The sequence below is a fragment of the Pecten maximus genome, chromosome 5, assembly GCF_902652985.1.
Source record: "Pecten maximus chromosome 5, xPecMax1.1, whole genome shotgun sequence".
NCBI classification, from domain to species: domain Eukaryota; kingdom Metazoa; phylum Mollusca; class Bivalvia; order Pectinida; family Pectinidae; genus Pecten; species Pecten maximus.
Window position 1 is genome coordinate 8,654,332 of NC_047019.1, and position 72,089 is coordinate 8,726,420.

At 36.3% G+C, this 72,089-nt stretch overlaps 5 protein-coding genes across 8 annotated transcripts in view; all 5 read right to left on the reverse strand.

Annotated features, from left to right (window-relative positions):
- Window positions 1-4,758: 4,758 nt before the first annotated feature.
- LOC117327049 lies at window positions 4,759-16,193 on the reverse strand. 3 transcript variants are annotated; one of them, XM_033883875.1, is made up of 4 exons: window positions 16,058-16,174; window positions 5,801-5,932; window positions 5,288-5,389; window positions 4,759-4,926 (listed from the first exon to the last, which is right to left on the reverse strand). In XM_033883875.1, the coding sequence occupies exons 1-4, from the start codon at window positions 16,097-16,099 to the stop codon at window positions 4,798-4,800; spliced, it is 405 nt and encodes a 134-aa protein (XP_033739766.1). In that variant the 5' UTR covers window positions 16,100-16,174; the 3' UTR covers window positions 4,759-4,797. The 3 variants fall into 3 exon arrangements, with proteins under 3 accessions (XP_033739766.1, XP_033739765.1, XP_033739764.1); XM_033883874.1 differs by lacking the exon at window positions 16,058-16,174 and adding an exon at window positions 6,286-6,424; XM_033883873.1 differs by lacking the exons at window positions 4,759-4,926; window positions 5,288-5,389; window positions 5,801-5,932 and adding exons at window positions 13,881-14,048; window positions 14,401-14,502; window positions 15,575-15,706 and having other exon boundaries at window positions 16,058-16,193.
- A 7,269-nt stretch (window positions 16,194-23,462) lies between these two features.
- Window positions 23,463-25,895, reverse strand: LOC117327050. The gene is made up of 4 exons (XM_033883877.1): window positions 25,641-25,895; window positions 25,153-25,284; window positions 23,966-24,067; window positions 23,463-23,630 (listed from the first exon to the last, which is right to left on the reverse strand). Exons 1-4 carry the CDS (start codon window positions 25,680-25,682, stop codon window positions 23,502-23,504), a joined length of 405 nt encoding a protein of 134 aa, XP_033739768.1. The 5' UTR covers window positions 25,683-25,895; the 3' UTR covers window positions 23,463-23,501.
- Window positions 25,896-29,067: 3,172 nt separating this feature from the next.
- On the reverse strand, window positions 29,068-35,867 carry LOC117326748 (coagulation factor V-like). Its single transcript, XM_033883470.1, has 2 exons — window positions 35,313-35,867; window positions 29,068-30,276 (listed from the first exon to the last, which is right to left on the reverse strand). The coding sequence occupies exons 1-2, from the start codon at window positions 35,865-35,867 to the stop codon at window positions 29,068-29,070; spliced, it is 1,764 nt and encodes a 587-aa protein (XP_033739361.1).
- Window positions 33,819-40,992, reverse strand: LOC117327051 (baculoviral IAP repeat-containing protein 2-like). Of its 2 annotated transcripts, none has more exons than XM_033883878.1 (3): window positions 40,870-40,992; window positions 36,830-37,382; window positions 33,819-36,357 (listed from the first exon to the last, which is right to left on the reverse strand). In XM_033883878.1, the coding sequence occupies exons 1-3, from the start codon at window positions 40,906-40,908 to the stop codon at window positions 36,215-36,217; spliced, it is 735 nt and encodes a 244-aa protein (XP_033739769.1). In that variant the 5' UTR covers window positions 40,909-40,992; the 3' UTR covers window positions 33,819-36,214. The 2 variants fall into 2 exon arrangements, with proteins under 2 accessions (XP_033739769.1, XP_033739770.1); XM_033883879.1 differs by lacking the exon at window positions 40,870-40,992 and adding an exon at window positions 39,941-40,042.
- Window positions 40,993-58,332: 17,340 nt separating this feature from the next.
- LOC117327052 overlaps window positions 58,333-72,089 on the reverse strand; it is a 35,650-nt gene continuing 21,893 nt past the window's right edge. The window contains exons 3-7 of the mRNA XM_033883880.1: window positions 71,723-72,089; window positions 67,615-67,728; window positions 67,008-67,361; window positions 63,768-63,797; window positions 58,333-60,591 (exon numbers count right to left, since the gene is read on the reverse strand). The exon at window positions 71,723-72,089 is cut by the window's right edge and continues 521 nt beyond it. Of these exons, the coding sequence (XP_033739771.1) occupies window positions 59,273-60,591; window positions 63,768-63,797; window positions 67,008-67,361; window positions 67,615-67,728; window positions 71,723-72,089 (2,184 nt within the window). The 3' untranslated portion in view covers window positions 58,333-59,272. The remainder of the gene's footprint in view (window positions 60,592-63,767; window positions 63,798-67,007; window positions 67,362-67,614; window positions 67,729-71,722) is intronic.

The window sequence follows — 72,089 nt, forward strand, 5'->3', positions numbered from 1 at the left end:
ATAAGAGGTCTAGGAATAGTTTTATACCGCAATCATGCAGATAAAACTCTGATTTTTTCGCATTTTGCCATTTTATGGACTTCATTTTTTTGGCACCAAAATCCACTTAAAAGATTTTGGGTTAAATTTTTGGAAAGTTTGTAAGTCCAAAAGTATACACTTCACACCCTTCTTATTTGGTATATACTATATACATTCATTGGAGTACTAGGAAATGTGATTTTCTCGCATTTTACCATTTTGTGGACTTTAAAGCTTTGGGGGTAAGTCCAAACGTATGTTCCTCACACCCTCTTATTTGATCTTTTTATACATTCATTAGAGGTCCAGGAGTGATGTTATGGCAAAATCATGTTTATAAAGATATTGTGATTTTTGTGCATTTTACCTTTTTGTGGAAATACTTTTGGCACTAAAAAGTCGCTTTAAAGAGTTTGGGGTAATTTTTTTGAAAGATGTAAGCCCAAAAGTGTGCACCTCACCCTTCTTATTTGGTTTATACATCCATTAGAAGTCTAAGAGCGATATTATGTGACATACAATTTCAAAATGACATGCGTAAACATACATAAAAAATGAGTGCAAAGTGTGATTACTGCCCCCGGTGACCTTTCGCATTCATTGAATTGCACTTGTTTTGGCCTTGTTTTGCAGTAACTATATTGTCCTCTTTGCTATATTTCAGTTCGTCAAATAGGATCGCGGAAAGGATTATACCTCCTCGTTCGCACAGAGTAACACACTCCTGAGGGGGAATACAGGCTCCCGTGGCCACGGCTACCTGCCAACGCATGACGCCTTAACTAAGCTATGCATAAGGGATTATGGTTGCTGATTTGTGCGATTTTTACTTTTTTGCCCTGGCAAAACTGCGAAAAAGCGAAAATCTGAAGTTAAAATTTCACTTTTTCGCGTACAAGTAACAAGACTTGGACATTCCGACAGCTAGATGTCTTGTACACCAGACGTACCCAGCGCTTAATTTGAACGTATAAGGCAAAATAATAAGATCGCAAAGTATTAAGATATCATAAAATGACGTAAGAAGAATTATACAAAACTTTGTATATATTATATATATATATATATATATATATATACTCGCCATGGCACCCACACAGGTAAAGAAGGCAAGGACTCTATCCATCGTTGACCTGTGATTACGGACACAAGGGAGACGACTAGTATGTACATGTATAACTTTCGTGCATTATAACCGATATCTTGGAATGACCTCGATTCCAAATATCACCAGTGCTGTTTCACATTTAGGGGATAGTCACGATGCCATTTGGTCGGTTGAAACATTGTTTTCCCTACGACTGATGTCGGAATGGTAGCACATAGGCGCTGCTTTTTCGACGATTGTGGTAACGGCGGCGGCGCCGCCGACGACGACGACGATGCCGACGCCGTCAACAATGTTAAGGTTTTACGTTTAGTTCTGTTTGTGACAAAGCTAGACCCTACAAACCATCAATCATAGATATTGCATGGGAAGTCAGGCACTGAAAATATTGTATTGATTACTGCATTTTGGGGTTAAAATCTCAAATTTCTGGGTCAACTTGATCAAAAGGTGATCAACTTAATCAATTGATTAGTGAGAATCTCATATCACATTTACTTCTGTGTATGTATATATGTAAAAAAGACAAGTAGGAAGAGACTGAAAAGTGTTAAGGTTTTGCGTTTAGATCTAGCATATTACGCTGTTTCTAGCAAACTTTAAAAGCTAGAGCAACCAACCTTGGGTTGTAGGTGAACCTTGGGATGTGTAGCTGAACCTATTTTATTCTTTCATGTATTTCTACGATTGTCGTATTTTTGTGGATAAAAACGTTAAGTTTCTGGTCTTCGAATAAATTAATGAATTATTTAGTCTCTTTAAAATACCCCTGAGTAAAAAATGCTTGCGATATTGACAAAGTGTTACAGGCGACACATATACATATAGTTACGCGCAATTCCTGTTTATATATATACACCATGTTCAGAATCATAATAGGACTGAGACCACAAGTACTTCCGGGTTCAGGAACCCACGAATGAAGTCCCCTCAAAAATGTATGTATTTGAAAATAAATCAAATGCCTCTTGGAACTTGATTTGTGTTGATGGATTTAATGTGGGTTCCTAGTAGAGATTTTAGTCTAGGTTTTGTGATGTAAAATAATAATATTGATCATGTATCTTGTGCTCCAGGATCCTGTGTGAAGAGTCCTGATTTGACCTCTACCTCTGACCCGGATGTATATATATCAAGCTAATTGTGTGATAGGCTCTTAAATTTGACACGCTTATTGACAGATGTGTAAGCGATTAGTTAGTAAAGCTACTTTTCAAAATGAGCATGACGTTAACTTCAAATTAAATTTCAAAATGATTTTTTTTTATTCAAATATTTGACATAGTCATGTAGGATTAAGGACTGTTTGTTAGATTTGAAAATTTAAAATATATTTATTTCCATTTTTTAATTTTTGTTATATGGTATTAGCTTTTGTATCAAGAGACACAACATTTGTAACTTTTTTTGTTGTTATTTCATATTGCTTTTGAATTTTGTAGTCGGATTTCCGAGCGGACTGGGACGCTTCCGCATGGTCTTTGAGATGTACTGCCAGTAGCGAAAGTTCTCTTCTTCACTTCAGGTTGGTACTGTGTTGTCTTTGGTATAATTCTTCTGAGCTCAGTTGATCCAGCTTATGTTTCACTTCCCTCCATCCCCCCTTCCCTGCCTATGGCTGAACAGCCTAACAGTACATATAAACAAGTGCTTGCTAGTGTGTCCATGGGTGGTTACTCACTGTGATTGGTTACTGCAAGTCTTTATTATTGTATTTAGATTATTGCATGTCCTTATGAGACCTGATTAATGCTTTGAAACAGTTGTAATATCAATCTGATAACAAAATTAGAGTATTTTAAAACAAAATTTTTAATTCTTTAAAAAGTATAGTTAAAGTTTGGAAGTAAACTATATATAGTTATATGCGAGGAATATCAAAATTTACAAACCAGTTTACAGAATTGAAATATCTCAATTATTGAAAAATCTGTTTCATTTTTTCAATCACATGATATCAGAAATATATATAGTAACTGTATGTAGAATTGTGTCTTAATTGTCAGTGTCAAGGGTGTGTTTTACATCTCTCTTATTCCTGTTTTATGTGTCCTAGAGTAATTTTGTTTGGACTGCATGATTTCAAATTGCTCACAGTTTATGAAAAAATTTATTTTAAGTTTTCGACAAAAATAGTGCCCTATAATGTACGGCATTTGCTCAAAACAATGTTGCGTGGTCACTGCCATTACATTTATTACATGATCACATTTCTCTTCAGAGTTGTCTGATTTCTGTTGGTAAAATCTTCATATTCGATTTGGTTTCCATTTCAAAGCCTTTGAAATAAACTTGCCCTGTGGACTTGTTGGACTCGTCGAATTGCAGACATGTTTTCATGTAGCCAAGGTTTTCAACCAGTAGTTTTGCAAAATACACTGATGGTATTAGCCTATAGTTTAGTGGTTTCTTCTACAGGAAGGACAGGCAATCTCAATCATTAAAAAAAAATCATTATTTTAATCAATATTAATTACTGTAATCGTCATTGATTGCGTTATATCTCTATGTATCAGATTTGGACCTATACAGTTAATCGGTAGATCTTTAACTAGATGTTGATACAAAACACTTGAATTGGCATTTTGACTCTTTCCCGAAAACTTGATTTTGCTTTCGTTGTTATAATCCTCTCCTTACTGCTGTTTTCATTAGCCTCCAATGGTCACCAATGGGTCTGCAAGGGGTCTCAAAGTGTCTCCAAATGTCTTCAAATGGTCTCCAAGGGATATCCAAGGGGTCTTCAAGGGTCTCAAAGGGTCTTTTAATGTCTTCGGGGTCTTCAATGTGTCTCCAGGGGGTCTACAAGGGTATCCAATGGTGTCCAAGGATCCCAAGGATCTCCAAGGATCTCAAACGATCTCCATATGTCTTCAAGAGTCTCTGAGCGGTCTCCAAGGGGTCTCCAAGGGTATACAAAGGCGTGTGAGGATCATCAATGATCTCCAATGATGTCCAATGGGGCTCAAAGGATCTAAAATGTCTTCAAATAGCTCCAATGATCTCCAAAAAGATATTTTTAATCGTGGTTTACCCCTAGTTTACAGCTTTGTTGTTATATCGGTTTTCTCTGGTGTTTTTGACCTTGAAGATATTGACATGAGCTGCTATTTCAAAACTTCTGTTCAATTGTCAGTATTCGCGTCATTTCTTTTTCGTTCTATGAACACAAATATGCTCGATTACCCTTACGATAAATTAGAAGGATCGTCAGATTTGGTTTCATCCACGATACTCCATGGGTTACAATCACAAACTCTCTGTGATCGTGATTTCGAACAATTGCCGTGTGTGGTAAAAGGCGGTAAGGAAAATATCCTGAATTAAATGAATTACGTATGAATTAAAGTCAAGCTACGCTATCTCGAAGTCGGGGGGGGGGGGGGGGGGGGGGAGGGTCATAAAAACTTCGAGATACTTGAGTATTCAAGGTAAGCGAGAATTCATTATGTATATTAATAATTGTATGAACTGGAATTTTCTTCGGGTTAAGCAGGGTCGAGTTATCAGAATTCGAGAGAACGTGGTTTGACTAGTTTATTTGATATATATCTGGTACATGTATTTCTGTAATATCATTGTAATCCTGTAGCTGTGGTATACTTCCATATAAAACATCACACATCTTGTCAATTATAGGGAAATGTTTTATTTTCACGTGCCTACATTTAATTTAGAGTCGCGATTGGAAAGTTTACTTTGCACGTGTGCGCGAGAGATGGGCTCATGACAGCAAGGTCGTCATGAGACAAGGGTGTGCTCGTGGGATTACTGTCAATCAACTGGATGAGTTTTACCTGAAAACATAATACATTTAATTATCAGCAGCAATAAATAATTCAAGTGTGTTAATCCGCTTAGATTGCATTAATGTTAGAATCAGTTTGATGGCGGACATCTAATATTCTATATGTAATGCAAATATACATGTATCCGCAAACTATACGAAAAGGTTTCCTGGTGTCTGATTGACTATTTGAAGATAAAACTTGGATATACTGTGTATTTGGTTAATATTCGCGGGAGATTTAATTTTGCTGTGTTCGCCGCGGTCATTAATTAACCGCGAAATTTAATACCCGTGAACAAGGTCAAACTGAGACAACCGCTAAATAAAAACATTAACCCACTGAAATTAAACAGTGAAATGAAACTTACCTCGAGATTCCTAAGAACGTGAATATCTGCAATGTTGTTCTTTTCGTCGTCGCTCGGGTTATAAATCCAGCATTGATGGTTGCTGATTACGGCCATGCGGTGCTGTGTAGATGGAACATCAGCAGTAGCGTCATAAAATAACAGGTTTAAGTTACAGACACAGTTTATACTAAATCATGAATAAAAAAAAACAAAAACAAAAACAAAAGAAAACTAAACTAAAAAAATGGAAATCATACATTTGTACTCTTTAGTTCACACTATAATACACTATATGACATCAAAAAAAAACTTATTCGTAATTTGTTTTTAGCGTTTAAAAATCATCAAAGTGCTGTACATATCCATATGAAATCATCATTTTAACGCGATTTCTGAATAATTTCATCAGGCAATCAGAATATTTTCGAGAGAGCATCCTGCTGGTGTTTGGCAAGTATTCTATCAATATTTTTCCTAGCAATCGCGTGATAATCATATGTTCATAAGACTAGTTTACATTAGGGACATTACCGAGATATGGTCGTACTTGAAGACGAATCCCTCTCCGATAGGTGGCGGATGAGTCCCGTGGTGACCATGGTGATGTGTTGTGTTGTGATTGTGATGCTGATGAGGTGCCTTTGTGGTGGTCATGGCACATGTCTAAAATATAAAAAAAAAAACGTCACCGTTTATATTCCTGAAAAATTATAAACTAGTAAAAACGCCGTTTGCATACAAAAGGGCAACAAATCACTGCAGAATCAGCATATGTGTCAGGCCCTTTAAAAATACAAAGAATATCACATTATAACGAACAATAATTTTATTTTAAAATGGATAAAATGGGGACAAAAATGAACAAAAATTAGATTTGCATCAGGAGGAAGTGACTATGAAATGTTGATAAGATAAACGAGAAATGCGTCCATTACTTTGCTTGATACACAAGAGAACTAAGACGTAGATAGAGAAAAAGTTAAAAAGATCAAGAGATCAAGTCAGGCTGAACTCACAATAGCGACCATACAGGCCAGCACAGCAAGGAATCCGTTCATCGTAAAGATCTGAGAGTAGACACAAGTTTGATGACAAGTGAATCAAAAAGCTGAACAGCTCGATGTATTTGTATCCGGAGCGTTGGAATGTCCTAGATTTTACCTCTTATCGGTGTTGTTATCATATAACTTGGGAGTACCATATGGTCAGCAAATGGTCGGCCAAACCGAGTGACCCCTTTCGTCTTATTCATCTGAATGTTTTGTTTTCACAACAATAACCTATTTGCTTAAAATCAACATATCGGTGATCGGATGGCAGAGTAGTTGCACACTTGTCTTTCATCTAGGTGGCCGAGATTCGATTGTATGATGGTAAGACCCCTCGTCGCGCTTCCATCTGGGCCAACAAGGGTTATTAATATGAGTAGGCATAACTTGTTTTTTATTTATTGTACTCGAAATCAACTATGGCCATCTTCACTTGCTTCATTCCATCTCGCCTATTTATCGTGCTGTTGACGCAGGTAAAAAACGCTGCCTATGTTTTCTATCGGAAGGACTTCAATCTACACTGCAGAAATATGTCCATCGCTGCCGTTCACGAGCATTTTTTTTTTTTATCAATTTCTCATTTTGCATAATTAATCTGTCTGAAAAGTTCTCGTTGTTCCGAGCAATAGTATTTACAAATAATACACATCTTTTGACAATTTCACTGCCAACAAAGGAATAATTAATAAATGTTTTACCGACCGAAGTATGACTGATTTTGATTCAAAATTCAGTCGAACAAATGCATTATTCATGAAAAACCAACAAAAACAGATCAAATGAACCGATAGTGATGTCATCGAATTCTCTATTCCATAGATAAAAGGAAAAAAGATGTTACTACCAAACTGCTTCATAAATTCAATATAACGTTATTTTTTGATAAATTTGTTGTTTGTTAAGGGGTTTAATTTTTTCTAAGTCGAATTCTCAGCCACTCAGCCAAATTAGCCAATTTTTCAGCCAAGTAGGAATTATGCTCGATTAGATATATCTATGTTTAACAATAAGTCAATGCTACAAAGAGGCTAATATCGATTGTCCGTATCACCACCACCCCTTACAGGCGTTCAGAGTCACAAAGTACAGCGCTGTGTCCTGAATTTGTTCCAAGAAGAAAAAGTTCATGTACAAAGCCATTCATGAATGGAAATATTGTATAACCGTATTTGACCTCCTATCAGGTCGATGTGAAATCGTGATAAAGTCAGCAGTAGCATGTGTTGTGAATCTTCAGGAATCACATGTAGAATGTACATTTGGTGTAATCAAACTTACCAGGTAACTCTCGTTCATATCGAGTTCGAATTTCCTCAAATTCCAGTGCTAGTTTCGTAAGTGTATTGTTGTTGGTGTGTGGTTTTTATTCGTCTTTTTTGTTGTTTTACGTCAACATATTGATGCTTCACTTTTTTTCATCTCGAACACTCGACCTAGGTACATGTATCTCGGCCCCTGCATTAATTAAACTCACAGGTCTGGTTAACTATTCTAAAACTAAACTTTGTTCATAATGTCAATCAACACATGGTTTATATATTTATCAGAGGTCTAGGAGTGTTATGGCAAAATCATGCAGAAAAATTGTCATTTTTCTGAATTTGTGGACTTTTTTGGCACAAAAACTCGCTTTAAAATTTTGGGCACCAAAACTCGCTTTAAAATAATGGAAGTCCAAAGTATGCACCTCATACCATTCTAATTTGGTTATATACATTCATAAGTGGTGTAGGGATAGTTTTATACCGCAATCATGCAGATAAAAGTTGAGATTTTTTCGCATTTTGCCATTTTGTGGACATAATTTTTTGGCAACAAGATCCACTTAAAAGGTTTTTGGGTAAATTTTTGGAAAGCTTGTAAGTCCAAAAGTATACGCTTCACACCCTTCTTATATGGTATATACTATATACATTCATTAGAGTACTAGAAAATGTGATTTTCTCGCATTTTACCATTTTGTGGACTTTAAAGTTTTGGGGGTAAGTCCAAAAGTATGCACCTCACACCCTCTTATTTGATCTTTTCATACATTCATTAGCGGTCCAGGAGTGATGTTATGGCAAAATCATGTTTATAAAGATATTGTGATTTTTGTGCATTTTACCTTTTAGTGGAAATACTTTTGCCACCAAAAGTCGCTTTAAAGAGTTTGGGGTAATTTTTTTGAAAGATGTAAGCCCAAAAGTGTGCACCTCACCCTTCTAATTTGGTTTATACATCCATTAGAAGTCTAAGATCGATATTATGTGACATACAATTTCAAAATGACATGCTTAAACATACATAAAAAATGAGTGCATAGTGTGATTGCTGCCACCGGTGACCTTTCGCATTCATTGATTTGCACTTGTTTTGTTCTTGTTTTGCAGTAACTATATTGCCCTCTTTGCTATATTTCAGTTCGTCAAATAGGAGTGAATCTAGGGTTAGATCGCGGAAAGGATTATACCTCCTCGTTCGCAGAGTACCACACTCTCCTGAGGGGAATACAGGCTCCAGCGGCCTCGGCTACCAGCCAACTCATGTCGCCTTAACTAAGCTATAAATAAGGGATTATGGTTGTCGATTAGTGTCATTTTCACATTTTCGCTTTTCGCCCTGGCAAAACCGCGAAAAGCGAAAATCTAAATTTATTCAAATTTCACTTTTTCGTGTAAAAGTAACAAGACTTGGACATTCCGACAGCTAGATGCCTTGTACACCAGACGTACCCAGCGCTTAATTTGAACGTATAAGGCAAAATAATTAGATCGCAAAGTATTAAGATATCATAAAATGACGTTAGACGAATTATACAAAACTTTGTATATATATATATATAAATATACTCGTCATGGCACCCACACAGGTAAAGAAGGCAAGGACTCTATTCGTCGTTGACGTGTGATCACGGAAACAAGAGAGACGACTAGTATGTACATGTATAACTGTTCCGTGCATTATAACCGATATCTTGGAATGACCTCGATTCCAAATATCACCAGTGCTGTTTCGCATTTAGGGGATAGTCACGATGCCATTTGGTCGGTTAAAACATTGTTTTCCCTACGACTGATGTCGGAATGGTAGCACATAGGCGCTGCTTTTTCGACGATTGTGGTAACGGCGGCGGCGGCGGCGGCGGCGGCGACGACGACGATGCAGACGCCGTCAACAATGTTAAGGTTTTACGTTTAGTTCTGTTTGTGACAAAGCTAGACCCTACAAACCATCAATCATAGATATTGCTTAATTGCATGGGAAGTCAGGCACTGAAAATATTGTATTGATTACTGCATTTTGGGGTTAAAATCTCAAATTTCTGGGCCAACTTGATCAAAAGGTGATCAACTTAATCAATTGATTAGTGAGAATCTCCTATCGCCTTTACTTCTGTGTATGTATATTCCTTAAAATAGACAAGTAGGAAGAGACTGAAAAGTGTTAAGGTTTTTGCGTTTAGATCTTGCATATTACGCTGTTTCTGACAAACTAGAGAAACCAAACTTTGGTTATAGGTGTATCGTGGGATGTGTAGTTAAGTTAAGTTTCTGGACTTTGAATAAAATTAAAGAATTGTTTAGTCTCTTAAAATATATCCCTGAGTATAACATGCTTGCGACACATGTACATATAGTTGCTCGCAATTCTTGTTTACATATATACAGCATGTTGAGAATCATAATAGGACTGAGACCACAATTAAGTACTTCCGGGTCCAGGCCCCAAGAATGAAGTCCCCTCACAAAATGTATTGAAGGAAAATAAATCAAATGCCTCTTTGAACTTATTTTTGTTGATTAATTTAATGTGGATTCATAATAGAAATGTCAATCTAGGTGTTGTGAAGTAAAATAATAATATTGATCATGTATTTTGTACTCCAGGATCCTGTGTGAAGAGTCCTGATTTGACCTCTACCCCTGACCCGGATGTATATTATCCACATTGGTAATACATGTTGACAGCTATCTCCAGAAAATGCCCAACATGCTGTGTTGAAACTTTTACATTTTGCTTCTCAGATGTTGGTCTCGGCCAGGTGAGATGGAAAGTTGTATATGATATTTTGGGAATTTATCATAAATTTTAATGTTACAATGCAACATATAGCGCAGCTAATTGTGGTCTTAGTCCTAATATGATAGGCTCTGAAATCTATGTTTTCATTTGACAAATCCACATTTTTTGACTGATTCTCATACAATTTGACACACTTATTGACAGATGTGTAAGTGATTAGTTAGTAAAGCTATTTTTCAAAAAGAGCATGAATTTAACTTCAAATTATTTTGAAATTTTTAATTTTTCTTTTTTCAATTCAAATATTTGACATTGTCATGTAGGTTTCAGGGACTGTTTGTTAGATTTAAAAATTTATTTCTATTTTCCATTTTTTTAGGGTTTTAGCTTTTGTATCCAGAGACACAACATTTGTTACTATTTTGTTGTTGTTACATATTTGTTTTTTAATTTTGATTTCAATACCTTATTTGAAGGTTTTCAAATGACTCTTAATCAATTTGTTTTCGCTTCTCAACATAGATGATCCTGAAGCTGATTGTCTCCCCTGCACTTGCTGGATCCAGCTGTCCTCTTCTGTAGTCAGACTTCTGAACTGACAGGAACGCTTCCGCATGGTCTTTGTGATGTACTGCCAGTAGCGATCGAGTTCTCTTCTCCACTTCAGGTTGGTACTGTGTTGTATAGTTCTTCACAGCTCAGTTGATCCAGCCTATGTTTCGCTTCCCTCCATGCCACCTTCTCTGCCTATGGCTGGACAGCCTAACAGTACATATAAACAAGTGCTGGCTAGTGTGTCCATGGGTGGTTACTCACTGTGATTGGTTACTGCAAGTCTTTTTTATATTGTATTTAGATTATTGCATGTCCTTATGAGACCTGAATAATGCTTTGAAACAGTTATAATATCAATCTGATAACAAAATTAGAGTATTTTAAAACAAAATTTTAAACTCTTTAAAAAATAAAGTTAAAATTTGGAAGCAAACTATATATAGTTATATGCGAGGAATATCTAAATTTCAAACAAGTTTACAGAATTGAAATATCTCAATTATTGAAAAATCTGTTTCATTTTTTCAATCACATGATATCAAAAATATATATAGTAACTATGTAGAATTGTGTCTTAATTGTCAGTGTCAAGGGGGTGCTTTACATCTCTCTAATTCCTTTTTAATTTTTTGATGATTTCAAATTGCTCACAGTTTATGAAAAAAGTTATTTTAAGTTTTCGACAAAAATAGTGTCCTATAATGTACGGCTATTGCTCAAAACAATGTTGCGTGGTCACTGCTATTGCATTTATTACATGATTGCATTTCTCTTCAGAGTTGTCTGGTTTCTTTTGATAAAATTTCATATTCGATTTGGTTTCCATTTTAAAGCCTTTGAAATAAACTTGCCCTGTGGACTTGTTGGACTCGTCGAATTGCAGACATTTTTTCATGTCGCCAAGGTTTTCAACCAGTAGTTTCGCAATATACACTGATGGTATTAGCCTATAGTTTAGTGGTTTCTTCTACAGGAGGGACAGGCAATCTCAATCATTAAAAAAATCATTTAATTTAATCAATATTAATTACTGTAATCGCCATTGATTGCGTTATATCTCTATGTATCAGATTTGGACATATGCAGTTAATCGGTAGATTTTTAACTTGATGTTGATACAAAACACGTGAATTGGCATTTTGTCTCTTTCCCAAAAACTTGATTTTGCTTTCGTTGTTTTAATCCTCTCCTTACCGCTGTTTTCATTAGCCTCCTATGGTCACAAATGGGTCTGCAAGGGGTCTCGAGGGTCTCAAAGTGTCTCCAAATGGCTTCAAAGGGTCTCCAAGGGATATCAAAGGGGTCTTCAAGGGTCTTTAAATGTTTCCGGGGTCTTCAATGTGTCTCCTAGGGGTCTGCAAGTGTATCCAATGGTGTCCAAGGATCCCAATGATCTCCAAGGATCTCAAACGATCTCCAGAGGTCTTCAAGGGTCTCTGAGCGGTCTCCAAGGGTATACAAAGGCGTGCAAGGATCATCAATGATCTCCAAGGATCTCCAATGGGGCTCAAATGATCCAAAATGTCTTCAAATATCTCCAATCATCTCCAAAAAGATATCTTTATTCGTAGTTTACCCCTAGTTCACAGCTTCGTTGTTATATCGGTTTTCTCTGGTGTTTTTGACCTTGAAGATATTGACATTGAGCTGCTATTTCAAAACCAGTAGTTTCGCAATATACACTGATGGTATTAGCCTATAGTTTAGTGGTTTCTTCTACAGGAGGGACAGGCAATCTCAATCATTAAAAAAATCATTTAATTTAATCAATATTAATTACTGTAATCGCCATTGATTGCGTTATATCTCTATGTATCAGATTTGGACATATGCAGTTAATCGGTAGATTTTTAACTTGATGTTGATACAAAACACGTGAATTGGCATTTTGTCTCTTTCCCAAAAACTTGATTTTGCTTTCGTTGTTTTAATCCTCTCCTTACCGCTGTTTTCATTAGCCTCCTATGGTCACAAATGGGTCTGCAAGGGGTCTCGAGGGTCTCAAAGTGTCTCCAAATGGCTTCAAAGGGTCTCCAAGGGATATCAAAGGGGTCTTCAAGGGTCTTTAAATGTTTCCGGGGTCTTCAATGTGTCTCCTAGGGGTCTGCAAGTGTATCCAATGGTGTCCAAGGATCCCAATGATCTCCAAGGATCTCAAACGATCTCCAGAGGTCTTCAAGGGTCTCTGAGCGGTCTCCAAGGGTATACAAAGGCGTGCAAGGATCATCAATGATCTCCAAGGATCTCCAATGGGGCTCAAATGATCCAAAATGTCTTCAAATATCTCCAATCATCTCCAAAAAGATATCTTTATTCGTAGTTTACCCCTAGTTCACAGCTTCGTTGTTATATCGGTTTTCTCTGGTGTTTTTGACCTTGAAGATATTGACATTGAGCTGCTATTTCAAAACCTCTGTTTAATTGTCAGTATTCGCGTCATTTCTTTTTTTGGTCTATGAACACAAGTATGCTCGATTACCATTACGATAAATTAGAAGGATCGTCAAATTTGGTTTCATCCGCGATACTCCATGGGTTACGATCACAAACTCTCTGTGATTGTGATTTCGAATAATTGTCATGTGTGGTAAAAGGCGGTAAGGAAAATGTCCTGAATTATATGGATAACGTATGAATTACAGTCAAGCTAGGCTATCTCGAAGTCAGGAGGGGGTGGGGGTGGGGGGTGGGGGGGGGGGGGGGTGGGGGGGTGGGGGGGGGGGGGGTGGAGGTGGTGGGAGGGGGGAGTGTCATAAAAATTTCGAGATACTCGAGTATTCGAGGTAAGCGAGAATTCATTATGTATATTAATAATTGTATGAACTGGAATTTTCTTCGGGTTAAGCAGGGTCGAGTTATCAGAATTCGAGAGAACGTGTTTTGACTAGTGTATTGGATATATATATATGGTACATGTGTTTCTACAATATCAATGTAAAATCTACAAACCGTAACCCTGTACTTGTGGTATACTTCCATATAAAACATCACACATCTCGTCAATTATAGGGAAATGTTTTATTTTCATGTGCCTACATTTAATTTAGAGTCGCGATTGGATAGTTTACTTTGCACGTGTGCGCGAGAGATGGGCTCATGGCGGCAAGGTCGTCATGAGACAAGGGTGTGCCCGTGGGATTACTGTCAATCAACTGGATAAGTTTTGCCTGAAAACATAATACGTTTAATTATCAGCAGCAATAAATAATTCAAGTGTGTTAATCCGCTTAAATTGCATCAATGTTAGAATCAGTTTGATGGCGGACAACTAGTATTCTATATTTAATACAAATATACATGCAAACTATACGAAAAGATTTCCTGGTGTCTGATTGACTTTTTGAAGATAAAACTTTGATATACTGTGTATTTGGGTAATATTCGCGGGAGATTTAATTTTGCTGTGTTCGCCGCGGTCATTAAATAACCGTATTTAATACCCGTGAACAAGGTCTGACTGGGACAATCGCTTAATAATAGCATTAGTCCCCTGAAATTAAACAGTGAAACGAAAGTTACCTCAAGATTCCTAAGAACGTGAATATCTGCAATGTTGTTCTTTTCGTCGTCGCTCGGGTTATAAATCCAGCATTGATGGTGGCTGACTACTACCATACGGTGCTGTGTAAATGGAAAATGATCAGTTTATTTCAAAAGGAATACAGCGTCATTAAATTACAGGTTTAAGTAACACACACAAGAAAAAAAAGGAAAATCATACATTTGTAACATTTGTTTAAATCTTTAGTTCACACTATACTACATTATATGACATAAAGAAAGAGGAAAGAAAGAAAGAAAGAAAGAAAGAAAGAAAGAAAGAAAGAAAAAAAATTATCCACAATTTGTTTTTAACTTTTAATAGTCATCAACGTGCTGTACATATTTATATGAAATCATCATATTAACGCGATTTCTGAATAATTTCATCAGGCAATCATTCCATTTTCGAGAGAGCATCCTGCTGGTGACTTCATTGCAAACATGAACAAAATCGGTTCACTCTCTATGTTTATAAATAAAAAATACATCGATAGAATCTTTCATGCCCTTGGGAGTGAGACATGGGATCTCAACTGAGGGGGAGGATTCTTAAGTTGCCAAACACGAGGCTTGGTAGCTTAAGAATCTTACCCCGTGGATTGAGATCCTCCTGTCTCATTCCCAAGGAGATGGGTGATTAGTTTTCTCTTACCCTGTTTACCCACTTATGTATCTAATATCTCCTAACAACAATGCAAGATAATTTTGACATGACGTGACGTCATTTTATTGTTGCTGCAACGTTATACAATTGTTGAGAAATTGCAAAAGGCATGTGTAGCTTGTCTCAAATGGTGAGATTTATACAATCTTTCATTCCCTTTGCGGGTGAGACAGTGGAATCTCAACCCGAGGAGGGAAATTCTTAATTCGCCAAACATGAGGATTGTCAAGTGTTTGGCAGCTTTTAAATTACATAATCCGAGTTTTGAGAATAATTGAATCGGCAAGCCTCGTATTTGGTATTTGGCAGCTAAAGAATCAACCCCCTAACACACACGCTAAGGGTAGAGTTGGTGAAACGAATCTATTATCCTTAACCCCTCGGTGTTAGATACTTAAAGCTGCCAACACTTGAAAAACACTGTGTTTGAAGTATTCTATCAATATTTCCCCAAGCAATAAGACTAGTTTACATGAAGGACATTACCGAGGTATGGTCGTACTTGAAGACGAATCCCTCTCCGATAGGTGGCGGATGAGTCCCGTGGTGACCATGGTGATGTGTTGTGTTGTGATTGTGATGTTGATGAGGTGCCTTTGTGGTGGTCATGGCACATGTCTGAAATATAAAAAAAAACGTCGCCGTTTATACTCCTGAAAAATTATAAATTCGTAAAAACGCCGTTTGCATACAAAAGGGCAACAAATCACTGCAGAATCAGCAAATGTGTCAGGTCTTATAAAAATACTAAGAATACCACATTATAACGAAACAATAATTCCATTTTAAAATTGATAAAATAGGGATAAAACATGAACAGAATTATAGCTTCGTATCAGGAGAAAGTGACTGTGCAATGTTGATAAGATAAACGAGAAATACGTCCGTTACCTTGTTTGATACACAAAAGAACTAAGACCTAGATAGAGAAAAAATAATTAGATCAAAAGATCAAGTTTGTTTACTCACAATAGCGACCATACAGGCCAGCACAGCAAGGAATCCGTTCATCGTAAGGATCTGAGAGTGGACACAAGTTTGATGACAAGTGAATCAAAGAGCTGAACAGCTCGATGTATTTGTATCCAGAGCGTGGGAATGTCCTAGATTTTAAACTCTTATCGGTGTTGTTATCATATAACTTGGGAGTACCATATGGTCAGCAAATGTTCGGCCAAACCGAGTAACCCCTTTCGTCTTATTCATCTGAATGTTTTGTTTTCACAACAATAACCTAATTGCTCAAAATCAACATATCGGTGATCGGATGGTAGAGAGTAGTTGCACACTTGTCTTTCATCTAGGTGACCGAGATTCGATTGTATGATGATAAGACCCCTCGTCGCGCTTCCATTCGGGCCAACAAGGGTTATTAATATGAGTAGGCATAACTTGTTTTTAATTATTGTACTTGAAATCAACTATGGCCATCTTCACTTGCTTCATTCCATCTCGCCTATTTATCGTGCTGTTGACGCAGGTAAAAAACGCTGCCTATGTTTTCTATCGGAAGGACTTCAATCTACACTGCAGAAATATGTCCATCGCTGCCGTTCACGAGCATTTTTTTTTTATCAATTTCTCATTTTGCATAATTAATCTGTCTGAAAAGTTCTCGTTGTTCCGAGCAATAGTATTTACAAATAAAACACATATTTTTGATTATTTCACTACCAACAAGGGAATAGTTATTAAGTGTTTTGCCGACCGAAGTATGACTGATTTTGATTGAAAATTCAGTCGCACAAATGCACAATTCATGAAAACCCAACAAAAAACAGATCAAATGAACCGATAATGATGTCATCGAATTCTCTATTCCAAAGATAAGAGGAAAAAAGATGTTACTACCAAACTGCTTCACAAATTCAAAATAACGTTAATTTTTTTTATAAATTTGTTGTTTGTTAAGGGGTTTAATTGTTTCTAAGTCGAATTCTCAGCCACTCAGCCAAATTAGCCAATTTTTCAGCCAAGTAGGAATTATGCTCGATTAGATATATCTATGTTCAACAATAAGTCAATGCTACAAATAGGCTAATATTGATTGTCCGGATCACCACAACCCCTTACAGGCGTTCAGAGTCACAAAGTACAGCGCTGTGTCCTGAATTTGTTCCAAGAAGACAGAGTTCATATACAAAGCCATTCATGAATGGAAATATTGTCTAACCGTATTTGACCTCCTGTCAGGTCGATATGAAATCGTGATAAAGTCAGCAGTAGCATGTGTTGTGAATCTTCAGGAATCACATGTAGAATGTACATTTGGTGTAATCAAACTTACCTGGTAACTCTCGTTCATATCGAGTTTGAATTTCCTCAAATTAATTTGACATCATATGCACTGTTTCCCGTGCTAGCTCTGTAAGTGTATTGTTGTTTGTGTGTTTTTTTTTTCTTTCGTCTCTTTTGTTGTTTTACGTCAACATATTGATGCTTCACTTTTTTCATCTCGAACACTCGGCCTAGGTATCTCGGCCCCTGCATTAATTAAACTCACAGGTCTGGTTAACTATTCTAAAACTAAAATATGTTCATAATGTCAATCAACATTTGGTTTATATATTTATCAGAGGTTTAGGAGTGGTGTTATGGCAAAATCATGCAGAAAAAATTGTCATTATTATCATTTTGTGGACTTTTTTGGCACCAAAACCCACTTTAAAATGTTGGGCACCAAAACTCGCTTTAAAATTTTGGAGGTAAGTCCAAAAGTATGCACCTCATACCCTTCTAATTTGGTTATATACATTCATAAGAGGTCTAGGAATAGTTTTATACCGCAATCATGCTGATAAAAATTGTGATTTTTTCGCATTTTGCCATTTTATGGACTTCATTTTTTGGCACCAAAATCCACTTAAAAGATTTTGGGTTAAATTTTTGGAAAGTTTGTAAGTCCAAAAGTATACACTTCACACCCTTCTTATTTGGTATATACATTCATTAGAGTACTAGGAAATGTGATTTTCTCGCAATTTACCATTTTGTGGACTTTAAAGCTTTTGGGGTAAGTCCAAAAGTATGCTCCACACACCCTTTTATTTGATCTTTTTATACATTCATTAGAGGTCCAGGAGTTATGTTATGGCAAAATCATGTTTATAAAGATATTGTGATTTTTGTGCATTTTACCTTTTTGTGGAAATACTTTTGGCACTAAAAAGTCGCTTTAAAGAGTTTGGGGTAATTTTTTTGAAAGATTTAAGCCCAAAAGTGTGCACCTCACCCTTCTAATTTGGTTAATACATCCATTAGAAGTCTAAGAGCGATATTATGTGACATACAATTTCAAAATGACATGTTTAAACATACATAAAAAATGAGTGCATAGTGTGATTGCTGCCCCCGGTGACCTTTCGCATTCATTGAATTGCACTTGTTTTGGTCTTGTTTTGCTGTAACTATATTGTCCTCTTTGCTATATTTCAGTTCGTCAAATAGGATCGCGGAAAGGATTATACCTCCTCGTTCGCACAGAGTAACACACTCTCCTGAGGGGAATACGGGCTCCCGTGGCCTCGGCTACCTGCCAACGCATGACGCCTTAACTAAGCTATGAATAAGGAATAAATGGTTGCTGATTTGTGCCATTTTTACTTTTTTGCCCTGGCAAAACCGCGAAAAAGCGAAAATCTGAATTTAAAATTTCACTTTTTCGAGTACAAGTAACAAGACTTGGACATTCCGACAGCTAGATGTCTTGTACACCAGACCTACCCAGCGCTTAATTTGAACGTTTAAGGCAAAATAATCAGATCCCAAAGTATTAAGATATCATAAAATGACGTTAGACGAATTATACAAGACTTTGTATATATTTATATATATATATACTCGCCATGGCACCCACACAGGTAAAGAAGGCAAGGACTCTATTCATCGTTGACGTGTGATTACGGACACAAGGGAGACGACTAGTATGTACATGTATAACTGTTCCGTGCATTATAACCGATATCTTGGAATGACCTCGATTCCAAATATCACCAGTGCTGTTTCGCATTTAGGGGATAGTCACGATGCCATTTGGTCGGTTGAAACATTGTTTTCCCTACGACTGATGTCGGAATGGTAGCACATAGGCGCTGCTTTTCGACGATTGTGGTAACGGCGGCGGCGGCGGCGGCGACGACGACGACGACGATGACGATGCCGACGCCGTCAACAATGTTAAGGTTTTACGTTTAGTTCTGTTTGTGACAAAGCTAGACCCTACAAACCATCAATTATAGATATTGCTTAATTGCATGGGAAGTCAGGCACTGAAAATATTGTATTGATTACTGCATTTTGGGGTTAAAATCTCAAATTTCTGGGCCAACTTGATCAAAAGGTGATCAACTTAATCAATTGATTAGTGAGAATCTCATATCACCTTTACTTCTGTGTATGTATATTCCTTAAAAAGACAAGTAGAAAGAGACTGAAAAGTGTTAAGGTTTTTGCGGTTAGATCTCGCATATTGCGCTGTTTCTGACAAACTAGAGCAACCAAACTTTGGTTATACATGTAGGTGTATCGAGGGATGTGTAGTTAAGTTAAGTTTCTGGACTTTGAATAAAATTAATGAATTTTTTAGTCTCTTAAAGAGGCTTGCCCGCAGAGAGATCAGAAAAATTGGCTAATAGAAAAAGATCTTTTACACATGACAGATTGTTGGAATTGTTGAGTTTTTCATTTTCTTTTCCTTATAAAACGCTGAAAAGTGATATTAAAACCTCATTTTTAAATATTATTTATTTAATCGCAACCCGCAATAAGTCTAATTTGATTGACAAATCAAAGAAACAAGCACGTGCACAGTGCCGCACAAAGAAGATTTGCCGTTATATTCCATACATTTCCCTCTCAGGTTGAGTTTTTAAACGTCTTTTAAATACATATTCTGTAATTGTTTTCAAGAAATAAAGTCGGAAAGCCTCTAATTTTGTCACATAGAAACGTGTACTGAAGTTTATTTAGTGATCGGAGATGTGCCGTTTACCGGTCCGTCTGCAGGTAAGCCTCTTTAAAATATATCCCTGAGTATAACATGCTTGCGACACATGTACATATAGTTGCTTGCAATTCTTGTTACATATATACATCATGTTAAGAATCATAATAGGACTGAGACCACAATTAAGTACTTCCGGGTCCAGGCCCCAAGAATGAAGTCCCCTCGAAAAATGTATTGAAGGAAAATAAATCAAATGCCTCTTTGAACTTATTTTTGTTGATTAATTTAATGTGGATTCATAATAGAAATGTCAATCTAGGTTTTGTGAAGTACAATAATAATATTGATCATGTATTTTGTACTCCAGGATCCTGTGTGAAGAGTCCTGATTTGACCTCTACCCCTGACCCAGATGTATATAATCCACATTGGTAATACATGTTGACAGCTATTTCCAGAAAATGCCCAACATGCTGTGTTGAAACTTTTACATTTTGCTTCTCAGATGTTGGTCTCGGCCAGGTGAGATGAAAAGTTGTATATGAGATTTTGGGAATTTATTATGAATTTTAATGTTACAATGAAACATATAGCGCAGATAATTGTGGTCTTAGTCCTAATATGATAGGCTCTGAAATCTATGTTTTCATTTGACAACTACACATTTTTTGACCGATTCTCATACAATTTGACACATTTATTGACAGATGTGTAAGTGATTAGTTAGTAAAGCTATTTTTCAAAAAGAGCATGAATTTAACTTCAAATTATTTGAAATTTTTTCTTTTTCTTTTTTTTTTAAATTCAAATAATTGATATTGTCATGTAGGTTTCAGGGACTGTTTGTTAGATTTGAAAATTTAAAATACATTTATTTCTATTTTCTAATTTTTTGGGGGGTATTAGCTTTTGTATCCAGAGACACAACATTTGTAACATTTTTATGTTACATATTTGTTTTTGAATTTTGAATTCAATGCCTTATTTTCAGGTTTCCAAATGTGTTTCCAATTTGTTTCCGCTTCTCAACATAGATGATCCTGAAGCTGATTGTCTCCCCTGAATTTGCTGGATCTAGCTGTCCTCTTCTGTAGTCAGACTTCTGAACTGACAGGAACGCTTCCGCATGGTCTTTGTGATGTACTGCCAGTAGCGATAGAGTTCTCTTCTTCACTTCAGGTTGGTACTGTGTTGTATAGTTCTTCACAGCTCAGTTGATCCAGCCTATGTTTCACTTCCCTCCATCACCCCTTCCCTGCCTATGGCTGAACAGCCTAACAGTACATATAAACAAGTGCTGGCTAGTGTGTCCATGGGTGGTTAATCGCTGTGATTGGTTACTACAAGTCTTTATTATTGTATTTAGATTATTGCATGTCCTTATGAGACCTGATTAATGCTTTGAAACAGTTATAATATCAATCTGATAACAAAATTAGAGTATTTTAAAACAAAATTTTAAATTCTTTAAAAAATATAGTTAAAGTTTGGAAGTAAACTATATATAGTTATATGCGAGGAATATCAAAATTTACAAACCAGTTTACAGAATTGAAATATCTCAATTATTGAAAAATCTGTTTCATTTTTTCAATCACATGATATCAGAAATATATATAGTAACTGTATGTAGAATTGTGTCTTAATTGTCAGTGTCAAGGGGGTGCTTTACATCTCTCTTATTCCTGTTTTATGTGTCATAGAGTAATTTTGTTTGGACTGCATGATTTCAAATTGCTCACAGTTTATGAAAAAAGTTATTTTAAGTTTTCGACAAAAATAGTGCCCTATAATGTACGGCTATTGCTCAAAATAATGTTGCTTGGTCACTGCCATTACATTTATTACATGATTGCATTTCTCTTCAGAATTGTCTGGTTTCTTTTGATAAAATCTTCATATTCGATTTGGTTTCCATTTCAAAGCTTTGAAATAAACTTGCCCTGTGGACTTGTTGGACTCGTCAAATTGCAGACATTTTTTCATGTAGCCAAGATTTTCAACCAGTAGTTTTGCAATATACACTGATGGTATTAGCCTATAGTTTAGTGGTTTCTTCTACAGGAGGGACAGGCAATCTCAATCATTAAAAAAATCATTTAATTTAATCAATATTAATTACTGTAATCGCCATTGATTGCGTTATATCTCCATGTATCAGATTTGGACCTATGCAGTTAATCGGTAGATTTTTAACTTGATGTTGATACAAAAAACGTGAATTGGCATTTGGTCTCTTGCCCGAAAACTTGATTTTGCTTTCGGTGTTTTAATCCTCTCCTTACTGCTGTTTTTATTAGCCTCCAATGGTCACCAATGGGTCTGCAAGGGGTCTCGAGGGTCTCAAAGTGTCTCCAAATGTCTTCAAAGGGTATTCAAGGGATATCAAAGGGGTCTTCAAGGGTCTCAAAGGGTCTTTAAATGTCTCCGAGGTCTTCAATGTGTCTCCAAGGGGTCTGCAAGGGTATCCAACGGTGTTCAAGGATCCCAAGGATCTCAAACGATCTCAAACGATCTCCAGAGGTCTTCAAGGGTCTCTGAGCGGTCTCCAAGAGGTCACCAAGGGTATACAATGGCGTGTGAGGATCATCAATGATCTCCAAGGATATCAAACGATCTCAAGAGGTCTTCAAGGGTCTCTGAGCGGTCTCCAAGAGGTCTCCAAGGGTATACAAAGGCGTGTGGGATCATCAATGATCTCCAAGGATGTCCAATGGGGCTCAAATGATCTAAAATGTCTTCAAATGCCTCCAATGATCTCCAAAAAGATATTTTTATTCGTAGTTTACCCCTAGTTCACAGCTTCGTTGTTATATCGGTTTTCTCTGGTGTTTTTGACCTTGAAGATATTGACATGAGCTGCTATTTCAAAGCTTCTGTTTAATTGTCAGTATTCGCGTCATTTCTTTTTTGTTCTATGTACACAAGTATGCTCGATTACCATTACGATAAATTAGAAGGATCGTCAAATTTGGTTTCATCCGCGATACTCCATGGGTTACGATCACAAACTCTCTGTGATCTTGATTTCGAACAATTGCCGTGTGTGGTAAAAGGCGGTATGGAAAATATCCTGAATTATATGGATTACGTATGAATTACAGTCAAGCTAGGCTTTCTCGAAGTCAGGAGGGGGGGTGGGGGGTGGGGGGGGGGGTTGGAGGTGGTGGGAGGGGGGAGTGTCATAAAAACTTCGAGATACTCGAGTATTCGAGGTAAGCGAGAATTCATTATGTATATTAATAATTGTATGAACTGGAATTTTCTTCGGGTTAAGCAGGGTCGAGTTATCAGAATTCGAGAGAACGTGTTTTGACTAGTTTATTGGATATATATCTGGTACATGTGTTTCTACAATATCAATGTAAAATCTACAAACCGTAACCCTGTACCTGTGGTATACTTCCATATAAAACATCACACATCTCGTCAATTATAAGGAAATGTTTTATTTTCATGTGCCTACATTTAATTGAGAGTCGCGATTGGATAGTTTACTTTGCACGTGTGCGCGAGAGATGGGCTCATGGCGGCAAGGTCGTCATGAGACAAGGGTGTGCCCGTGGGATTACTGTCAATCAACTGGATAAGTTTTGCCTGAAAACATAATACATTTAATTATCAGCAGCAATAAATAATTCAAGTGTGTTAATCCGCTTAAATTGCATTAATGTTAGAATCAGTTTGATGGCGGACAACTAGTATTCTATATTTAATACAAATATACATGCAAACTATACGAAAAGATTTCCTGGTGTCTGATTGACTTTTTGAAGATAAAACTTTGATATACTGTGTATTTGGGTAATATTCGCGGGAGATTTAATTTTGCTGTGTTCGCGATATTTAATACCCGTGAACAAGGTCTGACTGGGACAATCGCTTAATAATAGCATTAGTCCCCTGAAATTAAACAGTGAAACGAAAGTTACCTCAAGATTCCTAAGAACGTGAATATCTGCAATGTTGTTCTTTTCGTCGTCGCTCGGGTTATAAATCCAGCATTGATGGTGGCTGACTACTACCATACGGTGCTGTGTAAATGGAAAATGATCAGTTTATTTCAAAAGGGTTATACAAGGAATACAGCGTCATTAAATTACAGGTTTAGTAACACACACAAGAAAAAAAGGAAAATCATACATTTGTAACATTTGTAACATTTGTTTAAATCTTTAGTTCACACTATACTACATTATATGACATAAAAGAAAGAAAGAAAGAAAGAAAGAAAAAAAAATTATCCACAATTTGTTTTTAGCTTTTAATTGTCATCAAAGTGCTGTACATATTCATATGAAATCATCATATTGACGCGATTTCTGAATAATTTCATCGGGCAATCAGGCCATTTTCGAGAGAGCATCCTGCTGGTGACTTCATTGCAAACATGAACAAAATCTTTTCACTCTCTATGTTTATCAATAAAAAACACATCGATATAATCTTCCATCCCCTTGGGAGTGAGACATGGGATCTCAACTGAGAGGGAGGATTCTTAAGTTGCCAAACACGAGGCTTGGTAGCTTAGGAATCTTATCCCGTGGATTGAGATCCTCCTGTCTCATTCCCAAGGGGATGGATGATTATTTTTCTCTTACCCTGTTTACCCACTTATGTATCTAATATCGCCTAACAACAATGCGAGATAATGTTGACATGACGTGACGTCATGTTATTGTTGCTGCAACGTCATACAATTGTTGAGAAATTGCAAAAAGCATGTGTAGCTTGTCTCAAATGGTGAGATTTATACAATCTTGCATTCCCTTTGCGGGTGAGACAGTGGAATCTCAACCCGAGGAGGGAAATTCTTAATTCGCTAAACATGAGAATTGTCAAGTGTGTGGCAGCTTTTAAATTACATAATCCGAGGGTTGAGAATAATCGAATCGGCAAGCCTCGTATTTGGTATTTGGCAGCTAAAGAATTAACCCCCTAACACACAATAAGGGTAGAGTGGGTGAAACGAATCTATTGTCCTCAACCCCTCGGTGTTAGATACTTAAGCTGCCAAACACTTGACAAACACTGTGTTTGAAGTATTCTATCAATATTTTCCCTAGCAACCGCGTCATAATCATATGTTCATAAGACTAGTTTACATGAAGGACATTACCGAGGTATGGTCGTACTTGAAGACGAATCCCTCTCCGATAGGTGGCGGATGAGTCCCGTGGTGACCATGGTGATGTGTTGTGTTGTGATTTTGATGCTGATGAGGTGCCTTTGTGGTGGTCATGGCACATGTCTGAAAAAAAAAGAAAAAAAACGTTGCAGTTTATAATCCTGAAAAATTATAAATGAGTAAAAACGCCATTTCCATGAAAAAAGGCAACGAAACACGGTAGAATCAGCAAATGTGCCAGGCCCTTTTAAAAATACAAAGAATAACACATTATAACGAAACAATAATTTCTTTTTTAAAATGAATAAAATTGGGACAAAACATGAATAAAAATTAGATTTGCATCAGGAGACAGTGACTATGAAATGTTGATAAGATAACCGAGAAATACGTCCATTACCTCGTTTGATACACAACAGAACTAAGACGTAGATAGAGAAAAAGTTAATTAGATCAAGAGATCAAGACATTTAACTCACAATAGCGACCATACAGGCCAGCACAGCAAGGAATCCGTTCATCGTAAGGATCTGAGAGTGGACACAAGTTTGATGACGAGTGAATCAAAGAGCTGAACAGCTCGATGTATTTGTATCCGGAGCGTGGGACTGTCCTAGATTTTAAACTCTTATCGGTATCGTTTTTATCCAAATATAACTTGGGAGTACCATATATGGTCAGCAAATGGTCGGCCAAACCGAGTAACCCCTTTCGTCTTATTCATCTGAATGTTTTGTTTTCACAACAATAGTCTTATTGCTTAAAATCAACATATCGCTGATCGGATGGCAGAGTAGTTGCACACTTGTCTTTCATCTAGGTGGCCGAGATTTGATTGTATGATAGTAAGACCCCTCGTCGCGCTTCCATCCGGGCCAACAAGGGTTATTAATATGAGTAGGTATAACTTGTTTTTAATTATTGTATATGAAATCAACTATGGCCATCTTCACTTGCTTCATTCCATCTCGCCTATTTATCGTGCTGTTGACGCAGGTAAAAAAAACGCTGCCTATGCTTTCTATCGGAAGGACTTCAATCTACACTGCAGAAATATGTCCATCGCTGCCGTTCACGAGAATTTTTTTTTATCAATTTCTCATTTTGCATAATTAATCTGTATGGAAAGTTCTCGTTGTTCCGAGCAATAGTATTTACAAATAAAACACATCTTTTTGATAATTTCACTGCCAACAAGGGAATAATTATTAAGTGTTTTGCCGACCGAAGTATGACTGATTTTGATTGAAAATTCATGAAAACCCAACAAAAACAGATCAAATGAACCGATAATGATGTCATCGATTTCTCTATTCGAAAAATATGAGGAAAAAACATGTTACTACCAAACTGCTTCACAGATTCAATAAAGCGTTAAATTTCTTTAAATGTTTTGCTTGTTAAAGGGGTTTCATTTTTTTCTCTTAGTTTTCTTGGTTAAATTCTCAGCCAAATTAGCCCAACTTTCAGCCAAGTAGGATTAATTAAGCTTGATTGAATATATCTCGACGCTCAATAGTAAGTCAATGCTTAAAATCAGGCTAATATTGATTGTCACCCGCATTCCCTTTTAGACGTCCCGACGGTCACAAAGTACAGACTTGTCCAGAATTTAGTCTAAGAAGAAAGATTACATGTACAAATGGAATTGTTACCTAACCGTGTTTGGCTTTTGACCTCTTGTCAGGTCGATGTGAAATCGTGACAACGTCAACATGTAGCATGTGTTGTGAACCTTCTGGAATCACATGTACAATGTACATTTGGTGTAAACAACTCGTCAGGTAACTCTCGTTCATATAGAGTTCGAATTTCCTCCAAGCTTAATATTACATCATATGTACCTGTTTCCAATTCTAGCTCCGTGAATGTTATATTGTTTGTTTGTTTACTTGTCTGTTTGTTTGTTTATTTCCATTCGTCTTTTTAACTCCCGTTTCTCTTGTCTTTCAGTTACATCTTTCTTCTCATTTGTTCATGCATCAACATATTATTATGCTTCACGTCTTGTTTTATCTCGCCCCACCACATTATTTAACCTCACATTTCTAATTGACAATATATATGCTAGAACTACAATGTGTCAAAAATTATGTCAATTAATTCTAAATTTTAGCACATATCGAATTTTTATATTCATTAATTTCACATATCTTATGCCATTCAATTTCCATAATAATGATACTCGTTATGCATTATATTAATTAAAGCGTAAAAAAGTTATTTGGATTCACATTATCACAATAGCTTTTAATGATTTTTCTTCAACTCCAGTGCTTGAAGTTATTTCAAATGATATAGATATGCCAATTAACGTTAGGTTTAGTATAAACACACTTAATTGCAAGTACATGTACATACATTCAGTACTTCTAATAGAATTGGACACGAATTTTCACATTTTTTCACTCATCTTTAAAGAATGTTGATATGAATAAATACCTCACAAGGCGATTTAAATTATATGAATCGGAAAAATTAATTATGTTTCAAAAGTTTGAATGCCTTAGGTTTGGCTTTTGATTGAGAACTTTTCTTATTTGACAATTCGGATTTTTTTTTCTGTAGACCTAAACTCTCTTGTGTTCCGACATATGCAAAACCACATCAGATCCAGCAATAGATTTTGATTTGTATTCACATACTCTTTCTTGCGAACCTATGTCTATGTTGAATATTCTATATGTTTATGCCTATCTAAATGTTTTCATATAATGTATATATATGATAGAGAGATTGCGTCTATAAGTTGAAAAAAAAACTTGCGCCTAATCCCTTGTCTTCATTTTGGTAATAAAATCTGTTTAAAGTAAAAAAAAAAAAAAAAAAGCGGTTACGCAATATATGATATTTTTTTTTATGTGAGAGGGAGAGAAAGACAGACAGAGTGAGAGACAGAGAGGGAGATCAAATGTACTTATATAATTTTGATTTGATTTTTTCAGCTATATAAAGAACAGAAAAAAGAGGAAATTAAATGAATCTTCACATGGACTACCACATCTAAATTCAGGAGAATTAAACAAATTAGTTCTGAAATGGTCATAGTTAAGAAAGCTGCCACAGTTCCTCAAATGGCAAACCGAAATTGGGTTATCTAAGATATGTGAATAACGGGAAATATCTCCAACGCTTTCTGGAATGATACTATTTTGAATAATTTTGAGCTATGTCATCTATTATAGTGACGAAAACATACAGTTTTCTGTATTTCTATAGTACTAAGGGAGCCAGAGGGCCCGAGTCGATTTCCGTATATATTCTATCTTTGTGTATATTAGAAGCCCTGTAGCAATATAAGTGTAACATCTTAACTGGATATTTTCAAGACATGACGAGTCTTTTAGGCCTGTCTGATCGCACATATCATATTTATATAAAATGATAAATGTGCTATATCTAGTTCTTATCTTAAGCACAAACATTGCATGTGGGAACCAGTGTCCATATTTCTATGAATTATTGCAGATAAACTTTGTACATTAAACCCTTTCTTTGTGTTATACAAAGCATTGCTCTTATTCCATACCTACGGCGGAACAGAGGTGACATGATTTTTTTTTCATGTACGGCTAAAAAACATTTTCATATAGTCTGAAAAATATTTTTTCCTTTCCGTGCTCACGTAAAACATTTATGTACGGTAAAAAAATGTTTTTTCCTTTACGTGCCCACGTGAAACTTACGTGAGCACGTAAAGGAAAATATATTGTTCAGTCTAGTAAATAAACATTTTTTGCCTGGCATAAAAAAAATATTTTGCATGTCGCCTCTGTTCCGCCGTACATACAGAGGGAACTGCCATTTCGGCGTTTGCAGCTTACACACGACATTTTTTTTAACTGACCCACTACATACTCCTTTATAGCCGAGTCAACTGGAACGCGATGGAGTAAAGCATCTTGTTCAAGGATACAACAGAGCGCCACTGCCGGGACTCGAACTAGCGACCTCTTCGGTCACGTAGCCTTGCGTCCTACCACTGTCGGGACTCGAACTAGCGTCCTCTTCGGTCACGTAGCCTTGCGTCCTACCGCTGTCGTGACTCGAATTAGCGTCCTCTTCGGTCACGTAGCCTTGCGTTCTACCACTGCCGGGACTCGAACTAGCGACCTCTTCGGTCACGTAGCCTTGCGTCCTACCACTGCCGGAACTCGAACTAGCGACCTCTTCGGTCACATAGCCTTGCGTCATACCGCTGTCGGGACTCGAACTAGCGTCCTCTTCGGTCACATAGCCTTGCGTCCTACCACTGCCGGGACTCGAACTAGCGACCTCTTCGGTCATGTAGCCTTGCGTCCTACCACTGTCGGGACTCGAACTAGCGACCTCTTCGGTCACGTAGCCTTGCGTCCTACCACTGCCGGGATTCGAACTAGCGTCCTCTTCGGTCACATAGCCTTGCGTCCTACCACTGTCGGGACTCGAATTAGCGTCCTCTTCGGTCACGTAGCCTTGCGTCCTACCACTGCCAGGACTCGAACTAGCAACCTCTTCGGTCACGTAGCCTTGCGTCATACCACTGTCGGGACTCGAACTAGCGTCCTCTTCGGTCACGAAGCCTTGCGTCCTACAACTGTCGGGACTCGAACTAGCGTCCTCTTCGGTCACGTAGCCTTGCGTCCTACCACTGCCGGGACTCGAACTAGCGACCTCTTCGGTCACGTAGCCTTGCGCCCTACCACTGTCGGGACTCGAACTAGCGACCTCTTCGGTCACGTAGCCTTGCGTCCTACCACTGTCGGGACTCGAACTAGCGTCCTCTTCGGTCACGAAGCCTTGCGTCCTACCGCTGTCGGGACTCGAACTAGCGACCTCTTCGGTCACGTAGCCTTGCGTCCTATCGCTGTCGGGACTCGAACTAGCGTCCTCTTCGGTCACATAGCCTTGCGTCCTACCACTATCGGGACTCGAACTAGCGACCTCTTCGGTCACGTAGCCTTGCGTCCTATCGCTGTCGGGACTCGAACTAGCGTCCTCTTCGGTCACATAGCCTTGCGTCCTACCACTGCCGGGACTCGAACTAGGGACCTCTTCGGTCACGTAGCCTTGCGTCCTACCGCTGTCGGGATTCGAACTAGCGTCCTCTTCGGTCACATAGCCTTGCGTCCTCCGCTGCCGGGACTCCAACTAGCGTCCTCTTCGGCCACGTAGCCTTAAAGCTTGCGTCCTACCACTGCCGGGACTCGAACTAGCGTCCTCTTCGGTCACGTAGCCTTGCGTTCTATCACAGGGGTTCGTTACAACTTGTATGACACATGCATATGAATTGAGTCGTACGACCTATATCATATAGCATAGCATTTTTTACGAACCCCCTAGACCAATGTACCTCCACGTCAAACTGATATTGTTTCAAAATTTGAATTTGACAACAAGTCCTTTTCTATATTTAGTGATTTGTATTAATATACAAGGTATGTAAGTGCTAGCCAACAATGGCCTTCCAACCTTATTGTGAACTCATCCGGTCATACAGTTTCGTAAACTGGAAGAGAAATATAATCATCCGTCTTATTCTTTCAATCTATTCCAGGGAGCCGCTCGGTCTTGAGAAGTATCGAATGGACAGGATACCAGACTCTCCCGAGGGGTAAACAAGCACCAACCTTGAGAAGTATCAAATGGACAGGGCACCAGACTCTCCTGAAGGGTATACATGTACAGGCACGAGCCTTGAGAAGTATCGAATGGACAGTGTACCTGACTCTCCTGAGGGATATAAAAGCACCAGCATTGAGAAGTATCGAATGGACAGGGTACCAGACTCTCCTGAGGGGTATACATGCACCAGCATTGAGAAGTATCGAATGGACAGGGAACCAGAATCCCCTGATGGGTATACAGACACCAGCCTCGTGAAGTATCGAATGGACAGGGCACCAGAAACTCCTGAGGGGTATACAGACACCAACCTCGAGAAGTATCGAATGGACAGGGTACCAGACTCTCTTGAGGGGCCAGCCTCGTGAAGTATCGAATGGACAGGGCACCAGACTCTCCTGAGGGGTATACAGACACAAGCCTCGAGAAGTATCGAATGGATAGGGTACCAGACTCTCCTGATGGGTATACAGACAAAAGCCTAGAGAAGTATCGAATGGACAGGGTACCAGACTCTCCTGAGGGGTATACAAGCACCGATGGTCTCCGCTACCGGCCCTCTCACGTCGCGTGAACAGTTACATGTTTTGCCGTGAAAGGAGTCAGAAAACCAATAAATTTAGTAGATTTTTATTACATACATTTATTTTCTTTTAAATATTTAAAATCGTTCTCTCGAGTTGAGATATAGAATTTTATGTATCTGCATCTACCTACGTTACCACACACTATATTGACAATGTATGCTTCAACACAAGAATAAATAAAACATAGTGTAATTCTATTTAAGTATCGATGTCCTATAATACATTTTATATCAAATCATAGCCAAGACGACATGTTATATTTGCACGATCCATGTTTTGCCTATATTGGCCAAGTTTTCCAGTGAAATTGATTGGGCCGTTTTTTCATATTTTTACTAATATGCATGAAGTTAATTAATAATAAAGATTATAGCCAGTCCGCTTGGTGTTAATATAATAATAAAAAAAAAATTTTGCACGTGTCGGATTCATATCAAAATTGAAAAGTAAATAACGCTTTATTTGTTTAAAATAAGTAAACAGTTACCATAATGACATATTAACAAGATCACACAATTTAAACTTCATGGTATGCGTTCCGACATTCTAACATAGATATTGATTTTTATATGAGAAACCCTGTAATTTCTTTCAAAATTTAGGACAGTACTGTAACTTTAATCGGGCGTTTCTTTTTTTTTTAAGGTATCGATTTCCATTACAGCGTTCAACTAAAGGGAGTTAACTCGTACACGCTAAGAGCATTCGTAACATGTCTCCGAGATTACGTTCACTCAAATAGCACATGAATTACAAAATAATGGAAAATAAATATACATGTATTCACTCTCTTTTTACATATTAAATGATGTTTTGGTCACATATTTCTTCGAGAATTCAATTACAAATTTATTTATTTCCATTTTTTAAAAATCCAAATCATAGCCCTTGTTCCATGTATATTATCATTCATCATAAATAGGATACAACAAACAAAAGGAAACATTAGTAATTTGTCGTTTTTGACAAATTGTTCATTATAACAGAAAAAATACAACTAGGGCACTAGTCTGATATATACAGAAATTTTCAAGGAACGTCGAACGGTTTTTGAGTTATAGCCCGGAAACAAAAGGAAACAGTAATTTGGTATTTTTGACTAAGTTTCCATGGTGACAGTAAAATACGGAAATGGGATCCGCAATAGCAAAAGGCACAACTAGGGCACTAGTCTGATATATACAGAAAGTTTCAAGGAGCTGTGTTGAACGGTTTTGGAGTTAAAGCCCGGAAACAAAAGGAAACAGTAATTTGGTATTTTTTATTAAGTCTCCATGGTGACAGAAACAAATACCGAAAATGGAAGGTCGGCAATAGCAAAAGGCACAACTAGGGCACTAGTCTGATATATACAGAAAGTTCCAAGGAGCTGCGTTGAACGGTTATGGAGTTATAGCCCAGAAAAGAATCTCGGACGGACACACGGACGGACGGAGGGAGTCCAATTTAATATCCCCCGCAAACGCGTTTCGCGGGGGATAATAATCAGCGAAACTGCTAATCAGTGAAAAACAACTATATCATTATAAAATAGAGGATGTTTCAAAGAGATACAAAAGAGATTTGTCAGCAAAAAAGTTTTGAGAAGCTAACTACTTAGTATATTAGATAAGATAAGATATATGTATATGTACGTATTATGTACATCTGTATGTTCGAACATGCAGATCTCTGGACAAAACATCTGTATACCATATACATATCGATCTTAAATTTTGACGGAAGCATGAGATGCCCAATGGGCCTGTACAACTAATTTCTTTTTTTAACAATTGCATCAGTTGACGTCATCCGAGGAACTTATTAGACAAATGTTAAGATTCCAACCCATTTGATAAATTTTCAGCGTTTTAACATGGGAATATAATCAACTGTACTTTCTTTCCGCAAAGTTTGTCAAGCACCATGAATACAGTTCAAGGTCATTTTTTTCACAAAATTTAGCCGACTTAATCCAAGGAACCTAAGTGCCAAATACCTAATTGGTTCTTCAAAAGAAGTGTTTTGCTTATATTTAAAACAACTTTGACCCCTAACCTAGGTCACAGTAATTTCATTTTGCAAACTTTGGCATGTGTTGCCGATATGGGTTCCTACATTTACCAGACAAATATTCTGATTTTATGTTGCAAATCATTAGGTTAATCAAAAGGATGTTCAAACATTTCAAACACATTTAATACCCGTGACCTTGAATAAAGGTCAAGGTCATTCATTCTCACAAACATATTGGTTACCATGACACTACACCTCTTGGTTTTTAAGGAAGTTGTTTTAATGGAAAAGTTGAGGGTGGAACTGGAAGATGGACGCCACTGGATAGGCCTAGGTGAGGTAATAAAATCAGGATCACACAGATTCAAATAATATTGGTATCAATTTCAGTTGATAGCACTATAGACACTACACTAACAATGATCATTGTTAAATATTTTTTGTCCTGAAAAAAAAACAAAAAAAAACATATTTCATATGTACATATTTTATTTTTCTGTGAGCATATTGCATTTGCATGTTGTCAACACAGCACAATAAAATAAAACAAAACAATGAAAAAAAAAACAAAAAAAAAACAATAGCCGTTCGCGTGCATTGGACAATTATGTGTTACATTTTTCCGTAATAACTAAATTATGAAGCTAATTTTAGATGATGACAGATTTCTTCCAGCATCTTTTTCAGATATCTCAATATTAAGATTATAAACAAAGATTTCTTCTCGCATTCATACAGCCACTGAAATCATTTCTTTCTCCGATTATCTTCATATTATAGATGATCAACACAAAGATTTATCTTGTAAAATTCAGTAAAGTATGACTTTGGGTTAAATTGTATATTTTTTATAACAAAATTAACCTATAAGAAAAATAATGAACTATTAGGAAAAGCTATGTATCAAATTAAAAATGGTGAATTTTTTGTAATAAAACCCAACAACATTCTATAGCTTCAGAGGGAAATTTCAACCAATAGGAAATTTTGCTCCTCCTGAGGAAATCAGTAATTAACAGTAGTTCATTAAACATAGATTGGTTACTGGCTTGCTGTAGGCCTAAAAAATAATACATGTGTTTCCGCTAACATGCCAGAAAAAAATTGCGTGATCCAAATGTATCTTTATGAAATTTACAAACATTATATTTCAGCCAGGCAATTTTGATTTGAATAGTCCTTCCTTGAAAATGACAAAGGAAACTTCCGGTTAGGCACAAAAATATAGGGTCGGTAGGGTTAGTTGAAACAGATATTTCTAGTTTAGGCCTTAAATTATTTTCAGAGGCATGTTAAATTAACAAAAATATATGAATTCCAATAACACAACATCAATAAATGACAACATTAATTTTGTGATGGTTTCTATAATGACACAGGCGTTTGTAGTTATAACGACAATAAATATATATTTTTAAAAGTTCAAACAATCTATTGTATTCAAATGTGAGCATTTTCCTGATCAAACAGGATAAAGTACATTTGATTGTCAAGTAAGTCGGTGAAAAGATCAAGACATTTAATTTAATTTGAAGGCAAAAACAAATGTTACACATTTGTGATGCGACAGCTAGATATATATAGGTCACTATATTTCTAGGATGAATGAAATTTGTACAAGTGTGCATGACACGATATCACAGATCTTGCAAATGATAAAATATTTTTACCAAATTTCTTCACAGTGCTTTTTTTACAACTTTATGATCACCATCTTTAAAATCATGGATCACTTTTTATGCAACAGAGTTGAAAACGATTTAAAATATTAAATAATTGTGTTTCGAATTTCATTTTGTCCAAAATGAATAACATAATAATTTGAAGTTCTTATCAACAGCTATATATCATGTAGAAATATATATATATATATAGCCATCTCAAAGTGGTTTACAAATTATTATCTGTGGTTTTGGGGCCTTTAGCGACCAGCAAATGCCTTTCTCAACTCCCTGAGGAGCATACAGCTTGAGCTGCCATTTCAGCATTAACAGCTTGGGCTGCCATTTCAGCATTAACAGCTGGGGCTGCCATTTCAGCATTAACAGCTGGGGCTGCCATTTCAGCATTAAGAGCTTGGGCTGCCATTTCAGCATTAACAGCTTGGGCTGCCATTTCAGCATTAACAGCTGGGGCTGCCATTTCAACACGAACAGCTGGGGCTGCCATTTCAGCATTAACAGCTGGAGCTGCCATTTCAGCATTAACAGCTGGGGCTGCCATTTCAGCATTAACAGCTGGGGCTGCCATTTCAACATTAACAGCTGGGGCTGCCATTTCAGCATTAACAGCTGGGGCTGCCATTTCAGCATTAACAGCTGGGGCTGCCATTTCAGCATTAACAGCTGGGGCTGCCATTTCAGCATTAACAGCTGGGGCTGCCATTTCAACATTAACAGCTGGGGCTGCCATTTCAACATTAACAGCTTGGGCTGCCATTTCAGCATTAACAGCTGGAGCTGCCATTTCAGCATTAACAGCTGGGGCTGCCATTTCAACATTAACAGCTGGGGCTGCCATTTCAACATTAACAGCTGGCCATGGGGGCTGCCATTTCAACACTAACAGCTGGGGGCTGTCATTTCAACATTAACAGCATACAGATGACATTTCTTGCACTGCCCTACCACATACTCATTTGCAGCTGAGTTGACTGGAACAAACACAACGGAGTTAAGTATCTTGTTCATGGATACAAAACTGAGCCCGTGCCGGGACTGAAACTAGCGATGGTTCCACTTGTGGCCCTGCATCGTGCCATGCAACAGGACTTCAAAATCTTATTTCACTCTGATCTGGTTTTAAAAGTACTTTTATGCACTTATAATGATTTTGCGTATGCCTCAAAAAAAATATGTCAAATACTCTCAGTGTGTCTTTCTAGATCTGTTCATTGCAAGAACACAGATATCGCTGAAATATTTATCGTGTTCCTCTACAGGAATGTCGCCTTCCTCAAAGTCTTCCAGCTGTCCCCCGCAGCAAAAACATTCACAGAGGTCTCCGACACCTACAAAATAACAAATAAATGTAAACAAATAAGACACCTACAAAACAACAAATAAATGTAAATAAATAGGTATGAAGAATTTAACAAAATATTACTATTAGAAATGCAATCGAAATTGGTTTGGTTTTTTTAAGGGAAATTAGCTTATCGTCACATTAAACAAATTCAACAGATTAAAATAATATCTAATAGTAATATTGATATATTGAGAGTTAGTATACATGTAAATTGTATGATATTATACATTCTTATAATTATAAGATGCTGTATCTAAAATATTTTTAAAATAATACTATAGTGTAGTTATCATGAGGTAGTAGTATTTTCAAAGTGCTAATTATCTTAAAGAAGATATGTGTCATTTTCGCCTGCTGGGCTAGATATGGATGGCATTTACCTGCGGGAGCCATATAATATTTAATGCATGCATGACAAATGCACTCATAAGAAACAATTCTCTTATGAACATTACCTGCATAGAATAGTCCAGCTTTCGCCAACACATCTTTCTCCATTGGATGTTTTGCTGGCCAATTTGGGTTGTCAAATGTTCTCAGTCGGTCTTTGAGCAACGCATAGTATTTGTGTCTCGGACATTTGGTGTTTGTAGACAAATTCAAACTTTTTATTTTTTCCAGTAACGTTGAATTATCTGCAGATGCGGGTCCATCAGTCTGTGTTTCGCTCATGCATGTCCGAACATGTCCAAATAAAGCAGCTTCATCTTTACTGTCTGTTTCATCGAATGTTTCACATTTAGGAAAATGTCGATAATGTTCAATGTGCACATTTTCATTTTCTTCAAAACTGTGAAGCACACCGCCGCAGTAAGCACACTGGACTCTATCTTTTTCTCCAAGGTAAAAAAACCCATCAGCAATCAATTCCGATTTTAATTTATCTGATTTCGGCCATCCTTTATACGATCTTGTTCTTGTTTCCTGGTTGCGGAGGTGTCTGTACCGTTCAATTGGAGGTGGTGGGGCTACATCTCTTCCCGGCATCCTAGCCATACCAGATGAAATCTGTAAAATAAAACATAAAATGAGTATCCTCCCTATATATCTAAAAGGAAATTACCAACAGCTGGAGTTGGATAATGTGAGCAGGTTTTAATTTTTTCCCCCGCCATAGTTTGCAGTCACGCCCTTTTGTCTGAATTTGCAAAAAAATTAGTTGCGACTTTTTGTCTGAATTTGGAAAGCAAATTAGTTACCACGAAAGAAAAATTTCTGCTGTAAGTGGCAATTTTTTGGAATCCAGATTTACACTTGTACATAAAATTATTTCAATAAGATATGAAAATGGTGCCCATTATAGGCCCTAAAAAGCCCTTAGAAAAATCCCTGAAGCTAAACATTGACTTAAAACTTTTAATGGTAAACTATCCTCCTGAGTTTGTAAAGTCCTATAATTCAAAGCATCAAATAGCTTATACGATTGAGTGAACAAAAAAAAAGTTTTTCGTTAGAATTGTTCCACAAAATTCTAACACTAGATTATCTCCCCCTAGAATCACACATCTCCTAGTGACCAAATCATAATTAAAGTGAAACCTCAATATATATATAAACAATAAGTTAAACCTAACCCAAGGCTATGTTTTCTCTCCCAAGAAGATACATGTACATATACTAGGCTAGGTAAATCAATGCAAGTTATCTGTATATATACTAACTATAGTATATCAGGGCTTTTTCTCACTAGTTTGGGAAAGGGCCTTTTTTCTCTTTTTGGGAAGAAAATTGGAGTAAACTGTAAATTTGGGGAATTTGGCTTAAATATGAAAAAAAATCAATTTTTTCAATATATATAACGGCCCCAAAAAACAGTCAGAAAAAGCCCTGTACATGTATATACAATTTATTTCATGAGAAGAAAAATGAGCTCCCTTACCATCAGTTGTACATTCATATTCTGGTTTATGTACAATATTCATGATCAATAAATCAAACAAATTATTAGACAGTCGCCCAAGGCATCCAATAGACACTTGTGGGTACATTTTTGACTCCCCAACTTGAGATCCGGCCAACTCATAGGTTGGAAGAGACTTCAACTTGACATATTTTTAATTTTGACCCTTTAGGTTCTGAGAAATGGTGATTTTAATTGACTTCTGAAATTGCCCTGTCACTATATATTAACAAGCCAGAAAGTAATCAACCATTGATTAAAATTGAGAATCAGCGAGCAACTATTAACGGTGATGAGATACATGTTCTCTTGCATATCTTGATTTAGCAAAAATGACCAAGAGTCTTTGTAAAGACCGAAGAATATATCAATAGATCAGTCAAGCATATACAGGCACTTCTGATACATTTCAAATGAAACATGCATCCATCCTTTTTTTATGAAAAGTATATCATGTTGCAATAAGGGGCAGGACAACTTAATACTAAGATGGAATACAGTAATATATATCTAAGATGGAATGCAGTAATATATATCTTATAATTTTCTTCCTTTACTGTCCATATAATCAGGTTGGGGAAAATACCCAACCTTGCTTATTATCACCAATTGAGGTAAAGTTTTGTTACTAATAATAGCCAAAATCACCCTAAAGTGAACTTTTTAAAAATCTTCGTCAATAATAGCCAAAATCACCCCAAAGTGAACTTTTTAAAAATCTTCATCTAAGTCGCATTTATATTATTTAGTCATGAGAGAAACATTATACAAATGCAAAAAAATGAAAATTATTTGCACATTTGAAGTACCAAAAATTGATGCAATACTTCTGGTAAAATGTAAAATCAGTTTCTAGGACAATGCAATTTCAGAAAACATATTTTATCAATTATATTAAATATAATTATATCCCTTGTCTTAATAAAATCATCAATAAGAAAAATAATTCAAAATTTACAGTTTAATCAATTATACATCTCAAACCCATACTCGAACTGGGGTATGAGTTGGTGGTTCCCCCAATCATGAGGTGCTATGCATAAAAGTGCACATGGAAAATCAAATACATTTGTATTTTGGACTAATCTTAAACGGTTTCATTCATCAAATGTAAATTTTCTCCAACTTTATTTTGAATGTTGTTGAATTACCAGAATTAAAATCAATGGCTTTGTACAGAAAAGTTACAAAAACGAAAAAAAATGAAGAATTTCTTATCGGGAACAAATAAAGTAACCAGGAAAATCCAGATCTATTTTTAGTTCTGGGGATTACGTATGAAATATTCATAGGGAATTTTTATCCCATGATTCATAGCGCTCCTGGAAGAGGAAGGGGAATCACCTAACGTTTCAAAATATAGACCCACATATATATAAAAAAAAATAATATTGAACAAAGGTAATAATCACAACAAACAATAACAAAATCCAATTACGTCTCTTTGCACCCATAGTTGAACATAACAGTTCACGTGAATTATCTGTTATAGTAACATCTGTCAGTGCACGTCCAACCTCGAACACATAAAAGCGTTCAGTTCCCAATATTTAACAGAAACATGACTATTTCAAACGAAATAATCTACGAAAGAACCACTTAAAGTTTCTAAACAAGAACGAAATACAAGATTATCGGTTGAAATCTCATCACATAATGTCATTACCTGTTTTAGTTTATCCAAATCACATTAGACCAACAGTTCAAACGACAAATCACCAAGGGAGACTACCGATGTGATCCGGTGAAAATACGGGAAGGGGTAAATTACGGAAACAAAATCCGGACAATTACCTACTGCGTTACGAATGAAGTTACCGACTTAATATTAGCGATCCTGCATAAAATAATTGTATTTTGTAATAGTTTAAGGAATTGGCGGGGTAAATAGTCATTGAAGAAAGTGTAGATATACAGTATAAGTAAATGGAGAATGTATGTTTACACTAACTAGTATATATAGATCTCTAATGTGACTAAATAATGGCACGACATTTATATATGGACCGGATATCACACTTGATCTATTGTACATTCTTATCATAAAGTCCACATGATAATGATTCAGACATGACTAGTGCTGTCAATTTTTACACAGTAATTAATGTTAATCGGGAATATCTATGTAATCATGAATATCTCTGCGATAACTATCTCCTATATATATATAATTATGTTCCATATGATCGGTACTGTAGAGATAATCAACTACAAGTGTATTTTAATCATTACGATACAATGAAAAGCTTGTCAAAAAGTTTTTAGTTCTAAGAATAAAAATATTTACAATATTGTTTGAATAAATTCTAAGATTATTTAACAGGTAGAGTGTAAAATTTACTGAAAAATAAAATGTCTTTAAACTATTTATCAAAAACCTGTACATTTTGTTAAACGAGCCAGGCACTGATTATATTACACGAGGAGTGCTAAGTGATGTCACTTTATGACCCTAGTCCAACTCCAGTCCTCGATCTATGATATTATTATCACCAGAGACGTATATATATATTATTCGTATTTTCATAGGTCTGATCATTATTAAAACAATTCAATGTCATAGAGATGTTGTGTAAAATATATTTAAAAACTTACCTTTTTACAATAACCACAAACCCCATTTATTCCACACATGGCAACGTACAACACACTCACACCAGTTACGTTGTTGACTCGATAGTGGACGTGAACGCCCTTTGGCTAACACTATATAACGCTATCTGGTAAATCTGGTTTTTCGTAATATCTATATATATAGCAGCCACTCCCGATTGGCCAAGCAGCCGAATACGTCACACTTAGCCAAGCATGAATGTAACAACATTCGGCTGGTAACTACCACAGACGTCTCTACCCTGCATGGATGGGGGTTGCCCTAATTTCTTATCGGTGCTATTTATAATTTGCTGCTGCTTTAATAGAGGAGGACCACAAGGCCGTGATAGCTGACGTAAAACCCGTAAATAAATAAATAATGAAGGAAGAACAAAACAAAATACTGGTCGATATGGTATAGTGAAGTTTACTAATTAAAGATCTGAAATTGTGTGAGATAGATTTCAGCACCGTAACATTTGATTTTGCCCCATCACTGATTTGATCTATATATATTTTTATGGAATCCAGTACAACGATTGTGTAATATCTTTAATGATAATCATCAACTCGGAGAAACTGCGCTATGCATGACATGAAAAAAAACTACAATAATTAAGTACATCCCTTTATTAGAACAATTAATTATGTTATATATATATATCGATTGTCTATAGGAACAAGGACGTATCTCCAACATGGCGTGCTTAGAAGTAAAGGGCTGTATCTCAAATTTATCAATTTTTTAGATTCTAATAAATTACAACTACGAGTGAGATTTTCGTATAGAATCTGTACATTATATCAATTGAAATGGTCTAATTCTGTTAAAATACTGTGTGATTTAAAGAATCAGACAATTGCCATTGATATCAAGTGCATGTTCTAAAAGAAAAGCTCAGTCGGAATTGTAAATAATCAAAATCTAAAAATTGATAAATTTGAGATACGGCCCTTTACTTCTAAGCACGCCACGTTAGAGATACGTCCTTGTTCCTCTAAACAATCGATATGTTTCTGCTTCTATAGTATAATCCGAGCTATATTATAAATTGTTACGATTTACTGATGATGATATATATTAAATAGACGTAGGATTCATTATTGATAAATACAGTGTATACAGAATATTACAGACGCTGGTTTCTTTTCATTTAACTTACTGTTTACCTACTATAACTAACGAACTAGAATAACGAACATGGATCTGGACGACGGACTGACTGATGCCGGAGTATGGAACGCCAAATTAACATATATTTATGGCAGGCCGTTTTAACATTTAATCCCATTTCCCCTTAAGGCAAAATATGCTTCAAAATTATTTCACTTAAGTGAAATACTTTTTACCTTAAGTTTGATTAAAAGACTTTTTTCGGCATAGCCGTATAAATTTCTTTTGACCCCGAATATGACGCGAAAGGTGGCGTTACTGGTCAAGATGAAGTATGTGATTGGTCAATGTAGCGGTAAATGCAAAATGCAGATATGCCGTTAAAGACGAAACAAAATTAAGATTGAATGCAAGCTGAATAAGTGGACGTACCTTTCAAATGACACATTAATAAAATCATATTCCTGATTCAAATACAGTCTTATTATCACCAAAAATGATTCAAACTGATATATATTTTTGTTATCCGTGCTGAAACTGCGCATTTATTAATTAGTTCGTTAATCTAATTCACCAGCAGTATTACATTATAACCACCATGCAACATTAAAACTATGCCGTTTATCTGTTTAAAGATATTTCTTGTTTGCATTGTCTTATTTAACTGAAGTGAAAAAGATTTTCACTTAGTGAAATTAATTTTATCCAGCTTAAGAGAAAATCTTTTTCACTTAAGTGAAATAAAACATAATGCAAATGCTGCTGTTGAGTAAATAGGACAGCCATTCTCATGAATCAAATATGGACCCCCGACTAGTTCATCTATTGACCAAGCATTGCGTGTTTAATTTCTGACCAATTTGAGACCTTTTCTCTACTCCATTTGTTGTTAGTATTATCGAAGAAATAGGATTAAATATTAAAACGGCTTGCCATATATATTCAATCAAATGAACCTCTCTTCAAATAACTGAAGACAGATTTAATTCAATTAGAGATAGGTTCATATATATATAGAGAGAGAGATAGGTACAATTCTATTAAAGATAGGTCTAAATAAAACTAATTGAACCTATCTTCAATTGATTTGAACCTACCTCTAATTGAATTGAACCAATCTTCAAATAATTGAAGATAAGTTGATGAGAAAGTGACATTTATTTTTATTAGTAAATTATTTAATAACATCAATATTAATTAATTTATAAGTATCAATAAGGAATTTCTTCATATTAATAAAAAAAAAAGTCCATTGTTTATATTGATAATTGAATAAAATAAAATAAATATGAAGAAATGATTTTCAAATCAGTGAAGAATGAAAATTATTTATATTAACAAATTAGTTATTAGTGTCAATAGTGATTTCATTTAATATTAATAATTCATTTATTGATTTGAAAAGATCAGAACGACATTTATCAATATTAATTATCGATTTATTGATATTAATAAATGTTGTGGATTTCAAGTAATTGTGTTATCTATAAATCAGCGCCCCCTAGTGAATATTGGGCATAATCTCTTTAGGATTTCAAATCATCATTCAAAGGTACGGTCGATCACAAAAGATGTAATCCCTATTTCCTTATGATGGAATTTATCAATATCAATAGATGTATTAGAAATTATAAAAAAAATGATAATACTAAGAAATTAAGTATCAATATCAAGATATTGTCCACAATTAGAAGTATTGTTGATTCCCCCCAAGGTTACAAGATTGTATTGCTTCACTCAGACGCAGGAAAATGTATGACATGAGGACATCAATATGTATGTACATGTATATCGAATATCATTAAAAATCTCAGATATTGATTAAAAGTGAGTATTATCAGTAAATTATTTTTTTATGACAATAAATAATCATTAACATCAATAAATTATCAATATGAATAAATAAAAAAGTCTGCTTTTCCACAAAAAAACTTGCCCTTAATGTTAAGCAGACCAGAAATCTATACTAACTTAACTTATATAAGTCTCAGCAAACCCAGTGAAGTAGTGATGAGTTACACCACCTACACACTGAATATACAAATATCTACAACCACAGGTGACGATATAGGTACTCACCTATAACGACAAGGACTATATCTTGTGTCTGGTCTGTTTACTGTACACAATATACCTGAACATGTCAGACAAGTACCGTATTTGAAAGATTCCTAACAGAAACAATTGAGATTCCCAACATAGATATATTTACCATGTGTTAGGAAAATGAAACTGTAAATGGTTTCTGTTTATACTAGGAAGTATTCAAGTTTAAGCATTGATAGTCTATTTCCGTGATTTGACAACGCTAGCTAATAGTGCAAATGTTTATCATTGGATTATCAGTTTGCTCAGTGTCCCCATACAAAGAAAAAGTACACTACAGCGTGATTATGTCAACACAAATTACACAAAATGAAAAACTCATATACATTCATGATAGACAAAGTATACTTATACCACAGAGTCAACATATAACGACAGAATATACCAGAGTCAACATATAACGACAGAATATACTACAGTCAACATATAACGACAGAATATACCACAGAGTCAACATAACGACAAAGTATACCACAGAGTCAATATACATGTATAACGACAAAATATACCACAGAGTCAACATATAACGACAAAGTATACCACAGTCAACATATAACGACAAAGTATACCACAGAGTCAACATATAACGACAAAGTATACCACAGTCAACATATAACGACAAAGTATACCACAGAGTCAACATATAACGACAAAGTATACCACAGTCAACATATAACGACAAAGTATACTACAGAGTCAACATATAACGACAAAGTATGCTATAAAGTCACATATAACGACAAGTGACTATAGAGTCAACACACATAGACAAAGTTTATTGTACCATGGTTGCCAAACAAAAAGTGCTTTTCTTCTCCATGTAATGTATGAAACAAACTACTTTGTTCTATACAGAAATCTTTGGACCTATCCCAGAAATATTTGACATGCATATACAGCGACATTGACCTCATTTTGAAACATAAGCTTAGATATGACGCAGTGTCTATGAATCTATCCGTTTCCCCCGAGTAACCAACTGTTTTGATGACGTAATAGGTATTTTTTCGGGGTTTGTAAGTGTAACGCCAGAAGGAAATCACCCTCGCCATAATACATTAAAAGCAAGTGTATTATTTAGAAAATCTGTCCCTCTTTAATTACTTATTGGTATTATTACCTTGCATTTGCTGTTCATATGGAAGCATTATGCATGGTGTTAATACCTTAGATATAAAATCAAACGAGACTATTTGTGACGTCTGTCACCTTGCCCTATAGCAGATCACGGATACCAGTTTACAATTTACCTATACATGTCTATGAAGATATTTAATCGAATATCCAACGTTCTATTTATGTATTTGTTTACACGCCTCTCCACCTGACAGTAAATCTGCAGATTTCTATAGAACATGTTCATGCAAATATCATTATAATGGAAGTGATTGAAACTATGACGCACAACATATTACGATATGTCCATAACATATTTGTGTTTTGGCTGTTTTTTGTTTGTTTAATGTCAACAGCGGACTAAGGTCATTTAAGGACGCCCTTCCCTATATGTGTCAATGTACACGCATGTTTGTGTTTATCTGATTGTGATAGCGCGGAACTGTTGACTACACGAAGCATAGTGCCGAAAACACACGAAGCATGTTGCTGAAGACACACAAAGCATAGTGCCGAAAACACACGAAGCATGTTGCTGAAGACACATGAAGCATAGTGCCGAAAACACACGAAGCAAAGTGCCGAAAACACACGAAGCATGTTGCTGAAGACAAACGAAGCATAGTGCCGAAAACACACGAAGCATGTTGCTGAAAACACACGAAGCATAGTGCCGAAAACACACGAAGCATGTTGCTGAAGACACATGAAGCATAGTGACGAAAACACACGAAGCAAAGTGCCGAAAACACACGAAGCATGTTGCTGAAGACAAACGAAGCATAGTGCCGAAAACACACGAAGCATGTTGCTGAAAACACACGAAGCATGTCGCTGAAGACACATGAAGCATAGTGCCGAAAACACATGAAGCATGCTGCTGAAGACACACGAAGCATAGTGCCGAAAGCACACGAAGCATACTACCGAAAACACACGAAGTAAGAAACTCCAGCCGGTCCTTTCATTATACAAACAACGGACGAAACAGTTTTTCCTTCCGGAACGTTTAAATTAGAGGGGGAAAACGCAGATACTTCATGGTCTAGATCTAGATATTACAACTACACCCATGCATACATACACGACGCCTTGTACAAAACATATTTTATTAATAATAGTCACGTCTTTTTTCTGTATGAGTCACTACAACATGATATCTATAGGAATGTACTTGACATAGTCGGGTTGTACAATTGTTACACACTTGACTTCCACCTGGAAAATCATGTTTCCTCCTACAGCAAGACCCCTCGTGCGCTTTCATCCGGGGCAATAAGCGTGATTAATATAAGTTAATATAACTTGTTTTCCCATTTGTATAATAAATAAAGTTACTATTTGAAAAAACAAGCACCGTCGTAATAATGGAGTTTAAACTTGTTGAAACATTTGCTCAATATTAGAACGAACCCCGACTATTTTACTTCATGATCCCTCCCTTCTCTCTCCCTTCTCTTTCCCTCTCTTCCTCATGTGGCATATCAGAATGTGTCAAAATTGTTTACCGGAAACAGGAAACAGGAAAGTTTGTCATAAACAATATGACTTATCATAACGACAATGTTTCTATGTACACCCGGACGTTTCGTATCGCTTTTAATAAGATGACCACCATGCAGATGTTAATATTTCCTGATACGATACATAAGTAGAAAAGGAAGTGTTGACATAGGATCGCGTTTACTCCAACAGAATGTTTTCAACAGGAGGTACAGAGAATCCACCTGATCACCATCCAACAGCGGAATTCCAGCAAGAAATTGTGAGATAAAAAAACAACAACAACAAAAAACAAAAAAACAACAAAAACAATAATAATAATAATTAAAAAAAAAAAAAAAAAGCCCCTAATCTATGGCCGAAGGCGACAACAGATTATCTCATCGCGTACCAATTATTAGTTGATTCTGAAATATAGAGATTATCCGATTGAAATCATCTTGAGAACATTGCACACATTGAAGCATTTTGTGAGAAAAGATTCTCATCCAAAATACACCGATGTAAATCAGCTAAACAATAAGTAATCATGTGTTAAAGCCATATTGGGCCGGAGCAACCGAACGTCTCAAAAGTCGCTCTAAACAAGTTGGGTGACAGCCGGAAAAACTCAAGATATTGAATATGATGCTTATATAAAAATATATCAAATAATTAGAGTTTCCTTACACAGGCAAAAATTTGACCTGGAATTGACCTGAAAATGATGTTAATTTCATATGAAGAAATTTTCAGGTTAATTTAAGGTCAAGTTCAGGTCAATTTTAGGTCAATTCCAGGTCAATTTTAGGTCAAGTTCAGGTCAATTTCAGGTCAATTCATTGTCAATGTTGACCTGAATTAACATGGATACATTTTGCCTGTGTAATATATGAAAGAGGGGTGTCATTATACAAGTATATAGTGAAACAACAAACCCGATAACCTTCGTTCTATATCTTGCACTCTTTCCGGCAACGTATATTGCAAAACCTATGATAATATTTAACAGCGCATCTGAATAACATTCACACTTGAGAAACACTATCTGTATAATTATTGAGCAGAATAGCGAAGTGATGAAATACGGGCTCGACCATGCCTGATCCATGAATGTATGCCTCATTCTATTTATAAATCCACGAAAATCTGTCTATAATGTACCTGTTATTTCGTCTCCACGTGGGCGTACAGGAATGTCAGCTTGATATGTCTGACGAAACAAATTTAACCGAATTTCCTATGCTTTATATATAAACATAGTATATCAAATACAACAATGGACATCTAAAGGGGTGGAAACAATTGTAGTCAGATATAAATTGAGGAGTACAATGCATGTCATGTACAGTATAGTAGATAACGTCGAAATGTTGATTCACGTACAGATTACCGTGCATTACCGCAATAGTACATACCTTTAAAAAGTTATTTTTGAATAACTTACAATACAGTGTAGGCTATCTATATAGGTACATATACGTAATAACTGGCGATTAAAACATACATGTACTTTCACTGGGTGTGTCTAATGGAATTTAGACACATATTTCGGATACTACGGAAGCGTATTAGGCTCACATTGGAGTATGTTTTTCATGGCATGCGAAAATATTTTATCTGGCGGCCGCCACTTAATTATCTGGAGACCGCAAAGTTGTTTTACACTTTAATATGATATCTGCTACGGTAATTACAGTTATTGTCGTTTTAAAATCCAATATTATGATTTAGAAATGATTTGCTTTTAAATTTGATTTTCATAATTTCCAGGCACAACAAGCTCAACAGTTAAGTTTTCGCAGAATAATCCAATGCCGGTATTAAATATATAGAGGATAATACGCACTCGTGAAAATATTTAAAAAATCTGCCATACGAGTGAAATATATTTGATATTAAACGGCAAACCACTGAATTTTCTTTTTATTACATTAAAAACTGCTATAAACAATTGATTTTTTTATTTCATTAAAATACGCTAAAAAATGTAGTTCTACAATTAAAAATGTATTAAAAATAATAAAAGACATAAACTTTAGTTCGTGTTTATTTATTTCAAAGTAGTTCTGGCAAAACCTTATATATTTTTTTAGCTTCTATTTTTCACTAGTGAAAATATAAGAAAAATCTTACATTTTCATTGCAGTGAAAATATAAGTTTTATTAGTTAGACAATTCTCTATATTTCACTGGCAAAAATGTAATAAATATTTTTTTCAAATATAAAAATGGACTTCCATCAAAATGTACAGTTACTGGAACATAAAATGTTACTTTTATTCTTTATTCTTAACATCAACTTTCGTTTTATTCATGAAATGAACATTTTATTCGTGTTTTTATTGATATGACAAATCAGTAGAAATCATATGATAAAGTAAATGCAGACTTTAGTTTAGGTTTTTGTAAAACTTTGTTATTTATTTGTATCATCTTATCGTTTTCAAAGCGTTATCCGCAACATAACCGTAGCATTTTAGTCATGCTTTCGTAGTATTTCCGTAGTAATACCGTAGTGCTACCGTACGTAGCTTATAGGGAATTACATGTAGCAACATGACAACACAGCACCTTGATTTTGGCTTAGTTTTTCTTCATTTAGTAATAATCACAGAAGACAGATCCGGTAACCGGTTCAGATTTCCAGAAATTATGAAAATCAAATTTAGATTTAACAAATCATTTCTAAATCATAATATTGGATTTGAAAACGACAATAACTGTAATTACCGTAGCAGATATCATATTAAAGTGTAAAAACAAAATTGCGGATAATTAAGTGGCGGCCGCCAGATAATTAAGTGGCGGCCACCAGATAAAATATTTTCGCATGCCATGAAAAACATACTCCAATGTGAGTCTAATACGCTTCCGTAGGATACAGTTCCGTACATAACGACATATTAACAAACAATAGCATATATATACAGTACGATATATTGATATTTTGATAGGAAACTCTTTAATTTCACATGCTTGTAAATGTAATAAATAGAGGTTACCCAACGAGTGGCTGTTTGATATGGAATTTATATCACACGAGTAAGTAAATTTTTAAAAGCTACAAAAGACACGAGCTTTAGCGAGTGTATTTTGTAACTTTTAAGAAATAACTTTCGAGTGTGAAATAAACTCTATATCCAAATATAACGAGTCGCGAGACCTGTTTCAAAGGGAAGCGTGGTTCAAGTTCAAGTTCAAGTTCTTTATTGACTTTGAGTCTTCCGACTCATCAGTATCATATACATGTACATGTACATACATTGTAATATACAAACATAACATTGACAACATCAGACAAAACAAACAAAAAACATGAATTCGTGCCAGAGACAATATACTCGGAGAGCATAACTATGTTAAAGAAGCTCTTTTGACATTTGCCACTTTGATGTATTTGGCCAATTTTTCTAAGTCTTTGGTATTTTGCCCGTTAAATAATTGTATCAATTTCAACATACTTGGTTTTTTAAAATAGTAACTTTTCAAATATTTCTTACGAATATCAGAATAACAAAGACATTTTAGAATAAAATGAAATTCATCCTCGACATCATTTAAATTACACACATAACAAATTCTCAAGTGTCGCTGGATGTTTTGATAACGACCTTTTTCTACATTTAAATCATGAGCTGACAGTCGAATTTTAGTGACGTCATTCGATTATTGATGACGTCATTGATAATAATTGCAGCTCGGATCAAAGTTCGAATTCTTGACGAATCAAAAGACTGGAAGGTCATATTCCACGAGTGGAATATAACATATATATATCCAACTGTCGGCACATTTATACAATGGCTTTAGAGTGGAATATAACACAGCGTACTGTGGTAGAATGTTTAATATACTTTCACAACATTATACTATGATGCCTACATGTAGAGTGGTTCCGTTATCATATAGCAATCATCTCCACATCATAATTTAATAAAAAAAAATAATAGTAATGCTAAATGTGAACAGGAGAGAATGGACTTATTATAACAGGCATAATCTATTACACAGTATGTCTATATAAGACATAACATATTACACAGTATGTCTATATAAGACAGAATCTATTGCACAATATGTCTATATAAGACAGAATCTATTACACAGTATGTCTATATAAGACAGAATCTATTACACAGTATGTCTATATAAGACAGAATCTATTACACAGTACTATGTCTATCTAAGACAGAATCTATTACACAGTATGACTATATAAGACAGAATCTATTACACAGTATGTCTATATAAGACAAAATATATTACACAGTATGTCTATCTTAAACATAATCTATTACACAGTATGTCTATATATGACAGAATCTATTACACAGTATGACTATATAAGACATAATCTATTACACAGTATGTCTATCTAAGACAGAATCTATTACACAGTATGTCTATATATGACAGAATCTATTACACAGTATGTCTATATAAGACAGAATCTATTACACAGTATGTCTATTTAAAACAGAATCTATTACACAGTATGTCTATATAAGACAGAATCTATTACACAGTATGTCTATATAAGACAGAATCTATTACACAGTATGTCTATACAAAACAGAATCTATTAAACAGTATGTCTATATAAGACATAATCTATTACACAGTATATCTCTTTTAGACAGAATCTATTACACAGTATATCTATATAAGACAGAATCTATTACACAGTATGTCTATATAAGACAGAATCTATTACACAGTATGTCTATATAAGACAGAATCTATTACACAGTATGTCTATATAAGACAGAATCTATTGCACAGTATGTCAATACAAAACAGAATCTATTACACAGTATGTCTATATAAGACAGAATCTATTACACAGTATGTCTATATAAGACAGAATCTATTACACAGTATATCTCTTTTAGACAGAATCTATTACACAGTATATCTATATAAGACAGAATCTATTACACAGTATGTCTATATAAGACAGAATCTATTACACAGTATGTCTATATAAGACAGAATCTATTACACAGTATGCCTATCTAAAACAGAATCTATTACACAGTCTGTCTATATAAGACGGAATATATCGAAGTGAATTTCTTAATCAATAGACAAGTATGTTTAGTATCTTGATGCAAACACAAAGTTGACACTTATGCTGAATTAATGTTGCAAAATTGTCTGAATTATATTTTTCCTTCAGAAAATGTCCATGTTAGCATGTTGCCTCTAACACTTCTGTAATGCAAGGGAGATAATCCCATTTTTATTTGCATCCAGTAAGGAAAGTGCTAACCATATGCACATGTGCTGCACATGAGAATGAGGTTATAATATTATGCAAATGAAGTGAGCTACATTGAATTTAGGTGAGCTCAAAGAAATTTCATTTGATCTGCACACGAGTTTGCTAAAGAAGAGGCCGAAAGGGCCTGTATCACACACCTCCTTCTTATGTGACTTTGAAGTTGTTATAGGTCATTTACACAGATACTCAGCTGGTTGTCATAACATTCAACAAGAGGTCTAATGGACATGTATTTCTCAACTGCCATTTATCTGTGGGTTTATTAAAAGTGAAACATATTATCTTTGATTTTAATGACCTTAAAGTATATCAAGTTGATTCATTTGAATATCAATGCCCCATTTTTTTGTAGCCGTTCATTCAAGCACATCACTCACGGGCCAAATCTTATCACTTTAAGCCTTTAGAGTTTTCAGAAGAACGTTTTTTGATTGTTTTAATCATATTTGTATCAGTCAAGGTTATTCATTTACATAAATCAGATAGCTCTTCATCCCAGCATGTAACACACCCAACATAAGGCCCCTGGGACCTCTTGGTTATTGAGAAGATGTTTGAATATTTAAGAATACTTGACCACTGTGGCCTTGAAAGTAGATCAAGGTCATTCATTCAGTCCAACATGCTACAGAACCTATGAAACAGGGAAGGGTTTGGGCAGAGGACTGACACCAATTAAAACAAGCAGACAAATTCTTCCGTCACATATTTATTTACTGTATTCAATTTAAATCCCTTAAACAATACAACATATACACTATTAGAGACAAAATACAATAACATACCAACAAATATCAACAATACTTTAAAACGAAATATTTCCATCTGAATACCACATGAAACATCACACCATGTATAATATGACGTAATATAGTTGTGTTACATTGTATATAGCACAACATGTAATGTTATGTTGCAATATGATCATTACTTGTTATATTATAACTATTAAAATATTACATTATATCATTATTATAGTACCATATTATTACATTATATTTCACAATTTGACTAGATACCATGGTGTAAATAACATGGACTATTATATCTAAGGGTGTGAAATCTCTTTCAACCCTAAGGACGTGATGTCTCTGTCAACCCCTAGGGTGTTATATCTCTGTCACCCCCTAGGGTGCGATATCTCTGTCACCCCCTAGGGTGCGATATCTCTGTCAACCCCTAGGGTGTTATATCTCTGTCACCCCCTAGGGTGTGATATCTCTGTCAATCCCTAGGGTGCAATATCTCTATCAACCCCTAGGGTGTGATATCTCTGTCACCCCCTAGGGTGTTATATCTCTGTCACCCCCTAGGTTGTGATATCTCTGTCACCCCCTAGGGTGTGATATCTCTGTCAATCCCTAGGGTGCAATATCTCTATCAACCCCTAAGGTGCAATATCTCTGTCACCCCCTAGGGTGTGATATCTCTGTCAACCCCTAGGGTGTGATATCTCTGTCACCCCTAGGGTGTTATATCTCTGTCACCTCCCTAGGGTGTGATATCTCTGTCAACCACTAGGGTGCGATATCTCTGTCACCCTCTAGGGTGCGATATCTCAGTCACCCCCTAGGGTGTGATATATCTGTCATCCCCTAGGGTGTTATAACAAGAGGCCCAGAGGGCCTGTATCGCTCACCTGGATCTCATGAGATATGAAACAAGAATGATGATTAAGTATATTTGTCACTGGTATTGCTATGTCAATATATCATAGTCATTTTATATGGGTACATGAGGTTTTTATGCCAAAAAATGCAAAAATCCATGAAATGAAATTGACTTTTGGCGCAATCCCAAATGCTAACACACAAATGTGAGCGATATCCACTGCTTAGTTTCAGAAAAGAAGCTGTTTAAACCAATTGACCCCTTTTGACCCCACCCTCCTCTGCACCCAGGGGTCAGTTCCTTCCGTTATAAAATTTTAAATCCTTACCCAAAAGGCTGCTACCAGTCAAATATGAGCTGTTTCATAGAAGAAGATGTTATTCATATCAATTTAGCCAAATTGACCCTTTTTGACCCCACCCCTTAGTCCCCTGGGGGGACAATTCTTTTACAATTTTGAATCCCCACCCCATGACCATGCTACAATAGAAATGTGAGTGATATCCATTGCTTAGTTTCTGAGAAGAAGTTGTCTATATCAATTCTGCCAAAATGACCCCTTTTGGCCCCGCCTCTTAGCTCCCCGGGGGTTAGCTCTGTCATATACCCCCAGTATACAGTTTTGAATCCCTACCCAGGGGGTTGTACCAGGCAAATATGAGCGATATCCATAGCTTAGTTTCAGAGAAGAAGTTGTTTATAGCAATTTAGCCAAATTGACCCCTTTTGGCCCTGCCCCTCAGGCCCCAGGTAGGTCGGCCCCACCATTTGTACAATTTTGAATCCTGGCCCCAAAGGGATGCTGAGTCAAATATGAGCAATAGCTATTGCTTGGTTTCAGAGGAGAAATTGTTCATATCAATTTAGCCAAATTGACCCCTTATTGCCCCGCCCCTCAGCACCCAGGGAGGTCGGTCCCACCATTTGTACAATGTTGAACCCTGACCCCAAAGGGATGCTCACAGTCAAATACGAGCAATATCTATCGCTTGATTTCAGAGAAGAAGTTGTTCATATCAATTTAGCCAAATTGACCCCTTTTGGCCCCGCCCCTCAGGCCCCCGTGAGGTCAGCCTCACAATTTGTACAATTTTGAATCCCCATCCCACAGTGATGCTACCAGGCAAATATGAGCAATATCCATTGCTTGGTTTCAGAGAAGAAGTCTTTTATATCAATATAGCCCAATTGACCACATTTGGCCCCGCCCCTCAGGCCCCTAGGGGGTCAGCACAGTCATTTGTACAATTTTGAATCCCCACTCAATAGTGATGGTACCAGGCAAATATAAGCAATATACATTGCTCTGTTTCAGAGAAGAAGTCGTTTATATAAATATAGGTATATTGACCCATTTTGGCCCCGCCCTCAGGCCCCAGGGGGGCAGCCCCACCATTTGTACAATTTTGAATCCTCACCCCATAGTGATGCTACCAGGCAAATAGGAGCAATATCCTTTGCTTGGTTTCAGAGAAGAAGTCGTTTATATTAATATAGCCAAATTGACCCCTTTTGGCCCCGCCCCTCGGACCCCTGGGGGGTCAGCCCCACCATTTGTACAATTTTGAGTCCACACCCCATAGGGATCAGTAGTATGATGTGAGAAAAACAATAATTCCGTAACTTGAGGGCTTGACTTCCCGTAAAGTCACAGAGATCTTGACTTCTCGTAAACTAACGGAGAGCTTGACTTCTCGTAAACTAACAGAGAGCTTGACTTCCTGTAAAGTCACGGAGAGCTTGACTTCCCGTAAACTAATGGAGAGCTGGACTTCCTGTTAAGTCACAGAGAGCTTGACTTCTAGTAAACTAACTGAGAGCTTGACTTCCCGTAAACTAACGGAGAGCTTGACTTCCTGTAAAGTCACAGAGAGCTTGACTTCCTGTAAAGTCACAGAGATCTTGACTTCTCTTAAACTAACGGAGAGCTTGACTTCCCGTAAACTAACGGAGAGCTTGACTTACTGTTAGGTCACAGGGAGCTTGACTTCCCATAAACTAACGGAGAGCTTGACTTCCTGTAAACTAACGGAGAGCTTGACTTCCTGTGAACAGAGACCTTGAACAAATCATATCACCTACAGATGTATTATAACTTCACCTTATACAATTCTTATCACATGTAATTGTTAATTAATGACATGACATAATATATATAATTCTTAAATAACATCAGCTGATATATGTAATTCTAACATCAGCCTAATTTTACAATTAAAAAAGCATAATTAACATTATATTGTCAGTACGAATTTTCATAATCAACAGACGATACTGTGTTAATTATTAAAATTTATACTGACGATACAGTGTTAATTATACACATTTATACTGACGATACAGTGTTCATAAAACAAATTTATACTGACAATACAGTATTTATAATACAAATTTATACTGACGATACAGTGTTCATTATACAAATTTATACTGACGATACAGTGTTCATTATACAAATTTATACTGACGATACAGTGTTCATAATACACATTTATACTGACGATACAGTGTTCATTATACAAATTTAAACTGATGATACATTGTTTATAAGACATATTTATACTGACGATACAGTGATTATTATACACATTTATACTGACGATACAGTGTTCATTATACACATTTATACTGACGATACAGTGTTAATTACACATTTATACTGATGATACAGTGTTTATGATACAGATATGATGATACATTGTTTATAAGACATATTTATACTGACGATACAGTGATTATTATACACATTTATACTGACAATACAGTGTTCAGTATACACATTTATACTGACGATACAGTGTTCAGTATACACATTTATACTGACGATACAGTGTTCATTATACATATTTATACTGACGATACAGTGTTCATTATACACATTTATACTGACGATACAGTGTTCAGTATACACATTTATACTGACGATACAGTGTTAATTAACATATTTATACTGACGATACAGTGTTCATTATACACATTTATACTGACGATAGTGTTCATAATACAAATTTATACTGACGATACAGTGTTCATAATACACATTTATACTGACGATACAGTGTTTATAATACATACAGTATTTATACTGATGATACATTGTTTATAAGACACATTTATACTGATGAAACAGTTTTCATTATACAATTTAAACTGAAGATAGTGTCCATAATAAAAATGTATACTGATGATACAGTGTTTATAATACATACAGTATTTATACTGATGATACATTGTTTATAAGACACATTTATACTGATGAAACAGTTTTCATTATACAATTTAAACTGAAGATAGTGTCCATAATAAAAATGTATACTGATGATACAGTGTTCATTTAACACATTTATACTGACGATTGTGTTTGGTTTAGAAGGTTTTTATACATGTACCAGTGTGCCAGAAAACTCATAAATAGAGTATTTTAATTACACGAGTAACAATTATACAATTATTGACCTGTTTCATGTGATTACAATGAGATATTCATCTGAGAAAGTGATATTTCCCTCGAGTCCTAATTATGTATGAAAAAAGACAATAGTGCAACGTCATATCTATTGTGACGTCATAAAATATTGATGATGTTACAATTAAGTGCTATTAAATCTCTTACAAATGAATATTTATGACATAGCATTAATATTACAGTAGAACACACCACAAGATGTCATCAAAAATTCTGTAATATCATAATTAGTGTTATTAATGAGCTGGTTTTATTGACCCAATCATTAGGCCGATGTCCATCATATTACAAGAGAGTCCTCCGTATTAAAAGACTAGACCATGAGAAAAATGTTTGTCTTTTCTTCAAACTATATATAATAAGTGTGTACAATAATCTACCTTTATGAAAATAAAAACAACCATTTCCAAAACTTTCTTTTTAAGAAGAAATTGCACGAGATCCCAAAATGTTTGCAGCACAATACATGTATCTTCATTTTCCTAATATGAAAGATACTTCTGATGAAAAAATATTAATATCATGAATGAAATTCTGTTATAAAGTACATTTACCTATGACAGTAGCTTCTATGAAAAACACCAGCAATTTATACAGTTGGTCATGCTTAATTACTGTACAATCATCAATGCTTACATAGTTTAAAAAGCTGTGATTGATTCGCAACTTCATTGACACACATTGCAAAGCCTTGCTGTGACAATTATCAAGTAAAAAAGATATAGCACCAAAATGATGTCATAACAACACAATTGTTCTCAATCAGATTCCTCGCTGCATTGGATTCATTCATAATGCATAGCGGAGCACTTCCATGACGTTGATCAAAATGGTGTAACAATCACATCATGTGAACTCAACAGCATCTATCCGCTCATAGATGCGACCTAGATATGATTCACACTGAGGCAATGGGAGTCTGAAGTGCCAAATGTTAATTAACATAACTGTGGTGTAGACATATATCAACTATAACTTATTAGTAACAATATTGTAGTAAATGTATATCATACTTTCAGTATTACTTTAAAATTTTAGAATGTTTGAGTCTGCTGTAGTAATAGTGTATTGTAATACTGATCCAGAAAACTGAAATCAAATATCACACAATGATTGTAATGTTTAACATTATTGTATATTACAGAATGTTAAACACCATAATTTGATGTTGAATTTTTTGTGAGTCATTAATTCCTCTCACACATTAAGCAAATTTTAGAAACTGGTGAAATACACATCAGATAGAATGCATTAAAAAATATCTGTGTTGCTACTGCTCACACTGCCACCTACTGTCCTACAGTGTATACTGCTGGCCACCATTACATACAGTTAACTCTGTTAAACCTCTGACATCATAGACTGAAGAGTTCCAAATCAATGTGACTGACCAAATATGTAGTTTGACGAGTGATATCTCGACACTCAACCAAATTTGATTCGGTTTAGATGTGTCTTTAGACGTAATAACAATAGTTATGATAACAAGATAATAATACAAAGGGCTGTTTTTATCACCACTAATTTTCAGCTTTTCTCTTCCTCTGTCTGTTCCTTTGCCATCTCTAAAATAGATTTCCCTGTGGTTTTGATGTCATACTATCATTAATTCTATCTATTGTTTCATGCGAGTTTCATACATACTGTGTCAACATGTCTATACATCTGATGTAGGTAACTAATAACATGTACTTCCACAATCTTGTAGTTAGCACTGGATAGGACTCGCACCAATATACACAAATCTTCCTGTGCCCCATTATATACAACTCACATGCAAAGCTATCATCCTATCCTAATCTACAGTAGCTGCGGTTAGTGCGGGGAAGGACTTACACAACAAATAAATGAAAATTTCCATGTGTCCATATTTAAAACTCACATGTAACACTGTCTGCCTATTCATATCTACAGCTGTGATTAGGGCTGGGAAAGACTCGCACAAATATACACAAATCTCCTTGTGCCCCTCAATACAACTCCAATGTAATGCTGTCCACCCCTTCTTATCTACAGCTGTGACTAGTTCTGGGTAGGACTCGCACAAATATACACAAATCTCCTTGTGCCCCTTAAAAAACTTGCATGCAATGCTGTCAACCCAATCTTGTTTACAGCTCTGACTAGGTCTGGGAAAGACCATGGCAGCCATCTTCAATTTTATTTTCACTTAATACAAATATCTAGTCAGGACCTTCTAACTAATCATTCAATGCAAATTTCAACACTCTCGGTTGAAAAAAGTTAACGGACGACGCACGACGCACGACAGATGCCGGATGATACCCCATAGCAAAAGCTCACCTGAGCCTTGCCTTTGGCTCAGGTGATCTAACAAACAGTTGATCTTTGCATGCATCCAGAAAGCCAATATTTTTACTATAAAGACATCCTCACACTTACACTCTTTGAGTAGACGTACACACATAGGTGTATAATGATCAGATGATATGAAAACCATGTTTGGGGATGGTTTTGAGATTGTTAAATAATCAAGGAATCTGCTGGGACAATTCTTTATGTAGCCAACAGGTGTTTTGTTTCCATACAAAAGACCTACTGTGACATATATAGAATCATGGTCAAATCTGTACACTTCATCATTAGACCGATAAGTCTTGCGATCCTTTCTTACCAAAAATCCTGATAATTTGTCCAAGCTATCCTTCACAAATCCTACCTTTTTCTTAAATGTCATTGAGGCTCTGTCAACTTCACCATCAACCAAATTAATATCAAATGCTTCCTTTAACAATGTTTTGTTTACTTTATTACCATTTGGGTCTAGATCTTTTACCTTTATCTTCCCCTCATTGAGGAAGAGAAACAAAATGGCAGAACATTCTGGTAACTTTGACAATGCTTCCATGAAAAATTGGAAAGGTTTCTTAAAAAAATCAGCTCGTCTTTCCTGTAATTCTACAGACTTGCAGAAAAGCTGACAACATTGTGGGAATCCAATATCCGGTGCATAATATAGAATTCTTTTCATTTCTTCCTCTGTCCATGAAAAATTTCTTGGCTTATACATCTCTAAACGTTCTCGTTTTTCTTTTGCAATTTTGTACTCATCTGAGCTAAGATCAATGATGTTATGTTCAATGAAAACTGATCCCAAGGAAGATTTCGCCAAATTATTAAGTATTTCATTACGAATTGTAATGATCAGAAAATTGGCCTGGATTTGCTTGTCAACAAAAAGTGTTTGTAAATCTGTGATTCTTTGGTTCCACTCTTGTACATCCTTTCTACCAACATCTTTCTCACCAAAAATATCATCAATAAAAGTAATCAAATGACTGTTTGGAGCTAATAAATCTAATTTCTTAATTTTATGAAGCTGAAGGGGTTGTCTGCATGGCTGCTGCTCTATCAGCCAGTGAAGGAGTTGAATGGCGGTAGAAGTTTTGCCATCTCCTGTGTTTCCCTTGATGACTAAAACTCTGTTCTTTTGGAGCTTGTCTTGAGCATCATGGAAAGCTTTGTTTGCAAGGAATTTCTTCTTCTTCTTTTCTTGCGTGATCCTGGCTTTTGTTTTGTCTGTATGAAAAAATGGAAAATTCTTAAAGCTGATACCACCTGAATTTTGTCAAATGTATCTACATGTACTTTACACGACATGTGTTTCTCCTTATATTTGGTCCATCACAATATCCACCTCATTGGAGTCTAACACACATATCTATGGTACGCCACCCTCCATACCCTATACAAATAGGACCCCAGATTCCTCACACATAACCTCTAATGAGTTAAAATAGTAAGGAAACCAGTTAGGTTTTATATTGGACCAGATGGTACCCAACACATCACGGACCACATCTACGGTATGCCACCCTTAACCACCCTATGCCATCTTGCACCACTATCCATACCCCAGACTCCTCACACATAACCTCTGATGAGTTACAATAGTAACTAGAACTGTCGCCAGGATGGCTGACTAATACCCCCGCAATCTGCACGAGTCAATGGTGAATTGGAACTGTTAATTACAGGCTAACTAAGATAACCAAGTAATATATAGTGACCAGTTGCCATAGCAACCATAATTTTGAGAAAAGAAAGTGACATGCACATCTGTGCATGGTCCTCTATATTTGTGTAAAGTTTCATTGAAATCGGCCCTTCGGTTTATAAAATTAGGAGTTGTCTGGACAAACTCAAAGTCATGGTTCTTATCGGAAAACCTGTTAATAGTGACCAGTTGCCATACCAACCATAATTTTGAGAAAAATAAAGTGGCATGCACATCTATACATGGTCCTCTATATTTGTGTGAAGTTTCATTGAAATCAGCCCTTCGGTTTAGGAGGAGTTGTCTAGACAAACATAAAGTTATGGTTCTTATCAGAAAACCTGTTTATAGTGACGAGTTGCCATAGCAACCATAATTTTGAGGAAAAAGAAAGTGGCATGATGCACATCTACACATGATCGGACAGACAACCTGATTCCAGTATAATCCCTAACTTCGTTGCGGGTATACCCCCCTAACTTCGTTGCAGGGGTATAACAAACTTGTAAGGTTAGATATTGGACCAGACAAGACCCACCACAACACGGACCACGGCAAAGTCCATTATTCCAGTCATTTTTCTTACCTATATATAGGACCTCAATCTATAAGACATGGATTAATTTGCTACATGAAATACAGCGGGTTTAGGAACTAGACCATTAATACCAGATATGTATATACCGTATGTATTTATAGCATTTCCTTATCAGCCTTAAATTATCAAACCAAAACTTCAAAGCATTAACTGCAATTTCCCCTACTGGGCCCCGCCCCACCGGCCCCAGGGGAGCTACACCCTCCATTTATACGTTTGATCCACTTTGCCCAATTATGCTCAAGACTAAATTTCATCAAAATCAATTCAAGCATTTAGCACTAGTAGTGATTTAAAGGATTAACCTCAGTTTCCCCTACTAGGACCTGCAACCTCTTCGGCACCAAGGGAGCAACACCCTTTGTTTATACAACGTTTGATTCCCTTGGCCCAATAATGCTCCAGACCAAATTCCATCAAAATCCATTCAGGCATTCAGGACTAGTAGGGATTTAAAGGAAATGTTGATGGATGCCGGATGCTGCACCATGGCATAAGCTCACCGGCCTACTCACCTGGCCTGAACTTAAAAATTCTCAATAACTAAAATGGATGTTTTTCTGATCTAACTGGGAAGTGAATAAGAGGACCATGGGCCTTATAACAGTCATCTGACTCTTATACTAGACCCTTCTACTACTAGTACTAGTGTAAAGGTACTGTTGGCCAAAGTGGCCATGTTGGACTTTGGACCAACCAGAAAAATAACACTTGGTGAGGACCATCTCAAGATCATTGTAGCCAAGTTTGAGTTGAATGTCACAGGTGGAACTTTAGAAGAAGTTTGAAATAATTGTTGTTCAGGAAAACCAAGATTGCGCAATCATGTTACAAAATGGTCACCGTGAACCCAAAGTAAGTTTAACCTGTTCAACTGAGAGAGCAGAAGGTCAGTCCCAATCAACTGTTTGCCTCTGATGTACGGTAGGTCAAAAGTCAAAATGTAGGTCATACAGACTGTTTTTTGGTACAAATGTGGTACAAATGTGACACAATGACTCCCCTGGGTAATCTAGTATGAAGGTTCAGATACAGGAAGTGTGGGTGATGGAGCCTGAACAAACTATGTTTTTGGTGCAGGTCAAAATTTATGTTAGAGTGACCTGATTTTGGTACAAAACACACTGGCTCACAACTCAAGTATGAGATTCAAGTGATAAGTCGTTTAGAAGATACAGCCAGGAAAATATAGTGGAAGGACAGAGAGACAGATGGAAGGATGGAAGATGTAAACCTATAGTGCCAGCGTTCGAATTTAACGCTCGCACACTCGCTAAATGCGAGCTGATTTTTCATTTTGCGAGTAGAAAATTGTGGTACTCGCATTTTTCTGCGAGTGCATATAAATCCTGGTAAAACAGACACACATAGTAAAACATCGACGAAAACTTTAAACAAAAACCGACACACAGACAATGCATTATCTTGGTGACGCTTGTACACAGCAATCGTTAGTTTCAAGCGTCTCAAAGACTACGATATACATGAATATATTGTAATGGAAAAGAAACGAGAGTTTTAATACTTATTTCATTATTAGTCAAAGATTTTATGAGAAATCATACGTGATTAAATCAAATGAAATGACTGATTTTTTTTTGTTCTCTTGAAAATAAATTATAACATGTAAGTAATAGGATCAAAATCCTTCAATATTCATTGATCTTGAAGTTGATGATATTTGAAGGGAGTATACCCTGGCTTATATGAACAGTGAGTTAAATAAAACAAAAACAAAATTAATTGTATTTTGGCTCATATAAAAACTTTATTTGAAGCAACTGTTCTTTTGTTTGTGGTTCTGAAAAGTAAAGATTATTTATCATAAAACATCTGTTATATTTAATGTTAACACATAATTTCAAAATTGCGAGTAAGTTTGTAATTTTGCGAGTTAAAATTTTATCCACTCGCAACAACGTGCGAGTTACTAAAAAAGTTAAATTCTACCCCTGAGTGCCCCCCACCCCAGACTTGGGGACTTATAAAAGAAGCTTTATAATGATCAACCAATATTATATATTGAAACGAAGCATGTGGTCCTGGTCCCATGTTAAAAGGATATATTCTTACAGATCCAATTCAGTTTTCAATACTCACCTATCATTGGCTTGAGGTCAGAATGGATTTCTGTAAAATAAGAAATCTGTATCAAATATGTACAGCAAAATTGATGGCATTCAAAAGAATTTAATCATTTTTGACAGTACGTCTTTCAGACTTGCTACTATACATGTACCTTTATGAGATATGACTGTGGCCACACAAAGTATGATATACATTTGGTATGTATATTATATATAGTAGAAACTAGAACTGTCGTTTAGAGGGCCGACTCATACCCCCCGCTCCTGCAACCTCCATCGTTACTATGTGTTCATTTATACAATAAACGAGATATACAGTTAAATCTCACTTAGTCGTATTCAGTTTTCTTGGTTACCCTAATTCTTTTTTTATCTTTATTATGAATAAATTGTTGTACATAATATTATGAAATGATTTCACATGAGAAAATCTTTTCAATTGATCAATTTATAACAAAGAAAAAATTAAAAAGGTTATGAGAAAGGTAAAGTGTGAATGGAATTTATTCAAAAAATTGTGACGTGATATGGATTACGCACACCAAGGAGGAGTAGACCAAAAAACTAAGTTTTGTGCCCTGCAATGGTAACATAAAAGTTACGATGTTATATAGATTACGCACCTCTACAATGTATAAGGGTTATTGTCATGAAGTTTCATTGAAATTGGATAAGTAGTTTAGGAGGAGTAGCTGGTACATCGTTGCATCTACAAACTCACCCAAAAAACTAAGTTTTGTGCCCTGGTTACCATGGTAACCAAAATATACAACATCATATAGATTATGCACATCTACAATGTATAAGGATTATTGTCATGAAGTTTTGTTTAAATCGAATCAGTAGTTTAGGAGGAGTAGCCAATACATCATTGTGTCTACAGACGGACGGACAGACGGACGGACAACCTGATTCCAGTATACCCCCCCCCCTAACTTTGTTGCGGGGGTATAATAATGAAATCAACACAGCATTTTCATTGATTTCATTATTTCTACTATTTACACAATGCACATCATCCTTTAAAATTTTCATATATATATATGATTAGTTACATGTATTCAACATTACAGAACTAGTCAGAAACAATATCAAAAGTGTTCCTGTAAATTTCACCCTATTATCATCCCATTTGGATCTCAGCGCCCACCCCTAAATGAACTTTATCTTTTCTCACTTTTTTTCTACCTCCTTTCGTCTAATCATTGAACAAGAAGCCCATGGGCCTTAATAGTCCCCTGAATTTGACCTCTTCCTTAATAAGAAGTCGTTTCAAGATTTTAGCATAATTGACCCCTGTGACCTTGAATTCATTCTAACTTTGTTAACATTACCAGCATTGGCCGACAGCTTGATGGTATGCACTGACTGACTTTCAGGGACTGATGGATGGGGCCAAAAAGGGTCAAATTACATGGAATTTCAAAAGACTTCTCAAGACCTATATATACATTGTATCTATATAATGTAGAATCAAATACTTTTCATAGATGGAAGGGTCTTAATATATTTTACCAAAATTGTGATTTGGATGACCCTTGGGTCTCTTGTTTGCCCCTGGGGAGGGGGTAAACTTTAAATAGTTTACATGTATATCTAGGGAAATCACAATTTTGACTTTTATTTGTTTGATTTTTATTCGAATTTATTGTTATATTAGGTCACCTGATCTGAAGGCAGGTGACCTACAGTCATTGTGCTTCATCCATTCTCATGCGCTATGCATAAACTTTTCACATTTCAAACTTTTTCTAAAGTTTCACTGAAACTTGCCTTGAATGATCCTGAGATGGTCCTGACCACGATTTTTTTTTTCGGGGTTGGTCCGAAATCTAAGATGGCGGCCATGGCAGCCATATGGCAGCCACTGGTGCCATTGAGCTGAAACTTGCCTGAAGTGATCCTGAGAAATGTACAACACAACACGCATCCCATACTGATAAATTTAAGCAAGTTTGTATTATTTCCAAAGGCAATTGGAACAAATAATGTCCAAAAATGTGATTTCTCTATATAATCTATAGTAAAGTTTACCCCCTCCCTAGTGGGAAACATGAGACCTCAGGGTCATGAAATTTATAATTTTGGTACAGGACCTTAAGACCTTTCTAAATGAACCGTATTTGATTCTATCATATCTGAGATTTGGGAAGAAGATTTTTTAAATTTAAGTCAATTTGACCTTTTAATTGCCCTGCTCTTCAGACCTCTGGGGGGTCGTGACCATATAATTCACAATTTTGGTTGACTTTTAGACATGGAAGGTTCATGACAAATTACATTGAATTTGGTTCAGCAGTTTTGGAGGAGAAGTCGTAAATTGTTTATGGATGCACAATGCAGGACAAAAGGCGGTTAGAATAGGTCACTTGAGACTTCTCAGGTGACCTAAAAATTGCCGACATGCATTGAAAGACATACAAATATCTGACATGTATTGACAGACATACAAATGTCTGACATGTATTGAGACATACAAATGTCTGACATGTATTGACAGACATACAAATGTCTGACATGTATTGACAGACATAAAAATGTCTGACATGTATTGACAGACATACAAATGTCTGATATATATTGACAGACATACAAATGTTCGACACGTATTGACAGACATACAAAAATTGTACAAATGTTCAACATGTATACTTTGACATCAAACGGTAAAACGGGCATAGACTTTCTGTCTCACCAGCAAGCCCTGAGCCTCCAACACACGAAGCCTATGTACAGTTAGTCAACACCCATAAGATGTTGACCTTGGTAAATTACAGACTTTACACAGAGTGAAACACAATATTAATGTGAACATCATATAATACCTAAATGTATTAAACTTCGTAAATTTTATCCATGTCATTGAGTTATTGATAACGCAACACTTTTCTGACCTGAAAAGGGTCACTCTTTAATTACAACACCGATATGCGAGACTTGAACTCTTCACATCAGATAATCCCATGACCCTTAGGTCATGCAAGCCCTGACACTACTAACAACCAATTCAAGCCACAGGCTATCTAAATATTGGCCACCATCCAAAGGCTACTGGCTACCATCTACCAGCTATCAGCTGTAATCCATTCCCCATTGTCTACCAGCTACCAGATACCCCCGATGAGTTTTAAATATTAAAACGAAACCGGTCAGGTACATACACCTGTATGTCCAGTGATAAGCAGCTAACCAGTGAGGAGAGACATGAGCACAACCAGGTACATAATCCTAGTAAAACGGAAATAATTTATACCTTGTCTACATTCTTGCCTGGCGCTAACATTACTGATGCTTGTTGCCATGGTCTCCTGTCTATCTGCCATGGATTCCTGCCTGGTGGTAACATTACTGATGTCTGTTGCCATGGATTCCAGTCTGGTGGTAACATTACTGATGTCTGTTGCCATGGTATCCTGTCTATCTGCCATGGATTCTTGCCTGGCACTAACATTACTGATGTCTGTTGCCATTCTATCCTGCATTGTGCTGTAGGTTTCCTGTCTACCTGCCATGAATTGCGTGACTTCCATGCTTTCCTGCACAGCTTCCATCATTTCCTGGACGGCTTCCGTGGTGTCCTTCAAGGCTGTCATAGTTTCCTGTTTAGCTGTAGGATAAAACACATAATAAGTTACCTTCAACACATTTTAATTGGCATCTGATTTATCTGGTAAGATTTCATAGTTTGTCCTTATATACTGTTTATAACAGTCACCTAAGATTCACTATTTTTATAGAGATCTAGCATCTTGATTAAAGAATGTAGATATTTTGGTTCTAGAAACTCTGGGACCAAACAAGAAAATTTAACCCCTTTTTGTCTAATAATTTCATGCTACTAACATCATTTTTTTACGTACCTCCATCTTCGATAATTCTGCCTCCTTCACCAAAAATCATATTTTTTGGTTTAATGGTCACATGAACACTAGTGGAATTCTTCAACACCTGGTTAATCTCACAGGTATTAACCACTGAAAAAACAAGAGACCTTAAACTTTGAAGTTGACCTAGGTCAATAATATGCAGATAATAGAAGCTGATAACCACATCATTCAAATATTAATAGTATTGTGAAATTGTTGGTTAAAATTTAAATATTTTAGAATTAGTACAAACTTGGTAACCCTCTCCAATGCATGTTACAAGCCCATATCAGGACTCTTGGTAATTGAGAAGAAATCTTTTAGCCTATTTGACCCAACTGGGTCTCTTGGTATTGAGTATGTTGTCAAGCTATTTTGGGAGTCCTTTATCCCAGCATGCTACAGGCCCTATATTAGGTCTCTGTGCCTTTGGTCATTGAGAAGTCTTTTTAATTATTTTAGCAAATTTGACCCCTGTGACCTTGATTGTAGGTCTAGGTCATTCTTTTGAACAAGCTTGGAAGCTCTATTTAGATCAAGAGGCCAAGAGGGCCTGTATCGCTCACCTGGTTTCATGAGATATGAAACAAGAACTATGCTGAAGTATATTTGTCACTGGTATTGCTATGTCAATATATCATAAGCATTTTATATGGGTACATGAACATTGGTTTTATTGTAATTCTCAAAATGTCAATTTAGCCAAGTTGATCCCTTTTGGCCCCGCCCCTCAGCCCCACGGGGGGTCAGCCCACCATTTGTACAATTTTGAATCCTGACCCCAAGGGGGTGCTACAAGGCAAATATGAGCAATATCCATTGCTCGGTTTCAGAGAAGAAGTCGTTTATATCAATATAGCCCAATTGACCACATTTGGCCCCGCCCTCAGGCCTCTGGGGGGTCAGCCCCACCATTTGTTCAATTTTGAATTCCTACCCCAAGTAGGTGCTACCAGGCAAATATGAGCGATATCCATTGCTCGGTTTCAGAGAAGAAGTCGTTTATATCAATATAGCCCAATTGACCACATTTGGCCCTGCCCCTCAAGCCCCTGGGGGTCAGCCCCATCATTTGAACAATTTTGAATCCCCACCCCATAGTGATGCTACCAGGCAAATATAAGCAATATCCATTGCTCGGTTTCAGAGAAGAAGTCGTTTATATCAATATAGCCCAATTGACCACATTTCACCCCGCCCCTCAGGCCCCTGGGGGGGGGGTAGCCCCACCATTTGTTCAATTTTGAATTCCTACCCCAAGTAGGTGCTACCAGGCAAATATGAGCGATATCCATTGCTCGGTTTCAGAGAAGAAGTTGTTTATATCAATATAGCCCAATTGACCACATTTCACCCCGCCCCTCAGGCCCCTGGGGGGGTAGCCCCACCATTTGTTCAATTTTGAATTCCTACCCCAAGTAGGTGCTACCAGGCAAATATGAGCGATATCCATTGCTTGGTTTCAGAGAAGAAGTCGGTTATATCAATATAGCTAAATTGACCCCTTTTGGACCCGCCCCTGAGATCCCCAGGTCAGCCCAATCATTTGTACAATTTTGAATTCCCACCCCATAGTGATGCTACCAAGCAAATATGAGCGATATCCATTGCATGGTTTCAGAGGAGAAGACGTTTATATCAATATAGCTAAATTACCCCCTTTTGGCCCCACCCCAGAGGCCCCCAGGGGGTCAGCCCCATCATTTGTACAATTTTTAATCCCCACTCCATAGTGATGATACCAAGCAAATATGAGCGATATCCATTGCTCGGTTTCAGAGAAGTCGTTTATATCAATATAGCTAAATTGACCCCTTTTGGCCCCGCTCCAGAGGGCCCAAGGGGGTCAGCCCCATCATTTGTACAATTTTGAGTCCCCTACCCAAAGGGATGTTTCTGACAAAATTTGGTGAAATTCCGATCAGCAGTTATGAGAAGAAGTCAAATAAGTTAATTGTTGACGGACGGACGACGGACGGACGACAGACGCCACAGTATGGCATAAGCTCACCTTGGTCCTTCGGACCAGGTGAGCTAATAAATAGAATTTTATCTAGAAACAATCAATCATTATTGTATCATTACTACCACTGTTTACAAATACTGAAAGGACAAAAAGACACAACTGATCCACTTCTGGTGTACTTAAATTACAAACATACAATGTCAATCATATTCACCAAGATGCATGATTGTCAATATATTTGATATTTATGAATGTTTTTACAAATAAACCACGGCTATCCCAAGTTGATAATGAAGGGGCAATATTAAATCATTTTAGTTAATTGTCTTAACACCAAGAGTTGATGACAGACTGAGATACAGGCATGATCACATCCATGTGAAATGTTGCGACATCAGTTTATAACGCTTGCCTATTTGTGTGACAGGAGATTATATGGCAACCGAAACAGCAAGAAATGCCATTGGTGATGAAAACCATCAAATTCACCTAAAAACTGTAAGCAATAGACTGTGAAAGTCAAATTTAGGCTCAAGTCACAAAACAATTGGTTAACCACTGACAAGTGCCTCTCGGCACCAAGTGTGATGGTTGACGGCATGTCTGGACAGACCTTTCCCAATGAGATATTGGATCGAGCTCGGTGTCCATGCATGCTCTTCATTGATGAATCTTGATTCTCATTATTTCAATAAGACAACCATTAACTATGTACCGACGTTGAGGGGGGAGTATTTACAGACATTTGTGTATTGGAGAATTAAATGTTTGCTGTCGAGATGAGATCCTAAAACCTTATGTTGTGCAATTTATTAGGAGGCACCATTTGAACATGACCTTCCGACAGGATAATGCTAGACCACTCGCGATCGTTGCAAGAGGTTTGGAAGGACCTAGAACATCATCCCTATTGAATGGCTCCATATAGCCCCAATTTGTCCCAGTTGAACACTTGTGGGATGAATTAGACAGAAAAGTTTGGAATTGGCCAAATATCCTAATTAACATCTCTGAATAGCCCAACGCACTTACCGATCAATGAAATAAAATTCCTCTACGAACAGTCAATGACCTTATGAACTTAGGCCCCTCAGAATTAGAGACACTATATATATATATATATATATGGTATACATACCGTATTCTTTTAGTTTACCCTGAAGTTGCTGTTGTGTATCTTTATCCTTTCAGTGTGTATATCAAGTGTATCACAATTAATGACAATTGGATTTTGAAATGGAAATATGTATGTAAGATGTGAATAACTAATTATAAAAGAGGAATCTCTCAATGCTGCACACAACACACCTATAAACAACAAGAGGCCCAGAGGGCCTTTAATATCTCTGACCTGAATATATCATATACAAATGTCCAACATTTTGAGCTGCCTCTCCAAATAATGGTTCAATCTAATAGGTACTGTTCAGGAAAACCATGATTGCGCAATCATGTTAAAAAATGGCAACCATGGCTGCCATTGTCAAAGTTTTTCGTAGGCCGGAAAATAACAGCACTTTGTTGGTCCCCCTTCCTCAACATCCTCACCAATTTCCAGTTCAATGGCACCAGTGGAACTGGAGAAGAAGTTTAAAATGTGTTTTTCAAGATGGCGGTCATGGTGGCCATCTTGGATTTTGAACTGACCGGAAAAAATTACAACACTTGGTCAGGACCTTCTCAAGATCATTTCTGGCAAGTTTCAGCTCAATGGCACCAGTTGAACTGGAGAAGTTTAGAATATGTTTTTCAAGATGGCTGCCATCTTGGATTTCGGACCGACCCAAAAAGTAACAACAATTTGTCAGGACAATCTCAGGCAAGTTTCAGCCAAATCCCACCTGTGGAACTTGAGAAGAAGTTTGAAATGTGAAAAGTTTACGCACGGCGCATAACGACAGACAAAGCATGATGACTATAGGTCATCCTGACCCTTTAAGAAATATATGTCCTACTCTCCCCGTTTCGTTTCTTTAAAAAGACTAATTCCTAAAACATCAAATGAATTTAGAAAATTGATCTGAACTTGGATCTGATCTGTGATTTGAATGATGTTTATTATCTTTATACTGAATTGACAGACATACAATAGTCTGATGGTGTATAAAAGATCCATATAATCACTGAAGATTTTACCTTTTATGGTTTGTAAATTATTTGCCATGGTTTCCTGCCTCACATCCATGGTTTCCTGTCTAGCTAACATTGTTTCTTGTCTGGTGGTGGAATCACCGATATCTGTCACCATGGATTTCTGCCTCACATCCATGGTTTCCTGTCTGGTGGTGACATCATTGATGTCTGTCACCATGGATTTCTGCCTCACATCCATGGTTTCCTGTCTGGTGGTGGAATCACCGATATCTGTCACCATGGATTTCTGCCTCACATCCATGGTTTCCTGTCTGGTGGTGACATCATTGGTGTCTGTCAACATGGATTTCTGCCTCACATCCATGGTTTCCTGTCTGGTGGTGACATCATTGATGTCTGTCACCATGGT

Coding starts and splice junctions, on each gene's coding strand:
- LOC117327049 (XM_033883875.1), bottom strand. CDS start 16,099: ATGAACGGATTCCTTGCTGTGCTGGCCTGTATGGTCGCTATT. Junction 5,933..16,057: donor TGGCCTGTATGGTCGCTATT/GTGAGTAAACAA, acceptor TTTATATTTTAG/ACATGTGCCATGACCACCAC. Junction 4,927..5,287: donor ACGTTCTTAGGAATCTCGAG/GTAAGTTTCATT, acceptor TTATGTTTTCAG/GTAAAACTCATCCAGTTGAT.
- LOC117327050 (XM_033883877.1), bottom strand. CDS start 25,682: ATGAACGGATTCCTTGCTGTGCTGGCCTGTATGGTCGCTATT. Junction 25,285..25,640: donor TGGCCTGTATGGTCGCTATT/GTGAGTTAAATG, acceptor TTTTTTTTTCAG/ACATGTGCCATGACCACCAC. Junction 24,068..25,152: donor TCAAGTACGACCATACCTCG/GTAATGTCCTTC, acceptor CCATTTACACAG/CACCGTATGGTAGTAGTCAG.
- LOC117326748 (XM_033883470.1), bottom strand. CDS start 35,867: ATGGCAGCCCCAGCTGTTAATGTTGAAATGGCAGCCCCAGCTGTTAAT. Junction 30,277..35,312: donor CTGAAATGGCAGCTCAAGCT/GTATGCTCCTCA, acceptor GAGTCCCGGCAG/CGGAGGACGCAAGGCTATGT.
- LOC117327051 (XM_033883878.1), bottom strand. CDS start 40,908: ATGTGTGGAATAAATGGGGTTTGTGGTTATTGTAAAAAG. Junction 37,383..40,869: donor TTTGTGGTTATTGTAAAAAG/GTAAGTTTTTAA, acceptor TTTATTTTACAG/ATTTCATCTGGTATGGCTAG. Junction 36,358..36,829: donor AGCTGGACTATTCTATGCAG/GTAATGTTCATA, acceptor GTTATTTTGTAG/GTGTCGGAGACCTCTGTGAA.